Raw genomic sequence first — 72,089 nt, forward strand, 5'->3', positions numbered from 1 at the left:
GAGCTGGGTTCCTATGAAGGGTTCATGGCTCTGTTCGACCATCCACCGGAGGGCAGAGAGGGGGGTGAGCGCCTACTCCAACTACGACAGGATGGCCAGACTGTGGCAGAGTACGGGCTCACCTTTTGGACAGTGGCAGCATCCAGCGGATGGAATGAGCCGGTGCTCCGCACCCTATTCGTGAGTGTTCCATCATCACTTTCCGCCAAACCTTTCCTAGGATCGATTTCACTGACTTGCTGTCCTTCATGTTTTGTTTTTACAGCTCTAGTGGACTCCGGTGCCGTTGGACATTTTATTGACCAGGCCCTCGCCCCCTCCCTTAACATCACCTCATACCCACTCTCCTTTCCTTGTCCGGTTCAAGCGCTGGATAGTCAACCACTAGGATCCGGGACAATCACACACATCACAGCACCACTCACCCTCACTGTGGAATCCATACATCAAGAAAGCCTTCCCTTCCTCGTCATCAGTGCACCCGTACACAAGATCATCCTCGGCCTCCCATGGCTTCAACGTCATAACCCCACCATCTCATGGCCGAGGATGAAAATCACCGACTGAGCACCCGAATGCCGGAAGACCTGCTATTCCTTTCCCTGTGGTTCCACGTGAATTGAGAGTCCTGTGGTTGCCCTTCAGCTCAACATCCCAGAGGTATACCAGGATCTTCGGGAGGTTTTTTCCAAGACCCGCACCACCTCTCTCCCTCCTCATCGCCCCTGGGACTGTGCCATTGACCTGCTTGCAGGTTCTGCGCCTCCGCATCTACCCTCTGTCGGTGGCTGAACCCAAGGCTATGGAGGAGTACATCCAGGAGTCGCTCCAGCAGGTTTCATTCACACGTCCACCTCCCCTGCGTCGGCAGGCTTCTTCTTCGTGGCCAAGAAGGATGGAGGCGTTGCGCCCATGCATTGATTACAGAAATCTGAATTCCATCACCACGAAGTACCGCTACCCTCTCCCGTTGGTGCCGGCTGCGATCGAACAACACCGCAAGGCCCAGTTTTTGACCAAGTTGGACCTGCGGAGTGCCATCAGTTTGATCCGCATCCGGGAGGGGAATGAATGGAAGTACTTGGTGATGCCTTTTGGATTAGCCAATGCTCCGTCAGTGTTCCAGGCATTCATCAACGAGGTGTTCCGGGACATGCTTGGACGCCAGGTGGTCGTGTATATTGATGACATCCTGGTCTACTCGGCTACCTTGGAGGATCACATCGCTCACGTCCGAGTAGTCCTGGAACGCCTCCTGGCCAACCACCTGTACATCAAAGCGGAGAAGTGCCAATTCCATCAGGAGGATGTCTCCTTTTTGGGTTACCAGATCGGCCCCCAAGGAGTCATGATGGATGAGAAGAAGGTGTAAGCTGTCAGGTCATGGCCAGTCCCAACCACCATAAAGGGGTTACAATTTTTGGGGGGATTCATTAAGAACTTTAGCTCAATCGCCTCTCCTCTCACTTCTCTCCTCAAGGTTGGTCCCGGAAGTTGGGGTGGAATCCTGCAGCTGACAAAGCCTTCCGGCCTACTGAAGGGACGTTTCACCTCTGCCCCATTGCTCAAACTATCACGTTTTAGGGAAGACCCAGATGCAGACATTGTCGAAGTAACGAAAGTTTATTACTAGAACAGGGGGCAGGCAAAACGACAGATCAAGGGCAGGCAGAGGTCAGTAATCCAGATCAGAGTCCAAAAGGTACAGAACGGCAAGCAGTCTCAGGGTCAGGGCAGGCAGAGGTCAATAATCCAGTGTGGTGGGCAAGGTACAAGACGGCAGGCAGGCTCAGGGTCAGGGCAGGCAGAATGGTCAAAAACGGGAAAACTAGAAAATAGGAACTTTAGAAAAGACAGGAGCAAAGGGAAAAACGCTAGTAGGCTTGATGAACAAAACTAACTGGCAACAGCCAAACAGAGAACACAAGTATAAATACACTGTGGATAATGGGGAAGATGGGCAACACCTGGAGGGGGGTGGAGACAATCACAAAGACAGGTGAAACAGATCAGGGTGTGACACAAACATCCAGATCCTACGCTGCCCTTCGTGGTGGAGGTGGACGCTTCAGAAGTAGGTGTGGGAGCTGTCCTGTCCCAACGTCAAGGTAATCCACTGAAATTTTACCCATGTGCATATTACTCTAAAAAGCTGTCTCCTGCAGAGAGGAACTATGATGTTGGCGATTGGGAGCTCCTGGTGGTGAAGTTGGCATTATTGGAGACACTGGCTGGAGGGCGCCCAGGACCCATTTCTCATCCTCACTGACCATCGGAACCTGGAGTACATATGAACAGCGAGGCGACTGAACCCGCGCCAAGCCAGGTGGGCCCTTTTCTTCACCAGATTCGATTTCATGCTGACATATCGCCCAGGTTTAAAAAAAAACATCAAAGCCGATGCCCTGTCCCGTCTCGACGATTCGGGAGAGGTTCCTGTCTTGAGTGCACCCATAATTCCGCCCTCTGAATTCGTAGCCCCCGTGCTCTGGGACATAGATGTGGACATTCGCCAGGCCCTGGAGAGGGAACCTGCTACTTGTCCTCCTGAGCGCACCTACATTCCCACTGGGTTAAGGGATCGGCTGTTGACCTGGACGCACACAGCTGTCGTTGCTGGATATCCAGGTATCACCCGCACCATTCAGTCCATCTCTGGAAAGTACTGGTGGCCCACCTTGGCGCAGGACGTCACTCGTTATGTCAACTCCTGTTCTGTATGTGCCCAATCCATATCCCCCGGAATGCTCCAGCAGGGAAACTCCTTCACCTTTCGTGCCTCAGCGTTCCTGGTCTCATCTGTCCATTGATTTAGTCACTGATCTCCCCTCTTCTGATGGTTTTACCACAATTTTTGTGATAGTGGACAGATTCTCTAAATCATGCCGTTTCATCCCTCTCTCTGGTCTCCCTACCGCTATCCATGTTGCTGAGGCACTGTTCCAGCAGGTCTCCCGGCACTATGGCCTTCCGGAGGATATCATGTCTGATCGTGGCCCCCAATTCACATCAGGTGTATGGAAGGAGAAGCTTGGGGTCATGGTCAGCCTCACTTCCAGGTACCGGCCTCAACGGGCAGGTGGAGAGGATGAACCAGGAGCTGGGGAGATTCCTGAGGAGCCACTGCCAGGACCGGCAGGGGGTGTGGGCCCGATTCCTTCCCTGGGCTGAATACGCCCAGAATTCATTGTGACACTCCTCATGTTTCCCTCCTCAGGTGGTTCCTGGTCCCCTGGCTGATGCCGTCCCCCACGACACCGCTCCGCCTCCCTTGGACATCGAGGGGAGCCCCACCTATGCAGTGAGATCCCTCCTGGACTCCCGACGTCGTGGGGATCGGCTCCAATACCTGGTGGACTGGGAGGGGTATGGTCCAGAGGAGCGGTGTTGGGTTCCGGTGGACAACATTCTAGATCCCAACATCATCAGAGATTTCCACCTTTGTCGTCCGGACTGGCCCGCTCCTCGCACTCAGGACCGTCCCCCTTGCCAGTGTCGTCCTGCGGCTGGAGCCACGCGTCGGGCGGGTACTGTTACGTCTACTCCTGCTCCGGCTCTCGACGTCACCAGTCTACTAACCACCAGTCCTGGCAACCCATCTTTATGCACACCTGGCAACCATCATTACGCACACCTGCACCCTATCATCAGTCACACCTGGACTTCATTACTACCTTCATTACTTACCATTTATCTTGCAGTCTGTTTTGTCAGTCATCAGATAGTATTGTTTGTGTTTCCATGTCAGACGCTTCTCTTGTTTTTTATTGTTCCATGTTCGTTATCATTAAACTCACTAACTGCACCTGCTTCCTCACTCCCTGCGTCTACGTTACATTTGTTCTGTGGTATATGTCACTGTCTGTTGTCACTGTCTATGTTCTATTGGTACAGATATTGCTTGGCCTGACATACAGTTATTTTGTATATGTGGCCCCCAATTAAACCAGCTCTGTGTCTGTGTGTGAATCCATTAAGCAGCAGCTACAAGAGCAACATAGCTTTAATCTTCGATTTTGCTTAATTATGTAAACTGAAACACAATTAATTTGATAAGTTAATTTGGCAAAAAATGCTCTGTGTTCACATGAAGGAATTTCTCAAATGTTTAGCTAATTGTGGGCAGGAGCTCTTAGCCTAAAGGTGATAATTGTCAATTTAATGCACTCTACGACAAAAACATACAATGCCAAAGAAGTGTGTTTTGTTGATGATCTGTTTTGGAGCCTGCAGACACAATGCCCAGAGAACTGTCTATGTCCACTTGCCCTAATTTGCTGTTATTATCCAACTGAATCCACAAAACAACAGTGATACAGAGCGTTATCAACCAGCCAAGTCTGCCACGACTGATGGTGAAAGATATTTTCTAGGTAGCCATGTGCACCTCAGATAGAATATTGGACATTTATTACCACTCTGGGACTTGTCTTTTCCATGGTCTCCAGACCGTGGTCATTGTTTTTACAAATGGGAAGTTTGGGTAGAAATATGGAGCCCTTTGTTAAACAAGTCTTGTCTAAAAATAGTTCCAAATGTGTTGTTTTAGCACAGAACATCAAATATTTTCTGTCATTAGTCACCCAGTGGAAGCTGTCAGAGCTCCTTTTGTTCTCCGCTGGACATTTTAAGATGTTTTAAGTGGCTGTTTGTCTCACAGAATATGTCTGTCTTAAGGGGCTGGATGTCAAGAACATTAATTCAATTATACTGAGAAATAAATATGTTTTTAGAACTGGTCCTATCCGTGTCTGACTCCGGTCCGGGTGTTTTCTGTCAGATAACGTATACATAATTATGTAAATCATAGGTACTGGGGGCATTATATTGTAAAGTGGAGTGCATAATACTATAGTACAGTATACACTACCGTTCAAAAGTTTGGAGTCACTTAGAAATGTCCTTGTTTTAGAAAGAAAAGCACCTTTTTGGTCCATTAAAATAACATCAAATTGATCAGAAATACAGTGTAGACATTGTTAATGTTGTAAATGGCTATTGTAGCTGGAAACGTCCACATTTTAATGGAATATCTACATAGGCGTACAGAGGCCCATTATCAGCAACCTGTGTTCCAGTCCTGTGTTCCAATGGCACGTTGTGTTTGCTAATCCAGGTTTATCATTTTAAAAGGCTAATTGATCATTAGAAAACTATTTCGCAATTATGTTAGCACGGCTGAAAACTGTTGTGCTGATTAAAGAAGCAATAAAACTGGCCTTCTTGAGACTAGTTGAGTATCTGGAGCATCAGCAATTGTGGGTTCGATTACAGGATCAAAATGGCCAGAAACAAATAACTTTCTTCTGAAACTCGTCAGTCTATTCTTGTTCTGAGAAATTAAGGCTATTCCATGCGAGAAATTGCCAAGAAACTGAAGATCTCGTACAACGCTGTGTACTACTCCCTTCACAGAACAGTGCAAACTGGCTCTAACCAGAATAGAAAGAGGAGTGGGAGGCCCCGGTGCACAACTAAGCAAGAGGACAAATACATTAGAGTGTCTAGTTTGAGAAACAGACAACTCACAGGTCCTCAACTGGCAGCTTCATTAAATAGTACCCGCAAAACACCAGTCTCAACGTCAACAGGGAAGAGGCGACTCCGGGATGCTGACCTTCTAGGCAGAGTTACAAAGAAAAAGCCATATCTCAGACTGGCCAATAAAAAGAAAAGATTAAGATGGGCAAAAGAGTGTTATGGACAGACGAATCAAAGTTTGAGGTGTTCGGATCACAAAGAAGAACATTTGTGAGACGCAGACCAAATGAAAAGATGCTGGAGCAGTGCTTGATGCCATCTGTCAAGCATGGTGGAGGCAATGTGATGGTCTGGGGGTGCTTTGGTGGTGGTAAAGTGGGAGATTTGTACAGGGTAAAATGGATCTTGAAGAAGGAAGGCAATTTCCTCCTACAACAGGACAATGAACCAAAGCACAGCTCCAAACTATGCAATAACTATTTAGGGAAGAAGCAGTCAGCTGGTATTCTGTCTACAATGGAGTGGCCAGCACAGTCACCGGATCTCAACCCTATTGAGCTGTTGTGGGAGCAGCTTGACCGTATGGTACGTAAGAAGTGCCCATCAAGCCAATCCAATTTGTGGGAGGCGCTTCAGGAAGCATGGGGTAAAATCTCTTCAGATTACCTCAACAAATTGACAACTAGAATGCCAAAGGTCTGCAAGGCTGTAATTGCTGCAAATGGAGGATTCTTTGACGAAAGCAAAGTTTGAAGGACACAATTATTATTTATATTAAAAATCATTATTTCTAACCTTGTCAATGACTACATTTCCTATGCATGTTGCTATATTTCCTATTCAAACTCATTTCATGTATATTTTCATGGAAAACAAGGACATTTCTAAGTGACCCCAAACTTTTGAACGGTAATGTGTATCCACAGTAGTATCCACTTCAGTAGATATGTCCTAGAGCAGGGGCAGATTGGCCATCTGGCAATTCTGGCAAATGACAGATGGTCTGGACATTTTACATTTTAGTCATTTAGCAGACGCTCTTATCCAGAGTGCATACATATTTTTATTTTTTTCATACTGGCCCCCCGTGGGAACCATTGTTTTGTTGGGTGGGCTGGTCGAAATTGACACACACAACATTTTTTATTTTTTATAAACATCAATGAAAAAGGTGACATGGCCGGCAGCCCATGAGCCTGTTAAGATTTGTTTTACCGATTATTGCGCAATTACTAATCTATAATGAGCCTTTGGCTAATCAGTGGGCAATGGCCGGCCCCCTACCAAAATGGGCCGATTTTCTGATAGGCTGAGCTGAGGTCATGCAAACTCACATTCAAAGTCAAATGTGGCATCAGCAAAGAGACCTGCTCCGACTCTGTAATCAGTTAGACAGCCAAGATCATGGATAGTAAAAAACAGAAAAGGTGCCTATAAACGTAGAAAGGGCACATCCTACATTGTCACCTCACTCAAAATGTAAAAAATGTTGGGCAGCTAAAACCATGATTTGGTCAAACAGTAAAGTGCATTATCCTCATGGTTCCTGTAATGAAAGTGTGTGCCCTGCTCCTGTGCTTGTTTAACTGGGGCCTGCTGTAGTTACTGTATAGTTATTTCTCAACTCTCAATAGCAACTATTTTACAACCAAGATAGTTGATATGGCTTTTTTTATTTTTTTTTATTTAACCTTTATTTAACCAGGAAGGGCTCATTGAGATTTAAAATCTCTTTTTCAAGAGCGTCCTGGCCAAGATAGGCAGCACCAAGTCATTACAAAAAATTACAGACAGACAACATGAAAAACTACAAGTAATCTAGTAAAAACCATTCATGAATTCACAAGAGTATAACAATATCAAAAATAGCAAATTAAAAACATTGACAGGTCAGGGAATCAGCCTCAAAATCCTTCATCAGAGATTTAAAAACACCAATCGGGACAAGTTCTTCCAGTTTAAAATTATTTTGTAAGGTGTTCCAAGACGATGGCGCAGAGTACATAAAAGACCTTTTACCAAATTCAGTTCGGACATTTGGAACAGTTAGCAGGATAAAGTCCAGTGAACGAAGAGAGTACCCACCACATTTCTGAACAATAAAAATGCCCAAATAAAAAGGTAGTAAACCCAAAATGGCTTTGTAAATAAAAGTATACCAGTGACTGAGCCTACGAGTGACTAGAGAAGGCCAGCCAACCCTGGTATACAAAGTACAGTGGTGCGTAAGGGTTTTGCAGTTTAAAATAAATCTCAAAGTACCATGATAAAGAGTGTCAATTGATCTCAAACACTGAGCGGAAGCATTCATATATAAAATATCCCCATAGTCTAGTAAAGGCATAAATGTAGCTGATACTAGCCTCCTTCTGGCTTCAAAAGAAAAACAGGCCTTATTCCTAAAATAAAATCCCAATTTCAGCTTCAATTTTTTTGTAAGTTGTTGAATATGCAATTTAAAAGAGAGGCCGTCATCAATTAGAATTCCAAGATATTTATATGAGGTTACAACCTCAATCTCCTTGCCCTGACAGGTAGTAACAGGTGAAAGGTTCAGAGGTCTATTTCTTGCATTAGAAAACACCATTAGTTTAGTTTTGTCAGTATTGAGGATAAGCTTCAATTGACACAAGGTATGTTGAACAGTATAAAAAGCAGTTTGCAAGTTCTGGAAAGCTTTTGTAAGAGATGAGGCACAACAGTAAATAACAGTATCATCAGCATAAAAATGAAGTTGTGCATTTTGGACATTTTTGTCTAAATCATTAATATAAATAGTGAATAAGAGAGGACCAAGTACAGAGCCCTGGGGCACACCATTCAGGACAGACAATTTAACAGACATAAGCCCATCAAATTGAGTGCACTGAGTTCTATCAGACAGATAGTTAGCAAACCATGCAACTGCATGCTCCGAAAGACCTACACTCAACAATCTCTGCCTTAGTATAGGATGATCAACTGTATCAAAAGCCTTAGAGAGATCAATAAAAAGTGAGACACAGTGCTGTTTTTTGTCAAGGGCTTCAGTGATATCATTTAAAACCTTCATGGCTGCTGTAATTGTGCTATGCTTCTTCCTGAAGCCCGATTGATACATTGATAAAATAGAGTTTGTAAATAAAAACTCTTTTAGCTGTTCACTTACAAGGGTTTCAAGTATTTTCACCAGGGGTGACAGCTTTGAGATTGGCCTATAATTATTTAAAAGAGTTGGATCTCCCCCCTTTAAAAGTGGTAGGACAAATGCTGACTTCCAGATCTTTGGAATTTCATTACATTCCAGGGTTAGATTGAACAGATATGTAAGTGGTTCAGCTATGAAATCAGCTGCCAGATTTAAAAGCAGGGATCCAAAAGATCAGGACCTGCAGGCTTTCTTTGATCTAAGGATTTCAGGGCTTTATGTACCACCTGCACTGAGAATGGCAGAAAACTAAAAGTTTGACCAGCTCTCACTGGTTCATCCACACAGGGTTGTACAGAGACAGAGGACACTGGTTCATCCACACAGGGTTGTACAGAGACAGAGGACACTGAATCAAACAGCCTACCAGATGATACAAAGTGCTCATTGAAACAATTCAGCATTTCAGTTTTGTCATATATAGCAACAGAGTCCTTCAAAACACATGACGGTAATTCATTAACATTACTGTTACCAGACATAGACTTAATAGCATTCCAAAACTTTCTAGGGTCATTCAGGTTATCAGTGGTAACAGACATAAAATATTCAGACTTGGCCTTCCTGAGAAGAAAAGAACACTTGTTTCTTAACTGCCTAAAAATAAGCCAATCAGCATCAGAACAAGATTTCCTTGCTTTAGCCCAGGCTAGATTACGGTCGTGAATAATACAAGACAGCTCAGAAGAAAACCATGGATTATCCCGCCCTTTAACCCTGAACCTGCGGAATGGTGCATGTTTGTTTACTATTTGGAAAAAACCATCATGAAAGAATATCCAGGCAGTTTCCACATCAGGGATAAGCTCAATCTTGCTCCAGTCAAAATAAAACAAATCATGAAAGAAAGCCTGCTCATTAAAACACTTCAAATTTCTCTTACGAATAAAACGTGGATTTGTCTTTTGGAACCTTAGTATTTCTAACAGCAACAACAGCACAATGGTCACTTAAATCATTACAAAAACACCAACCGCAGAATATTTATGTGGAACATTTGTCAATATCAAATCAATCAGGGTAGATTTATCAGGGCATTTAAGATTTGGGCGAGTGGGTGAATTAATCAACTGGGTAAGATTAATAGAATTACAAAACATTTTTAAATCATCAGACACCGGCTTTAACCAACACCAGTTGAGATCACCAATCAAGATCATTTCACTGTAAAGAAGTTTAGACATAAGGTGCGTCAAAGAAGAAAATGCATCACCAAGAGCAGAGGGGGGTCTATAACAGCCAATCACAGTTATAGAGAGGCCCTTTGAAACCTCAATATTCAAGGCAAGAAATTCCAACTGTTTACAAATAGTTTCAGACTTTGCCACACTTACATGGAATTTAGATTTTACATATATAGCCACACCCCCACCTTTCTTAACCCGATCTGCACGATAAACATTGTAACCACTTATACAAATATCCTTATCAAAAATAGACTTGCTGAGCCAGGTTTCCGAAAACACAATTACATCAGCATCAGTTGATTTAGCCCAAATCCTAACCCCATCAATTTTTGACAACAGGCTGCGTACATTTAAATGAAAAATACCAAAACCAGATCTTGATTTAAAATCAGAGGGGGGTTTGGAGACATTGTATATCAGGGCCAGGGTTAGGTTGCACGTTACCTGATATCAACAACAGAAGAATAACTAGGCACCTCTGTTTAATAACCTTGCACGGCTTCTCTTTTTTAAGAGACCTACTGCAGCGAATTCTACAAGTGAGTTTCCAGACAATACAAAACAGTCATTTAAAACCATTAGACTTTGGTAGTGACACAAATTCGTACTGTTCACATCATGCCACAAATGCATCGGCACTTGGACGAGTGGACCGAGTGAAAAAGAGCGAGTTCCTGCAGACAAAATGTCTAATGGACGCGAGAGTACATTGTCAGATGTACTCACCCTGCGACAATGTTCGTTTTCTCCAGAGTTCAATAAAGTCAGTGCACAAAGCAATACCACGTAAATTGTCATTTTCTCTGACCAAAAAACAAGAGGCCAACGAAGGTAAGTGGAGAGAGGGACAGCGTGTATGTGAGTCAATGTGAGTGTTTGCACGTGTGAGTAGATTGGGTGTTGAGGGCGATAGAGAGAACGGGTTGAGCTGCCACTGACAGCCAGGCGAAGAGCAAGGAGCAGCTCGGACAAGACACTCCGCGGACTAACGAGGAACTCAGGCCAGCCAGAGATAGGGTTACTTTGGTAAACTTCAAGTAATGAAGTTCCGAGTTGAGGAGGACCCGTGATCTTTACACCAGCAAAAATAAAATAGTTTGCACTACGCAACAACGAAGTTACGCAACCATAAATAAATAGATTATTAGTAGGTTAAAATGTACTAGTCACAAACAAACGACTTGACATGCTGCCATCTTGGAAAACCACAGTCAGATGCTCTCTTAATATCAGATATGGAGCGGCGCGAAATGCACACCGACCATTGCGAGGGTATAGGCCTATAGTTCTCATGGGTAGTACCCTACAACTGCAACGTTTTTTTTTAGGACATTACATTTACTGTTGGATGAATATTAACTGCTACCAGCAGTAGGGCCAGGATGATACCAGTATTGCGATATTTTTTCCATGGCAAAAATGAATTATTATTTAGAGTTAGCGAACACCAATTAACCTATGATATTAGTTAGTGTACCTAAAGATGTATGTAAATGTTATGTGTCAGCACTGTTGCCTGTGTCTAAATAGAGTCAGGGTGTAGGGTGTATGTTTGGGGATGGGGTGTGTGTGTGGGGCGTGAGTTAGTGGCGCGTGTAGTGATGTGGGCTGGTGTGGATAAAATGCCATGGCCGAATTTCTGTCCCAGTCCTCCCTTGTCCTGGAGTGCTACTGGATGTGCAGGCTTTTGCTCCAACGCTACTGTAACAAACCTTCCTAATCAAGGTCCTGAGGAGCAGCTGTGATGTGTCCACATCAACAAAGGACAGCTACCAGTAGGTAAAACAAGATGACATGTCCTCGTTCCTGTCTCTCTGGCTAAAAAACATAATGATTTAATAAGATACAGAGTTACCGTTCTTCATCCAAACTATGAATTAATCATAGGCTACATGAGAAATTGCTGATATGTGACATTGATTTCTGACTAAAGTGTATGTATGTGTGTCAACTTTGTCCAAATTGCTGCTGCTTTCCTCTGGTGTTAAGACCAAGATTACTGTTTTAAACATATCAAGCGGCTTGGTGTGAGAGGGATCATATTAACACATCTATGAAATCAGTGTAGACATTTACTTTGAGTGATTGAACAGTACTGAAATCCAGTGAAGTGGAGTGAAGTCTAACTGATTGCACTGGGGAGAAGCTGAAATAGCACTGTCTGTCAAGGGTTCTGATGCGACGGTGTGGTGGAATCAAGTGCAGGACACAGGAGCTCAGTCAAACTTGACTTTACTGGCAAAGCACAAAAATACACGGGTAAACTAACCCGGAGGTACACAATACGCAACAGTGCGTAAAATACAAAAACCCGACTACGCATGAACAACAGTGCGACGGTAAACTAGCGTCTGTCCCAAACAGTCGAACATCAACAGACAGGAAAACAATCACACACAACACCTGACAAACACAACGAGAACTTGTAGGACACTAATGACACTAAACGATAACAGGTGTACAATACCAGACCAGAACAAACGAACATAGAAACATACAACGGTGGCAGCTAGTATTCCGGAGACGACGAACGCCGAAGCCTGCCCGAGCAAGGAAGAGAGGCAGCCTCGGCCCAAACCGTGACAGTACCCCCCCCCTTGACGCGCGGCTCCAGACGTGCGCCGACTCCGGCCTCGGGGACGACCAGGAGGACGCGGCGCAGGGTGCGTCGGGTGACCACGATGGAATTCCGTCAGGAGAGACGGGTCCAAAATGTCTCTCCTCGGCACCCAGCACCGTTCCTCCGGGCCGTACCCCTCCCACTCCACTAGATATTGGAGACCCCCCATCCGACGTCTCGAATCCAAGATGGACCGCACGGAGTACGCCGGTGCCTCCTCGATGTCCAATGGGGGCGGAGGAGTCTCCCTGATCTCATTTTCTTGGAGTGGGCCAGCTACCACCGGCCTGAGAAGAGACACATGGAACGAGGGGTTAATACTTTTATACTCAACAGGTAGTTGTAATCTGTAACACACCTCGTTCAATCTTCTCAGGACTTTAAATGGCCTCTACAAACCGCCGACCCAGTTTCCGACAGGGCAGGCGGAGGGGCAGGTTTCTGGTAGAGAGCCAGACTCGATCACCAGGTGCGTACACCGGTCCCTCACTGCGGTGGAGATCGGCGCTCGCCTTTTGACGACGGAGGGCCCGCTGCAGGTGGACGTGTGCAGCGTTCCATGTCTCCTCCGAGCGCCGCACCCACTCATCCACCGCAGGAGCCTCGATCTGGCTCTGCTGCCAAGGTGCCAGAACCGGCTGGTAACCTAACACACATTGGAAAGGGGTTAGGTTAGTGGAGGAATGGCGTAGGGAATTCTGGGCCATTTCGGCCCAGGGAACGTACCTTGCCCACTCCTCCGGCCGGTCCTGGCAGTATGTTCTAAGAAACCTACCCACATCCTGGTTCACACGTTCCACCTGCCCATTACTCTCCGAGTGGTAACCCGAGGTGAGGCTCACCGAGACCCCCAACCGCTCCATAAAAGCTCTCCAGACTCTGGAGGTAAATTGGGGACCTCGATCAGACACAATATCCTCGGGTACCCCGTAGTGCCGGAACACATGGGTGAATAGCGCTTCGGCGGTCTGCAGGGCAGTAGGAAGGCCCGGCATAGGGAGCAAACGACAGGCCTTAGAAAACCGGTCCACAACGACCAGTATAGTGGTATTCCCCTGTGAAGGAGGAAGGTCCGTGATGAAATCCACCGAGAGGTGAGACCATGGTCGTTGTGGAACGGGCAGGTGTAGTAACTTACCCCTAGGCAGATGTCTAGGCGCCTTACACTGGGCGCACACCGAGCAGGAGGAAACATAAACCCTCACATCCCTCGCCAACGTGGGCCACCAGTACTTAGTACTAAGGCAGTGCACTGTCCGGCCGATACCAGGGTGTCCAGAGGAGGGTGACGTGTGAGCCCAATAGATCAATCGATCCCGAACCTCGAGCGGAACGTGCCTCCGACCCTCCGGGCATTGAGGTGGACTAGGGTCGGTGCGTAACGCCCGCTCGAGTTCAGCATCGACCTCCCACACTACCGGTGCCACCAGACAAGACTCCGGCAGTATGGGAGTGGGCTCCACGGACCTCTCCTCCGTGTCATACCGCCGAGACAGTGCGTCTGCCTTACCGTTCTGTGACCCAGGGATGTACGTGATTTTAAATGTGAACCGGGTCAAAAACATATTCCACCGCGCCTGGCGAGGGTTCAGTCTCCTCGCTGCCCGGATGTACTCCAGGTTACGGTGGTCCGTCAAAATGAGGAAAGGGTGTTGAGCCCCCTCAAGCCAGTGCCTCCACACCTTTAGGGCCTGTACCACGGGTAACAGCTCCCTGTCCCCTACGTCATAATTTCGCTCCGCCGGACTGAGCTTCTTGGAATAAAAAGCACAGGGGCGGAGTTTAGGTGGCGTGCCGGACCGTTGCGAAAGCACGGCTCCTATACCGGCCTCTGACGCGTCCACCTCTACCTGAAATGGTAAAGAGGGATCCGGATGCGCCAGCACCGGAGCCGAGGTAAACAGGTCCTTCAGCCTCCCAAACGCCCTGTCCGCCTCGGCTGACCACTGCAGACGCACCGGACCCCCTTCAAAAGAGACGTTATGGGAGCTGCCACCTGTCCAAAAACCCCCGGATAAACCTCCGGTAGTAATTCGCAAACCCCAAAAACTGCTGCACCTCCTTCACAGTGGTTGGCGTTTGCCAATTACGCACGGCTGACACCCGGTCTACCTCCATCTTCACCCCTGACGCAGACAACTGATAACCCAAAAAGGAGACCGACTCCTGGAAAAACAGACACTTCTCTGCCTTGACATACAGGTCGTGCTCCAACAGCCTCCGCAACACTCGGCGCACCAGGTCCACATGCTCGACTCGGGTAGACGAGTACACGAGAATGTCATCTATGTACACGACCACCCCCTGCCCCTGCATGTCCCTGAAGATCTCATCCACGAATGATTGGAAAACTGAAGGAGCGTTCATCAACCCGTATGGCATGACAAGATACTCGTAATGGCCCGAGGTGGTACTAAAGGCTGTCTTCCATTCATCGCCCCCCCCTAATGCGCACCAAGTTGTACGCGCTCCTGAGATCTAATTTAGTGAAGAAACGCGCCCCGTGCAATGACTCCGTCATGGTCGCAATCAGCGGGAGTGGATAACTGTACTTCACCGTGATCTGATTGAGACCACGGTAATCAATGCACGGGCGTAATCCACCATCCTTTTTCTTCACAAAAAAGAAACTCGAGGACGCAGGGGAAGTGGAGGGCCGTATGTATCCTTGTCTCAGAGATTCGTCTATGTAAGTCTCCATAGCTCTCTTCTCCTCCTGAGACAGAGGATACACATGGCTCCGTGGGAGCGCAGCTCCTGCCTGGAGGTCTATCGCACAATCTCCCTGCCTATGGGGGAGGCAACTGCGTCGCCCTCGACTTACTGAACACAATAGCCAAATCCCCATACTCAGGGGGGAACGTGCAATGCGGGCACCTGGTTTGGACTCTCCACCGAGGTAGCCCCTACGGAAACGCCTAAACATCGACCCACACACTGGGCAGACCACTCCATCAGAGCCCTCTCCTGCCACGAAATAGACGGGTTATGGGTACTCAACCAGGGCATGCCCAGCACCACCGGATACGCAGGCGAGTCGATCAGAAATAGCTGGATCATCTCCTGATGACCCCCCTGCGCACACATCCTAAGTGGCGCCGTGACCTCCCTGATCAAGCCCGCACCCAACGGACGGCTATCTAGGGCATGAACGGGGAAGGGGACGTCAACAGGGAGAAGGGGAATCCCTAAGGCTAAACAAAACTTATTATCAACAAAATTCCCAGCCGCGCCTGAATCTACCAGCGCCTTATGCTGGGTATGAGGTGCTACCTGTGGAAAACGCACAGGTATACAGAAGTGTGCAACAGAGAGCTCTGGGTGAGTGGGGCGCCTACTCACCTGGAAGGACTCCCCAGTGCGGGGCCTGTCGTCTTCTCCCCTAGGAGGCCATCCCCAGCACCTAGCCGCGGTGTGTCCTCCCCGACCACAGTTGGTGCAGGAGATGGACCCCTCGTACTCCGACCCCTCCTCTCTCTAGCGCCAGTGCCCCCGAGCTCCATGGGGCACGGCTCGGAGGCGCTGGAGGGTGAAATGGACGGACCCCCTCGGGGACGTCCGCGGGTAGCTAGCAGGGTATCCAGCCTGATGGACATGTCGACTAACTGGTCGAACGAGAGGCTGGTGTCCCGACAGGCCAGCTCCCTACGGACGTCCTCACGTAGACTACAGCGGTAGTGATCGATGAGGGCCCGCTCATTCCACCCTGCATCCGCCGCTAGAGTACGGAATTCCAAAGCGAACTCCTGGGCACTCCTCTTCCCCTGCCGGAGGCAGAACAGACGCTCCCCCGCCGCTTTCCCCTCCGGGGGATGGTCAAACACCGCCCTGAAGCGGCGGGAGAACTCAGCATATGTGATGGTGGTAGCGTCTATTCTCCTCCACTCGGCGTTGGCCCATTCTAACGCCTTGCCGGAAAGGCAGGAGATCAGAGCGGACACGCTCTCGAGTCCCGAGGGCGCCGGGTGTACGGTGGCCAGGTAAAGCTCCACCTGGAGAAGGAAGCCCTGACACCCGGCAGCGGTCCCATCGTAGGCTCTCGGGAGCAAGAGTCGAACTCCTCGGGGTTCCGGAGCGGGAATGGGCTGACTTGCCGATGGTGAGGGCAGGGAAGATGGCGTTGGGGGTGTCCCTCGGGTCTCCCAGCGTTGGAGGGTGGTGATCACCTCCTGCAGGGCGGACCCCATCCGCAGGATCTGGTCATTCTGCTCCCGGACCCTGTCTTCCAACATCTCCTGTGCTGCTGCGGCTCCTGCTGATTCCATTCGAAATGGTGTGTGATTCTGTCAAGGGTTCTGATGCGACGGTGTGGTGGAATCAAGTGCAGGAAAACAGGAGCTCAGTCAAACTTGACTTTACTGGCAAAGCACAAAAATACACGGGTAAACTAACCCGGAGGTACACAATACGCAACAGTGCGTAAAATACAAAAACCTGACTACGCACGAACAACAGTGCGACGGTAAACTAGCGTCTGTCCCAAACAGTCGAATATCAACAGACAGGAAAACAATCACACACAACACCTGACAAACACAACGAGAACTTATAGGACACTAATGACACTAAACGATAACAGGTGTACAATACCAGACCAGAACAAACGAACATAGAAACATACAACGGTGGCAGCTAGTATTCCGGAGACGACGAACGCCGAAGCCTGCCCGAGCAAGGAAGAGAGGCAGCCTCGGCCGAAACCGTGACACTGTCAGTCATGTTGACTCTCAAAATCCTGTGATAAGTCCAATGCTCTTCACTTTAAAACTAGAATCCTTAATTGGTGAAAATACCATATCCGTTTAGGATATTACAACAACAAGGAAGTTACTGCAAACAACAAACACTCTTTTATTTCCCCCGGACATCATTGCAAGCGCGATAGAACAGCAGAATATGTACAGCAATTTTTTTTACTATGCAACTAACTAGATCGCTCCTCTCCTCGGTTTCATCAACAAAACAAAGACAATAAGAACAGCGCTGGGACAAACTGTGGCGCTGTTTCCCCAAATGCAGTTCCCATCTTTAAAAGGATGTTGAATTTGTGCAATTATCCTTACTTAGCTTGCTGTTACTGTATTTGAACTTCACAGTAGCCTACCAGCCTTGGGATATATTCTTCTATACACACACAATCCCTCACTGTCTCTTTCTCGCTCTATTTATTTTCATTTGTTCCATCTTTCTTTGTCTTTCTCCTGTTCACACACATACATTCTGCTAATTAAAATCCATTAATGGGGAAATTAGATATTTCTACTAATCTCTTATCTGTCCTCAGGCAAAGCCGAGGGTACAGAGGCTGGGAGGGATAGGTAAATCCACACACCCAGCGCTGCTAAAATCCCACTTCCATTTCCCAGTCTTATTACTCTCACTCATTGTTCTTAATCAGAACCTTGAGAATAATAAAAAATGCTCTAGAATTTAATTAAAAGGATTCTAAAAATAACCCATGTCTGCCAGCTGTGGCAATTAGTGCAGCTTACTGCCAGGGGTTTCCAGCCACTGTGTGTGTGTGTGTGTGTGTGTGTGTGTGTGTGTCTGTGTGTGTGTGTGTGTGCGTGCATGTGTGTACAGTATGTATGTGCACATACACTACATTACCAAATGTATGTGGACACCTGCTCGTCGACCATCTCATTCCAAAATCATGGGCATTAATATGGAGTTGGTTCCCCCTTTGCTACTATAACAGCCTCCACTCTTTTGGGAAGGCTTTCCACTAGATGTTTGAACATCGCTGCGGGGACTTGCTTCCATTCAGCCACACACACACACATCATTCGCATGAAGAGAAGACGCCGATACAGGGGACCCAGGTCGGGGTGCCTTGTGATAATTTGTCAGCGAGTGGGTAACCTTTACTATCCGTCCTATTGGCCAATGTGCAATCATTGAAGAATAAACTGGATGAACTCCGTTCAAGACTATCATACCAACGGGACATTAAAAACTGTAATATCTTATGTTTCACTGAGTTGTGGCTTAACGACGACATGGATAATATACAGTTGGCTGGTTTTTCCATGCATCGGCAAGACAGTACAGCTGCCTCCGGTAAGACAAGGGGTGGCGGTCTGTGTCTATTTGTCAATAACAGCTGGTGCGGGAAATCAAATGATAAGGAAGTCTCAAGGTTTTGCTCACCTGAGGTAGAGTATCTCATGATAAGCTGTAGACCACATTATTTACCAAGAGAGTTTTCATCTATATTTTTCGTAGCTGTCTATTTACCACCACAAACTGATGCTGGCACTAAGACCGCACTCAACGAGCTGTATAAAGCTATAAGCAAACAAGAAAATGCTCATTCACAGGTGGTGCTCCTAGTGGCCGGGGACTTTAATGCAGGGAAACTGAAATCCGTTTTACCTCAATTCTACCAGCATGGTACATGTGCAACAAGAGGGGGAAAAAACTCTAGACCACCTTTACTCCACACACAGAGACGCATACAAAGCTCTCCCTCGCCCTCCATTTGGCCAATCTGACCATAATTCTATCCTCCTGATTCCTGCTTACAAGCAAAAACTAAAGCAGGAAGTACCAGTGACTCGCTCAATACGGAAATGGTCAGATGATGCAGATGCTAACCTACAGGACTGTTTTGCTAGCACAGACTAGAATATGTTCCGGGACTCATCCGATGGCATTGAGGAGTATACCACATCAGTCACCGGATTCATCAATAAGAGCATCGATGACGTTGTCCCCACAGTACTGTACGTACATAACCCAACCAGAAGCCATGGATTACAGGCAACAGCCGCACTGAGCTAAATGGTAGAGCTGCCGCTTTCAAGGAGTGGAACTCTAACCCGGACGCTTATAAGAAATCCCGCTATGCCCTCAGACGAACCATCAAACAGGCAAAGCGTAAATACAGGACTAAGATTGAATCCTACTACACCGGCTACGACGCTCGTCGGCTTACAAACTATTACAGACTACAAAGGGAAGCCCAGCCGCGAGCTGCCCAGTGACACGAGCCTACCAGACGAGATAAATTACTTCTATGCGCGCTTCGAGGCAAGCAACACTGAAGCATGCATGAGAGCACCAGCTGTTCCGGACGACTATGTAATCACGCTCGCCGTAGCCGATGTGAGTAAGACCTTTAAACAGGTCAACATTCAGATTACCAGGACATGTACTCCGAGCATGCGCTGAGCAACTGGCAAGTGTCATCACTGACATTTTCAACCTGTCCCTGGCCGAGTCTGTAATACCTACTTGTTTCAAGCAGACCACCATAGTCCCTGTGCCCAAGAACACCAAGGTAACCTGCCTAAATGACTACCGACCTGTAGCACTCACGTCTGTAGCCATGAAGTGCTTTGAAAGGCTGGTCATGGCTCACATCAACATCATCAACATCATCATCCCAGAAACCCTAGACCCACTCCAATTTGCATACCGCCCCAACAGATCCACAGATGACGCAATCTCTATTGCACTCAACACTGCCCTTTCCCACCTGGACAAAAGGAACACCTACGTGAGAATGCTGTTCATTGACTACAGCTCAGCGTTCAACACCATAGTGCCCTCAAAGCTCATCACTAAGCTAAGATCCCTGGGACTAAACACCTCCCTCTGCAACTGGATCCTGGACTTCCTGACGGGCCGCCCCCAGGTGGTAAGGGTGGGAAACACCACATCTGCCACGCTGATCCTCAACACGGGGGCCCCTCATGGGTGCGTGCTTAGTCCCCTCCTGTACTCCCAGTTCACCCATGACTGCGTGGCCAAGCACGACTCCAACACCATCATTAAGTTTGCAGACGACACAACAGTGGTAGGCCTGATCACCGACAACGATGAGACAGCCTATAGGGGGGAGGTCAGAGACCTGGAAGTGTGGTGCCAGGTCAACAACCTCTCCCTCAACGTGATCAAGACAAAGGAGATGATCGTGGACTACAGGAAAAGGAGGGCCGAGCACGCCCCCATTCTCATTGACAGGGCTGTAGTGGAGCTGGTTGAGAGCTTCAAGTTCCTTGGTGTCTGCATCACCAACATACTATCATGGTCCAAACACACCAAGACAGTCGTGAAGAGGGCACTGCCTCGCCTATTCTCCCTCAGGAGGCTGAAAAGATTTGACATGGGTCCTCAAATCCTCAAAAGGTTCTACAGCTGCACCATTGAGAGCATCCTGACTGGTTGCATCACTGCCTGGTATGGCAACTGCTCGGCCTCCGACTGCAAGGCGCTACACAGGGTAGTACATATGGCCCAGTACATCACTGGGGCCAAGCTTCCTGCCATCCAGGACCCCTATACCAGGTGGAAGGCCCTACAAATTGCCAAAGACTCCAGCCCCCCTAGTCATAGACTGTTCTCTCTGCTACCGCACGGCAAGCGGTACCGGAGCGCCAAGTCTAGGTCCAAAAGGCTTCTTAACAGCTTCTACCCCCAAGCCATAAGACTGCTGAACAGCTAATCAAATGGCTACCTGGACTTATTTTCATTGACCCCCCCTTTTTTTACACTGCTGCTACTCGCTGTTTATTATCTATTATCTATGCATAGTCACTTTACCACTGCCTACATGTACATATTACCTCAATTACCTCAACTAACCTGTATCCCCACACATTGACTCAGTACCGGTACCCCCTGTATATAGACTCATTATTGTTATTTTATTGTTGCTCTTTCATTTTTTACTTTAGTATTTTTCTTAACTGTTATTTTTCTTAAAACTGCATTGTTTGTTAAGGGCTTGTAAGTAAGCATTTCACGGTAAGGTCTACACCTGTTGTATTCGGCGCATGTGACAAATAACATTTGTTTTGTTTTGATTTGAAGAGCATTAGTGAGGTTGGGCACTGATGTTGGGCAATTAGGCCTGGCTCACAGTCGGCGATCCAATTCATCCCAAAGGTTTTCGATAGGGTTGAGGTCAGGGCTCTGTGCAGGCCAATCAAGTTCTTCCACACCGATCTCTACAAACCATTTCTGTATGGACTTCGCTTTGTGCACAGGGCATTGTCATTCTGAAACAATAAAGGGCCTTCCCCAAACTGTTGCCACAAAGTTGGAAGCACAGAATCGTCTAGAATGTCATTGTATGCTGTAGCGTTAAGATTTCCCTTCAATGGAAAGAAGGGGCCTAGCCCGAACTGTGAAAAACAGCGCCAGACCATTATTCCTCCTCCACCAAACTTTACAGTTGGCACTATGCATTCGGGCAGGTAGCGTTCCCCTAGCATCCGCCAAACCCAGATTTGTCCGTCGGACTGCCAGATGGTGAAGTGTGATTCATCACTCCAGGGAATGCGTTTCCACTGCTCCAGAGTCCAATGGCGTCGAGCTTTACACCACTCCAGCCGCCGCTTGGCATTGCGCATAATGATCTTAGGCTTGTGTGTGGCTGCTCGGCCATGGGAACACATTTCATGAAGCTCCCGACGAACAGTTATTGTGCTGACGTTGCTTCCAGAGGCAGTTTGGAACTCGGTAGTGAGTGTTGCAACTGAGGACAGACGATCTTTACGTGATAAACGCTTCAGCACTCGGTGGTCCGGTTCTGTGAGCTTGTGTGACCTACCACTTCATGGCTGAGCCGTTGTTGCTCCTAGACGTTTCCACTTCACAATAACAGCACTTACATTTGACCAGTGCAGCTCTAGCAGGGCAGAAATTGGACGAACTGACTTGTTGGAAAGGTGGCATCCTATGACAGTGCCACGTTGAAAGTCACTGAGCTTTTCAGTAAAGCCATTCTACTGCCAATGTTTGTCTATGGAGATTGCATGGCTGTGTGCTCGATTTTATACACCTGTCAGCAACGGGTGTGGCTGAAATAGCCGAATCCGCTAATTTGAAGTGGTATCCACAAACATTTGTATATATAGTGTATGTTTGCATCCTGCCTCTGTTTGATGTGCCCATCAGCGCAGTAGAACAAGTCAAAGAAGTGATCTCAATAGAAGTGATTGTTTAGTTACAATGTTACAACTGCAGTATGAAAGTCCCTTTCTGCTGTATGTCAGTGTACAAACGTATCCCGTCACTCCTTGGCTATACAGTATGTATTTTTAAGACTTACATAAATAAATGATATAATAGAATACAATTATAAATGCTTTATTTGCGCTTTAGCGAGTTTGTTGGACTGACTAAGCCCATCGTCCATTAATGAATGTGTAGTCACAGTTACGTGCTCTTAAGTGTCACTAGATAAACAGTGTATGGACTCAGACTGACTGACAACAGATAGGCAGGTCTGGCAGATGTATCAGGTCTGAATCTAGCTACAGGAAAGTATTACAATACAGTGTACTCGTAGCCTATAAAGAGACCTGGATGTGTGTCTGATGGTGAAGCCTATTTTACAATGTAGACTACTACACCACGCAGTATACCTGGGCAAGGTAGAGTACAGTACACAGACGTGTACAGTTTATAGAAGAGTGGGCCATAGAGAGTAACGTACACTTCAGCACCTATAACTGACTGGCTTAACTGTGTTGATCATGGCCATTTTCAAGGAACAACATGGTTGGTCAGGACTGGTTGGTTGCCATGGAGAGGAACAGTAAAATGCCACAATCTCTCTCTAGACTCAGCACTTAGGTAGTACATCTGACCTATGACCTTTAGGTGATGATGCATCCCCACCGGCTCATGCTGGTATGGATAATGTTCATGAGATAAAATTGCTGTTTTTTATCACAGTTTTCTGCTGTCGTGTTGTTGTGAGGGGTGAATGTCATCACGCCTGATTTATTGAGTCATGAAATAATGATCGACAGACTCAGTTCACTTTATTGGCCTTATTCAGGAATTTGTCTTGCATCATCAGCTCTTCAGTTAAAAGACAATCAACATGTGCAAACAACAACAAGATCAACTGACAACAACAAGATCACAGAGGCAGATGACAACACAATCAAGATAGGCTCATTCTCCACTGTCCATCAGGTTGTTGGTGGTCAGTCCCTTGAGGATGATGCCAAACCAGACAGTGGACTCATCCTGTCTGTGGCACCAGTCAGGCCTTTAGTAATCGAGCAAGTGCCTGTGTCTAACTCAAGACTGTCTTTACGAGTAGGAGTTAGTTATAACAGGGAAATGGATACACTGCAGTGATGCACAGCGTGTGTGTGTACGCGTGTGTGTGTGGTTTTGAGTGAAGGTATGGCTATATGTTCTGTACTCTGATATATCTCCGTCACTGTCTCTATCTATAAATCTTCTTACAGCAATACTGGCTATATCATATTTCCAGTACCACTGTATAAGCAATTACTTCTACTACTGGTACTATTTACTCTCTCAATATAGCTGTATAACCATCACACACACACTGCAGCTTGACCTTTCTGTGAAGCAGATAATAACTGAAGAAACGACAGGAAATGAGTCACAGCCCCACCCCACCCTCAATCACCACCCTCTCCCAGAGAACAGTGTTTACTGTTTACTGGTTTACTGGTTCCTGTGGTAATATTGGGGCGAGACATGTGGGTTGATGTTTACCTACTCTACGGAACAACTCAGCGCTTGTTCAGCGGGTCCGGGCCGACTTTGGCCCCATAATGGCGGCAGATGTGTATGAATTGACCCTTGACCCAGAGGTAAACACAATCAATGACTGACACCCCCTCCATATGGTGAAGAATAACAAACCACCTCTCAATGCCTGCTCTGTTCTTCTCCACAAACTCTCACACACTGCAGACTGGGCTGGGCGTCTCTTGGAATGCATTCTACCTGGCAGGTCGCTCCTACCAGGTGATGTGGAGAGGATATGTGTCTGCATCACGTGTTCTCACTACTGGTGTCCCCCAGGGCTCGGTTCTTGGCCCTCTCCTATTCTCTCTATACACCAAGTCACTTGGCTTTGTCATATCCTCACATGGTCTCTCCTATCATTGCTATGCGGATGACAACTACTTTCAACTATTTTTCCCCTTCACCCCTTCTGACACCCAGGTGGTGACACGCATCTCTGCGTGCCTGGCAGACATCTCAGCTTGGATGACGGCCCACCACCTCAAGCTCAACCTCGACAAAAAGGAGCTGCTCTTCCTCCCAGGGAAGGCCTGCCTACTCCAAGACCTCTCCATCACAGTTCACAACTCTACGGTGTCCCCCTCCCAGAGTGCAAAGAATCTCGGCGTGACCCTGGACAACACCCTGTCGTTCTCTGCAAACATCCGTAGAGTACGACCCTTCCTCACTCAGGAAGCATCACAGGTTCTAATCCAGGCACTTGTCATCTCCCACGTAGACTACTTCAACTCTCTGCTGGCTGGGCTCCCTGCTTGTGCCATCAAACCCCTGCAACTCATCCAGAACGCCGCAGCCCGCCCTGTGTTCAACCTTCCCAAGTTCTCCCATGTCACCCCGCTCCTCTGTGCTCTCCACTGGCTCCCAGTCAAAGCTCCTTGCACCTTGCCTATGAAGATGCAAGGGGAACTGCCCCTCCCTACCTTCAGGCTCAAACCCTACACCTCAACCCTCAGGACTCTTGGCCGTCCCACCCCCGCAGAAATCCATCTGAAAACCTTCCTCTTCACCAAGTATCTTGATGAATTCCCACGGTGAGTTCTGTTATGCATGATCAAAAAGGATGGTTCCATGGCTCCTCTTTCTTGAACCTGTGTGTGTGTGTGAGTGTGTGATGTGTGTATGTGTGTGTGTGTGTGTGTGTGTGAGTGTGAGTTTGTGTGTGAGTTTGTGTGTGTGTGTGTGTGTGTGTGTGTGTGTGTGTGTGTGTGTGTGTGTGTGTGTGTGTGTGTGTGTGTGTGTGTGTGTGTGTGTGTGTGTGTGTGTGTGTGTGTGTGTGTGTCCATGCATGTGTGTACATGAATGCATAATTGTGTATCAATTTGTAAGTCGCTCTGGATAAGAGCGTCTGCTAAATGACGTAAATGTAAATGTAAATGTTGTGTCTCTCTATGTGTGTAAATGCATGTGTGTGTCTGTATCTGTATTTGTGTGTGAGGGGACACTTGCACGCGTGTGTACAGTATGTGATGAGGGAACCTTCAGAGTCTTGTGTGTATACGTAGGTGAGTGTGCTCCGTCTGTGTGGAGAGAGAGCTCTACCCAGCTATACTCACTGGCTGAGCTCGCAGAGAGGGAGGAGCCCTTCCTCTCAGGCTGTTGCTGCTGCAGGCATAGCAAAGGAAACAGGGAGAGAGAGCGAGAGAGAAAGAGAGAGAGAGTAAGGGGGAGGAGAGGGCAGTACCATCGCTGCATCAGTGCCACAGCAGAGTGGAGCAGTAAAGGACTATCGTTTCCTCCCTATTCTTTCACTCTAAACACTCACTGGCTCAAAAGAGGTTTGGAATCAGAGACTGGAGCTCCTAGCACCGCTGGATGCTCTACTATCCTCCTCCTATCCTCCTACTCTCTGTGGATGCTGTGGTATTCTGGATATCTATTTATTTGCGTCTCTCCTGCTAGGCTTTTCTGCTGCTACTTGTAGACGTTTACGACACTGTTTTGGTTGGAATGTGTTTCTGGCTGCTGACGACTGTTTTTGTCCATTAAATCTCTCTTTACACTGGTTGTATTTTCGCCGAGGAGTTATAGATCTAGACTTTTAGATGGCCTCCGGGACTCCTTGAACTCCACCTGCTGGTACTGCACAGGGCATGCACAGAAGTTGACATCCAGAGATTGTGTTTGTATGCAGGCTCAGCTTCGCTCACCTCTGCAGCTCAGTGGTAAGGAGAGAGGAATAGAGGTGGAACCGATACTAGTGGGTGGACAGACTCTACTGCAGCCCCTCTGTATTGTACACACCAGAGCCTGCATGTGCTAGGTTAGCATGCTAGGTTAGCCCACCAGAAGGCTGGCTGGTACTGGCACACGACTCAAGCACGTACACACACACACCCAGAGACACACACTCATACACAGCAACATTCTCTGCTGTTCTCAGGGCGCAACAGAGGACAACGTTTGCTACTGTAAGACTGCATTGCACGCAGAAAAGTGAAAGAAGAGACAAGAAGGAGAGGAAGAAACAACCATCGAGTAGCAGCTTACCTCCAGGGGGAAACTAAAGTGCGAGGGAGAGGAGCACGGATTGATGAACTGACTGTCTGGTTAAAGAGAGAGAAACTGATCGTCTGGTTAAAGAGAGAGAAACTGACTGTCTGTTTAAAGAGAGAGAAATTGACCGTCTGATTAAAGAGAGAGAAACTGACCATCTGGTTAATATATAATATAAAGAGAGAGAAACTGACCATCTGGTTAAAGAGAGAGAAACTGACCATCTGGTTAAAGAGAGAGAAACTGACCGTCTTGTTAAAGAGGAGAGAAACTGACCATCTGGTTAAAGAGAGAGAAACTGACCATCTGATTAAAGAGAGAGAAACTGACCATCTGGTTAAAGAGAGAGAAACTGACCGTCTGGTTAAAGAGAGAGAAACTGACCGTAATGAGAGATGAGAGCAGAACTGAACTGACCGGTCTGTTTCCTACAGCTCCAACATGAACTCTTCCTCCTCTGATATGAACCAAAGCAGCTCTCCTTTCTGCCTGTTGGGCCTGGGCTACTCCTACAACCTCAACACCTGCATGCTGGAGGTGTCCGTCATTCTCTTCCTCACCATCCTCATCATCAGCGGCAACCTGGTGGTGATCATTGTGTTCCACTGTGCTCCACTGCTCCACCACCACACCACCAGCCACTTCATCCAGACCATGGCCTATGCAGACCTCCTGGTGGGGATGAGCTGCCTGGTGCCCTCCCTGTCCCTGCTCCACTACCTCAAGGGGCTGGACGAGGAGCTCACCTGTAAGGTGTTTGGCTACCTGGTGTCTGTGCTGAAGAGTGTGTCCATGGCGTCTCTGGCGTGTATTAGTGTTGACCGCTACATCGCCATCACACGGCCGTTCTCCTACGCTACGCTGGTCACAACATGCCGCCTGCGTGTCTGTATCGGCCTCATCTGGCTCTACTCCGCCCTCATCTTCCTGCCCTCCTTCTTTGGCTGGGGGAAGCCCGGCTACCACGGAGATATATTCCGCTGGTGTGCGACCTCGTGGCAGACCGATCCGGGCTTCAGCTCATTCATTGTGGCTCTGCTGTATGCGCCAGCCGCCCTCACTGTGTGTTTCACCTATGGGAGTATCTTCCGCATCTGCCGTCAGCACACCCGCAAGATCACCCAACGCCTCGCACGCTTCGGCCCCCAGGAGAACGAGAGGGGCGAGCATGGTGAAGGGTGCCTGGATAAACGCTATGCCATGGTGCTGTTCCGCATCACCAGCGTGTTCTACGTGCTCTGGATGCCCTACATCGTCTACTTCCTGCTGGAGAGCGCCGGCCTCTATCGCCACCTGGTGGCCTCCTTCCTCACCACATGGCTAGCCATCAGCAACAGCTTCTGCAACTGCCTCATCTATAGTCTCTCCAACAGCATGTTCCGGAAGGGCCTGGGCCGCCTGTTCAAGTCGCTCTTCACCCCCTGTCTGGAACTGGGCTGCTGCACCGAGGGGAAGAAGGGTCCGGCTCCACCCAGCCAGCGCCCAGCCCAGGCCTGCTAGGTGTAACAGTCTCCTACAGACACTGTCTGGTTGGTTAGCTACAGTAAGCTAAGGCCTTGGCTTTAGCTCCTGATGAGCGCAGTGTATTACTACATTGCATGTCACAAGGTGTCTTGCTACAGTAGTAGTACATGGAGACCCCTTGGGCCAGGCCAGAGAGGTGCCCATGTCTGTGCCCTTCCTTTCAGAGGGGTGGTTTGCAGACGGTAGTGGGTGGGGTTTTCTCCAGTCTTTTTCTGGAGTGTTCTCCCAAGCGGGGCTGTCTGTTTCTGTTGCTGTGTGGATCACAACGTGCGTGGAGGAGAAGGTGTGCGGTAGTATAGATGGACATCAGAATGGATTTGAGGAAAAAAGAAGCAACTCCAGTCTTATAGTTTTGGTGCCATGTTTGGCGCCTGTGAATCTTTAGCCTACCAAATATCTTCCAAATGCAAAAAAAAAAAGACAATATCAGCACAACACGACTTGTGCAAAAAGATATTTCAACATTGATGCAAAACTGTTACATTGTCTTTGTTCTTTCAGGGTAGACAATAGTGAATCAAAACAAGTATTTAGAAACATAAAAGTACTTAAAATACTGTATTTTTCCTCTTAGAAACTGCAACAGACAGTTTCCATTTTGTAGCAGTTATTGAAAACTGCAATTATTTGAACGTCAAATTATCTGATAATGAGGCTGTGCACTACATTACAGTATTACATACAGAAAGGATACCAGTTACCAGTAACAGTACGTTTCCGAGAAAATACATTTTTTTGTTCAGAAGCTCATGTGTATTTTATCAAAAGGATTCTTCTAGGAGGGAATGTTGATGTATGAAATAGCCGATTTTGGCAAGATGGCCGCCTCCATGCCCACCGGCATTCCTGTTTATCATGAACCTATGTCTTCATTCTGCATTCTCAGTAAGGAGACAGGTTGATTTATTTGAGAATTGTATTCTCTGTCCATGTTCCCTCCTCAGGTCGAACGTCAGTTGTTTGTTCACCCTTAATTGCTGATGCCTAGACTTGTCTTGAGACTGCAAATGCATGACTTGCTCCACATTATAGTCTGACAGCAATAACATAGTCAATAATTTCTTATAGATTGGAATTGCATCATGTTAGGCATGCTACCGATCCAGATGCACAACAAAATACAAAGATTATTCTCTCCCTCTGTGGCCTCTGGCTCCTGATAGCTGTACAGATGAACTGAGTGCAGGAGTAGCACATGAAGCAGAGGGCCAGACTGTCCTTCTAGAAGGCAGAGGGGTCATGGAGACAATGTGTTTCTAACAGTTTCATGCAAAGTAGGTTTATGTGGAACTCCTGTGGGTCTTGAAGGCTTTTATGGAAAGTAGACTTGTGAATTGCTTATAGGTTTCTATGTGAACTAAGTTAGATCTCATATGTAGGATAGGAGGAGCAAGACTTTGAACAGTATAAACTTAATTGAAACATCAATACAATAAAAGGTGCAAAGGTGATTGTTTTGTATGTGCGGGAGACTTCTTCTATGACGAACCCATGGGTACCCAGGTGTCGACAATCACTCCCTCACATGCACAGTAGAGCAAGCTAGGGTCAACCTACCGTGGCAATTAAGTAAGGAGCATTTGAAGACGGGTCTGCAGTGCAGCACTCTGTATTCTCATCCCCAGGAAATATTGCATTCCATTCTAGGAATATTCAAGAACCACAAGGTCAGCGTGAACGCATATTTTTACTATAGTGTGTATGCAAAGCTTGTACACAACATCTGTTACATTTAAAGAATGTATGTTTTTGGATATCTGTTACAAGAATACTGTGGAGTTATGACTGTTGATATCCCAGGCTAATATAGGATAATCATAGATTTTTTTTAAAGATTATCTTTCTGAAAGATGTTATGCATTATGATATTTCAGACACCGTGAGTGGTTGGTGAGATAATCAACACAAATTTTAGGATGATGCTACAGAAATTACTTTTTCCGGCTATAGCCTACACAATTTCCTGAACATCATAACCATTTATGATGGTGTGTAAATAGCATATTATACAGTATTTCCTTTAGGCGATCTAGTTTTCAGAAACGTCACCTTTCCGGGACCGACCTTAGTAGTTCAAGAAACCAGATACATTTTTGTATGGGTCTTTATTACTGTATTTACACAGCCACACTAAGAACCCAATTCAGATTTTTTTCTCCATATCCAATATTTTTTTCTGACTGTCCACATCAGATTTGCGCATTCTCTCTGAAGTAGCACACAGATGCAATGCTAATTTCCTGTCAGTGTTCCTTAACATTTTAGGGTAGTCGTCTTGGTAACGGCACTTCAGAGCAAAATAATCTCATCTGAGGGTCCAGACTGAGATTGCATATGGAGCATCAGAATTGTATCAGGATTGAGATCCACATATGGATGTGGTATAAATATGAACTCAAAAGATCAGATTCCAAAAGATCAGCTTTACGCAGGGAAAAGGCCATGTCAGAAAAGAGTGGGAATTTATTTGGAATATTTGGAAAGAGGTCTGTCTGTCTGTCTGTTTGTGCAGTGGGGGTCTGTGCAATACAAGTCTCTGTCCTCTCCCAACTCTTCTCAAGAGAGTATAAAATATCAGTAGTGGTATTGCTTTTATTTTTATTTTACCAGGCAGGTCCATTAATAACAAATTCTTATTTACAATGACTGCCGGGCCTGCCACAAAAGGGCTCTTCTTGGTTATCTGACACAAGCTTGTAGGTAACTGCATTATGTGCATGTGATTTTTGATATCTATCTGTATCTGATTGGAGAGTAGTTGTGCTTTATCTGGCTCACATGACTGTTCTAGAATGGGAACATGTAGTGTGTGTTCTATTGCGCTCACATGACTAGAAACGTGAGTGTTTGTTTTATACTGAGCTCACATGAATGCTCGTCCATGGGAGAGTACTTTATGTACTTTAGGTAACACTTCATTTTAAGGGGTTCTTATTACAATGTAATTACATGTGTAATTACACTGTAGCACGTATTGTAGTTAACAGTAACAACCAATAGTTACAGTGTAATAACAACATGTAACGGTAGTAATTGTGTTCTGTAATTACAAAGGTGTAAATATTCATGCTTTTTACCATGCTTGTTACAAATGGGCAGGTTTCCACTAAATTCACAAACTTAGTGTTTTGTTTCTTCTCAGCTGCATCAGATTCAGTAACAACTGTCACAAAGGTTGTGACCCCTCGTGGATGCGCTGGGTGTCCGAGAGATTATGCTTAATAGGCTCTAATTACTTACCCATGAATGTGCACTGTTGAAAATATATCTCCACTCAACGTTATTGCCAGCACTTGCCACCAAAATAAAGTGTACCATCTGGGTTACCTTGGTCATTCCATTATGAGGAAAAACACACTATTTCAAGCATAGTACGTATAATGTTTGCCTAAGTACAATGTAATTAGTAGGTGTTACATGGGATTTAGCTAGTTATAATTAAGTGTATCTTGATGGGTACTTACTTATAATTAATGTGTACTTATACAGTACACTACCCATCCTGACAACCTGGCCCTCATTTTAAAGCTTCTGGAAGTTTCACTTCATTTCTGTACCTTATTGTGAAATGAAGTGAAACTTCCAAAAACTTTAAAATGAGGGCCAGGTTTGGGATGGGGAGTTGTAATGTATTTCGATTGGAACAGCGACCACCATCTCAACTATCATATGAATTCTGATAAGGAATTAATTCTGATAAATTCTGAGGAATACAGAGATATAATGGCCAAACCTCATGAAATATAAAATGTTTCCCGGGGTTGTGTTTTGAATTAACGTGTAACTGAACAACTAGTTTATTATAGACTTTTCTTTGCTGCCACCATTAGAACCACCACAAGTGATGTTTTATTGCACATTTTAATTAAAATATAAGGTGGCACAATGTTGATTTCCCAATGTAAAAAGCAAGCTCTTCAACAAATGTTTTGTACCTCACGTGTTGGTGACTGTACCTGACGTGATGATAAGTACTGTATGTATTTTATGACAATTACCGATGACCATTTTGATTCTGATTGTATCCTACAACCAATAACTAAATGTGACATTACCTGCTGGAGTGCTTTTTGGCTCATTTCTTTTAGGTTGTGTGCATTTTTGCTTTAGCATTTTGGGCAATGAGACAAATGTTTTCCTCAAATTTACATGGCACGGACTCTACCGTCTCTTTTTCAGGCTCATCTGTCCACACAAACATACAAACACATACACGAACACACACACACAGCTACCTGTAGTGTGTATCTCCCTCACATACGCAGTGTGTTGATGTAGAGGTGCTGTGGTGCACTAATGGCTGTGAGGTAACCATGTCGGAGTGTGTCAGGCCAGAAATAGAGGGAATACGAACATTGATGACCAGAGAACATTGGCAGGCTGGCTGGATAGCTGGATGCCACCGACCTGATCCAGGCCTGAGTCACCGCCCATGGACGGGATGGCGGCTGTGGTCGGTGGGAACCTTCGATTTGGAAAATTTGAATTATTTCCGCTTCCCTCTGTAGTACAGGCCATTGTTTATTATCCTTTCTTCCTGACATGCTTTTCTTGCTTTCTTCGTTGTTGGTTTTACCCTTTTTTTTCTCATCTAAATGGGAACTGGGGTTCTGATAGCTGAGAGAGCACGAGAGCGACAGAGAGAACAATCTTGGGTAAGTTTGTGGTTTATGCCCAATTAATGTGGATGTTCCCTCAGTACCCAGAAATAGCCAACAGCGACTTCGTCTCTGATGTGAAGCTGCTGCAGTCAGACAAGCTTTGCTGTAGCAGATTGTTCCCATAAGGAAGTACAGTACATCCTGCCGGATTGTACATGACTACAAACCACAGTTACAATAACCCTACCACCCCTATACATAGTGTCTTACTAATGTGGAATGACTAGGCAAAATCACATTACTTTTTTTCTGAAGACACTTGATACAGCAAACGAGCATGTAAAGTGCAGGGTAGGTGGTTGATTATTGTGTGAAGGTTTCCGTTTGAGATTCAATGAAAATGAATAGGCCAGTAGAATAACATTACTGTATTGTAACCTAGCTCTCAGCCCAGTCTGGCAACTCTCATCCACTTCCTCAGCACTTTCAGGAAACCCTACCAACCAACACTGTTTAACTCGCAAACAGTCACGGAATTTAAAATAAAAAAGAAGGAATCCCTCCTTAAGCTGTACAGTAAATGTATAAAGTGAAGTCAGAGTAGGATGAGAGATGAGCTGAGAGGTGTTGAGCTTTAGATTTAACACTCTGGATCCTCTCTCCTCTCCTCTCGTCTCCTCTCCTCTCTGATTTCCTCAATCAACCCAGAGCTGATGAACAAGATGGAGCCAGCCCCAATCTATTATTCATAGAGGCTTTTCTGGTCCACATAAACATAGCATGAATAATTGAGTCACAGGTAATGAATCATTGAAAAGAGCAGGATTGTAATCTATGTGGCATTCTGTAGATGGTAGGATGCATTGGTCTGGGTGCCGGCCGACAGGCCCTGTAATATACTGTAATCCTTGCAACAGCTCATCTCCCTTCCACATCACATCTCATGATAGATTCATGCTGTGGAAGCCTATGGAAATGTGAAATGGCATCATTCCAGACTTCATCATTTACTATAGACTATACTAGAACGTACAGTGGCTTGCGAAAGTATTCACCCCCCTTGGCATTTTTCCTATTTTGTTGATTTACAACCTGGAATTAAAATGGATTTTTGGGGGGTTTGTATCATTTGATTTATACAAAATGCCTACCACTTTGAAGATGCAAAATATGTTTTATTGTGAAACAAACAAAATAGTTGGGAAGAGATTTTTGACATACCAATTCCATGGCATAGTGTTTATGAACTGATACGGAAAACGACACCGGATTCAAAACTTCAAATTTTTCAATTCAAATTATTATACAAAATTCTTGCTGCCAGTCGTGGTCAAAAGTTTTGAGAATGATACAAGTATTGGTCTTCACAAAGTTCGCAGCTTCAGTGTTATGATATATTTTTGTCAGATGTTACTATGGTATACTGAAGTATAATTACAAGCATTCCATAAGTGTCAAAGGCTTTTATTGACAATTACATTAAGTTTATGCAAAGAGTCAATATAGTGTTGACCCTTCTTTTTCAAGACCTCTGCAATCTGCCATGGCATACTGTCAATTAACTTCTGGGCTACATCCTGACTGATGGCAGCCAATTCTTGCATAATCAATGCTTGGAGTTTGTCAGAATTTGTGGGTTTTTGTTTGTCCAACCGCCTCTTGAGGATCGACCACAAGTTCTCAATGGGATTAAGGTCTGGGGAGTTTCCTGGCCATGGACCCAAAATATCCATGTTTTGTTCCCCGAGCCACTTAGTTATCACTTTTGCCTTATGGCAAGGTGCTCCATCATGCTGGAAAAGGCATTGGTCGTCACCAAACTGTTTTTGGATGGTTGGGAGTAGTTGCTCTTGGAAGATGTGTTGGTACCATTCTTTATTCATGGCTGTGTTCTCAGGCAAAATTGAGAGTGAGCCCACTCCCTTGGCTGTGAAGAAACCCCACACATGAATGGTCTAAGGATGCTTTACTGTTGGCATGACACAGTACTGATGGTAGTGCTCACCTTGTCTTCTCCGGGCAAGGTGTTTTCCGGATGCCCCAAACAATCGGAAAGGGGATTCATCAGAGAAAATGACTTTACCCCAGTCCTCAGCAGTCCAATCCCTGTACCTTTTGCAGAATATCAGTCTGTCCCTGATGTTTTTCCTGGAGAGAAGTGGCTTCCTCGCTGCCCTTCTTGACACCAGGCCATCCTCCAAAAGTCTTCGCCTCACTGTGCGTGCAGATGCACTCACACCTGCCTGCTGCCATTCCTGAGTAAGCTCTGCACTGGTGGTGCCCCGATCCCGCAGCTGAATCAACTTTCGGAGACGGTCCTGGCGCTTGCTGGACTTTCTTGGGCGCCCTGAAGCCTTCTTCACAACAATTGAACCTCTCTCCTTGAAGTTCTTGACGATCCGATAAATGGTTGATTTAGGTGCAATCTTACTAGCAGCAATATCCTTGCCTGTGAAGCCCTTTGTGTGCAAATAAATGATGACGGCGCGTGTTTCCTTGCAGGTAACCATGGTTAACAGAGGAAGAACAATGATTTCAAGCACCACCCTCCTTTTAAAGCTTCCAGTCTGTTATTCTAACTCAATCAGCATGACAGAGTGATCTCCAGCCTTGTCCTCGTCAACACTCTCACCCGTGTTAACGAGAGAATCACTGACATGATGTCAGCTGGTCCTTTTGTGGCAGGGCTGAAATGCAGTGGAACAGTTTTTTGGGGATTAAGTTCATTTTCATGGCAAAGAGGGACTTTGCAATTAATTGCAATTCATCTGATCACTCTTCATGACATTCTGGATTATATGCAAATTGCCATCATCAAAACTGAGGCAGCAGACTTTGTGAAAATTAGGATTTGTGTCATTCTCAAAACTTTTGACCACGACTGTAATGTTATTTATATGGGGGATACAATCTTCCCAGCTCTGCAGATTTTGCTGCGAAGAGACAGAATCATTAGATCATTTGTTTTGGTTCTGTCCATTTGTAGCTTGTTTTTGGTCACAGGTCCAAGAATGGCTGAAGGATTGCAATATTTACCTGGAGCTAACCCTGCAGATAGCACTACTTGGTGATCTGAAAAGTCATAGTCAATCGATCAATAATATAATAATACTTTTAGCAAAAATGTTTACTTTCAATTAACAATCTGTAGAAACAATGAGTATAGAAGGGTTCAGAACTTTTGTGAAACATCCCAGAACAGTTGAAAAATATATGGCAAATAGAAATCCAATATGGATGGTGTTAAGAGATATATGGGAGGTGTTGAATGGAGCTGAAGGATGGGACTAATAACAACTAACAACAAGATAACTAATGTAAAGCATACTGTGTCCATGATAAGTCTATAGGTTATAGGTTGAGAGATTTTGTGAAAGAACACAGTTAGAAAAATATGGCATATAGAAGCAAACCGGATGGACATCATGAAAATGACCGGAGAGGTAGAGGGTAGAGGAAGTTCAGGAGTAAAAACAAACAAAATAGAATGATTGTAAAATTGACTGTGTCCATAAAATGTATATAGTGTGTATAAGCTGGAAGTAGATGCCTAAGCGTTGTTGTTCACTAGTTTACTCCAATTAGGGAAGGGATGGTGGGGTTGGAAAGTAATAAAGGGAAATATAATTTTTAAAAGGATATGTATATATGTATGTAATTTATATGTATTTATATGTATGTATGTGTATATGTATGTGTATGTATGTATATGTACAGTTGAAGTTGGAAGTTTACATACACTTAGGTTGGAGTCATTAAAACTCGTTTTTCAACCACTCCACAAATTTCTTGTTAACAAACTATCGTTTTGGCAAGTCAGTTAGGACATCTACTTTGTGCACGACACAAGTCATTTTTCCAACAATTGTTTAGAGACAGATTATTTCACTTTTAATTCACTGAATCACAATTCCAGTGGGTCAGAAGTTTACATACGCTTAGTTGAATATGCTTTTAAACAGCTTGGAAAATTCCAGAAAATTATGTCATGACTTTAGAAGATTCTGATAGGCTAATTGACATCATTTGAGTCAATTGGAGGTGTACCTGTGGATGTATTTCAAGGCCTACCTTCATACTCGGTGCCTCTTTGCTTGACATCATGGGAAAATCAAAAGAAATCAGCCAAGACCTCAGAAAAATTTTTGTAGACCTCCACAAGTCTGGTTCATCCTTGGGAGCAATTTCCAAACGCCTGAAGGTACTACGTTTATCTGTACAAACAATAGTACGCAAGTATAAACATCATGGGACCACGCAGCCATCATACCGCTCAGGAAGGAGACACGTTCTGTCACCTAGAGATGAACGTACTTTTGTGCGAAAAGTGCAAATCAATCCCAGAACAACAGCAAAGGACCATGTGAATATGCTGGAGGAAACAGGTACAAAAGTATCTATATCCACAGTAAAACAAGTCCTATATATCGACATAACCTGAAAGGCCGCTCAGCAAGGAAGAAGCCACTGCTCCAAAACTGCCATAAAAAAGACAGACTACAGTTTGCAACTGCACATGGGGACAAAGATCGTACTTTTTGGAGAAATGTCCTCTGGTCTGATGAAACAAAAATAGAACTGTTTGGCCATAATGACCATCGTTATGTTTGGAGGAAAAAGGGGAGTGCTTGCAAGCCCAAGAACACCATCCCAACCGTGAAGCACGGGGGTGGCAGCATCATGCTGTGGGGGTGCTTTGCTGCAGGAGGGACTGGTGCACTTCACAAAATAGATGGCATCAGGAAAATTAGGTGGATATGTTGAAGCAACATCTCAAGACATCAGTCAGGAAGTTAAAGCTTGGTCGCAAATGGGTCTTCCAAATGGACAATGACCCCAAGCATACTTCCAAAGTTGTGGCAAAATGGCTTAAGGACAACAAAGTCAAGGTATTGGAGTGGCCATCACAAAGCCCTGACCTCAATCCTACAGAAAATGTGTGGGCAGAACTGAAAAAGCGTGTGCGAGCAAGGAGGCGTACAAACCTGTATCAGTTACACCAGCTCTGTCAGGAGGAATGGGTCAAAATGCCCCCAGCTTATAGTGGGAAGCTTGTGGAAGGCTACCCGAAACGTTTGACCCAAGTTAAACACTTTAAAGGCAATGCTACCAAATACTAATTGAGTGTATGTAAACTTCTGACCCACTGGGAATGTGATGAAAGAAATAAAAGCTGAAATAAATCATTCTCGCTACTATTATTCTGACATTTCACATTCTTAAAATAAAGTGGTGATCCTAACTGACCTAAGACAGGGAATTTTTACCAGGATTGAATGTCAGGAATTGTGAAAAACCAAGTTTAAATGTATTTGGCTAAGGTGTATGTAAACTTCCAACTTCAACTGTATATATATATATATATATATATATATATTTGCGAGGGATGGTGTTCTTGGGGTCATGAGAGGTGTTGGGTTTGCGCCAGACATAGCGTTGTCCTTGATGGCCGAAAAGCTCAATTTTAGTCTCATCTGACCAGTCCCTTCATTCATATGTTTGGGGAGTCTCCCACATGCCTTTTGGCGAACACCAAACGTGTTTGCTTATTTTTGTCTTGAAGCAATGGCTTTTTTCTGGCCACTCTTCCGTGTAGTGTACTGCTTAAAGTGGTCCTATGGACAGATACTCCAATCTCCGCTGTGGAGCTTTGCAGCTCCTTCAGGGTTATCTTTGGTCTCTTTGTTGCCTCTCTGATTAATGCCCTCCTTACCTGGTCCGGGAGTTTTGGTGGGCGGCCCTCTCTTGGCAGGTTCGTTGTGGTGCCATATTCTTTCCTGTTTTTAATAATGGATTTAATGGTGCTCCGTGGGATGTTCTGCCTCCTCAACCCTCCTCTCCTCCCTTTCTGCATCCTTTGACTCCCTGTGTCCCCTATCCTCCCGGCCGGCTCGGTCCTCCCCTCCAGCTCCGTGGCTTGATGACTCATTGCGAGCTCACAGAACAGAGCTCCGGGCAGCTGAGCGGAAATGAAAGAAAACTAAACTCCCTGCCGACCTGGCATCTTTTCACTCCCTCCTCTCTACATTTTCTTCATCTGTTTCTGCTGCTAAGGCCACTTTCTACCACTCTAAATTCCAAGCATCTGCCTCTAACCCTAGGAAGCTCTTTGCCACATTCTCCTCACTGCTGAATCCCCTCCCCTCCTCCCTCTCTGTGGATGACTTCGTCAACCACTTTGAAAAGAAGGTTGATGACATCCGATCCTCGTTTGTTAAGTCTAATGACACTGCTGGTCCTGCTCACACTGCCCTACCCTATGCTTTGACTTCTTTCTCCCCTCTCTCTCCAGATAAAATCTTGCGACTAGTGACTGCAGGCCGCCCAACAACCTGCCCGCTTGACCCCATCCCCTCCTCTCTTCTCCAGACCATCTCCGGTGACCTTCTCCCCTACCTCACCTCGCTGATCAACTCATCCTTGACCGCTGGCCATGTCCCTTCCGTCTTCAAGAGAGCGAGAGTTGCACCCCTTCTCAAAAAACCAACACTCGATCCCACTGATGTCAACAACTACAGACCAGTATCCCTTCTTTTCTTTCCAAAACTATTGAGCGTGCCGTCTTTAGCCAACTCTCTTGCTATCTCTCTCAGAATGACCTTCTTGATCCAAACCAGTCAGGTTTCAGGACTGGTCATTCAACTGAGACTGCTCTTCTCTGTGTCACGGAGGCTCTCCGCACTGCTAAAGCTAACTCTCTCTCCTCTGCTCTTGTCCTTCTAGACCTGTCTGCTGCCTTTGATACTGTGAACCATCAGATCCTCCTCTCCACCCTCTCCGAGCTGGGCATCTCCGGCGCGGCTCACTCCTGGATTGCGTCCTACCTGACCGGTCGCTCCTACCAAGGGGCGTGGCGAGAAGCTGTCTCCGCACCACGTGCTCTCACCACTGGTGTCCCCCAGGGCTCAGTTCTAGGCCCTCTCCTTTTCTCCCTATACACCAAGTCACTTGGCTCTGTCATATCCTCACATGGCCTCTCCTATCATTGCTACGCTGACGATACACAACTAATCTTCTCCTTTCCCCCTTCTGATAACCAGGTGGCGAATCGCATCTCTGCATGTCTGGCCGACATATCAGTATGGATGACGGATCACCACCTCAAGCTGAACCCTGGCAAGACGGAGCTGCTCTTCCTCCCGGGGAAGGACTGCCCGTTCCATGATCTCGCCATCACGGTTGACAACTCCGTTGTGTCCTCCTCCCAGAGTGCGAAGAGCCTTGGCGTGACCCTGGACAACACCCTGTCGTTCTCCGCTAACATCAAGGCGGTGACCCGATCCTGCAGGTTCATGCTCTACAACATTCGGAGAGTACGACCCTGCCTTACACAGGAAGCGGCACAGGTCCTAATCCAGGCACTTGTCATCTCCCGTCTGGATTACTGCAACTCGCTGTTGGCTGGGCTCCCCTGCCTGTGCCATTAAACCCCTACAACTCATCCAGAATGCCGCAGCCCGTCTGGTGTTCAACCTTCCCAAGTTCTCTCACGTCACCCCCCTCCTCCGCACACTCCACTGGCTTCCAGTTGAAGCTCGCATCCGTTACAAGACCATGGTGCTTGCCTATGGAGCAGTGAGGGGAACGGCACCTCCGTACCTTCAGGCTCTGATCAGTCCCTACACCCAAACGAGGGCATTGCGTTCATCCACCTCTGGCCTGCTGGCTCCCCTTCCTCTGCGGAAGCATAGTTCCCGCTCAGCCCAGTCAAAACTGTTCGCTGCTCTGGCACCCCAATGGTGGAACAAGCTCCCTCACGACGCCAGGACAGCGGAGTCACTCACCACCTTCCGGAGACATTTGAAACCCCACCTCTTTAAGGAACACCTGGGATAGGATAAAGTAATCCTTCTACCCCCCCCAAAAAAAAAATAATAATAAAAAATAAATAATAATAATAAAAATAAAAATAATTGTAAAGTGGTTATCCCACTGGCTATAGGGTGAATGCACCAATTTGTAGTCGCTCTGGATAAGAGCGTCTGCTAAATGACGTAAATGTGCCCTTGAGCAAGGCACTTAACCCTAATTGCTCCTGTAAGTCGCTCTGGATAAGAGCGTCTGCTAAATGACTAAAATGTAAATGTAATGTTCAAAGATGTTGATATTTTTTTATAACACAACCCTGATCTGTACTTATCCACAATTTTGTCCCCTTGCTTAGTGGTGTTGCAGACTCTGGGGCCTTTCAGAACAGGTGTATATATCCTGAGATCATGTGACAGATTATGTGACACTTAGATTGCACACAGGTGGACTTTATTTAAGTAATTATGTGACTTCTGAAGGTAATTGGTTGCACCAGATCTTATTTTTTTAGTTTTTTCTCTCTTTTTTTTTCATCTTCTTTTTTTGGGGGGGTGGGGTGGGTGGATCAGCTTAATATTGCAGATAGATTGTATCTTCTATCAATGTAATTGTCTGCATCACTTCCAATCCCCCACGTTTTGTATATATATACTCCCCTTTATTACTTTTCAACCCCTCCATCCTTTCCCTACTTGGAGTAAATTAGAGAACAACAATGCCCAGGCCCAGGCCTTTCTATTTGCCATATATATTTCAACCGTACTGTTATGTTTTACAAAAGTTCTGAACCTTTCTATTCTCATTGCTTCTACAGATTGTGAATTAAAAATAAACATTTTTTCTAAAAGTATTATTATATTATTGATCGATTGACTATGACTTTTCAGATCACCCAGTAATGCTATCTGCAAGGTTAGCTCCAGGTAAATATTGCAATCCTTTAGCCATTCCTGGACCTGTGTCCAAAAACAAGCTACAAATGGACAGAACCAAAACAAATTATCTAATGATTCTGTCTCTTCACAGCAAAATCTGCAGAGCTGGGAAGATTGTATCCCCCATATAAATAACATTCTATTGGTAGCAAGAATTTTATATAATAATTTAAATTGAAAGATTCAAATTTTTGAATCCGGTGTCGTTTTGCATGTCAGTTCATAAACACTATGCCATGGGATCGGTACGTCAAAAATCTCTTCCCAACTATTTTGCAATCTATATGGGACGGCTGTCAATCCTTTGGTCCTTAAGTGAAACTGATATACTTTTTTATTTATCACAGTTTTCCTTAACCAATTATGTTCTTTAATGCAAGGCCGACAGACAAGTTCCTTACTTTCTCCCCCTTCCACTTTCATCTTCCACTTTTGCGGTAAGGCTGCAATTATTTGGTTGTAATTTTGGGTAGAGCAGACATTTCCATATGTTTTTGTTAGCTGCATGTGCGACATAACTCCACCAGTCCTACCGATGATATCATTTACGAAGATTATACCTTTTTTAAACATTCTGTCAAAAAATAAAGGTTTTTTGTCAAGTAGTATATTTGAATTTAACCACAATATTTGTTGCATTATTTGTTCTGTAGTTTCTGGAGGATTAAATTGAAATTGCAACCAACTTTCTATGGCTTGTTTTAGAAATAGTGATATTTGGGAGATGATTTCCTTTTCAAATAACTGCAAATGAGTTGTTGTAATCTGAATAAAGGGAAAAAGGCCTTTCTTGAACATTGGGTGAGACAATCTTACTAATTTGCTTGAGAACCAGTTCGGATTTAAGTATAACTTTTGTATGACTGAAGCTTTTAGTGATAGGTCTAATGCTTTAATATTTAATAATTTCTGTCCTCCGAATTCATATTCATTATATAAATATGCCCTTTTAATTTTGTCTGGCTTGCCGTTCCAAATAAAATTGAATATTTTTTTCTCATATAATTTAAAAAACTGTTCACTAGGCGTAGGCAAGACCATAAGCAAATAGGTAAACTGGGATAATACTAAAGAGTTAATCAGGGTGATTTTCCCACAAATTGACAGGTATTTTCCTTTCCATGGTAGTAAGATCTATTTTTGCTAACTTTCTATTAAAATTTATTGAAGTGAGATCATTTATTTCCTTTGGGATATGTATTCCAAGTATATCCACATCACCATCAGAACATTTTATTGGTAAACTACATGGTAATGTAAAATTTTTATTTTTTAGTGATCCAATACGTAATATAGTACATTTGTCATAATTTGGTTGTAATCCAGAGAGGTTAGAAAATGTATCTAGATCCTATATGAGGATGTGGAGGGATTCTAGTTGTGGATTTAAAAGAAAACATGAATCATCAGCGTACAATGACACCTTTGTTTTTAAACCCTGGATTTCTAATCCTCTGATATTATTATTGGATCTGATTTTAATAGCTAACATCTCGATGGCCACAATAAATAGATATGCCGATAGTGGACAACCTTGTTTCACTCCTCTTGACAGTTTAAAACTTTCTGAGAAATAGCCATTATTTACTATTTTACACCTAGGGTTACTATACATGATTTTGACCCATTTTATAAGAGATTCTCCAAAATTGAAATGCTCCAGGCATTTATATATAAACCCCAGTCGAACTTTATCAAATGCCTTTTTCGAAGTCTGCTATGAATAGCAGGCCTGGTTTCCCCATATTTTCCATAGTGTTCTATTGTTTCCAATAGTTGCCTTATATTATCTCCAATGTATCTTTCATGTAAAAAACCTGTCTGATTAGAATGAATAATATCCGACAATACCTTTTTAATTCTATGCGCTATACACTTTGCTAGAATTTTTGCATCACAACACTGAAGTGTAAGGGGCCTCCAATTTTGTAAATGGACTGGATCTTTATATTTTCCACTTGTATCCTGTTTCAGTAATAATGAGATCAGACCTTCTTCTTGAGTGTTAGATAATCTATCATTTACATAGGAGTGGTTAAAACATGCTAATAACGGTCCTCTTAGTATATCAAAAAAGGTTTGGTATACCTCGACTGGTATGCCATCCAACCCTGGAGTTTTCCCAGACTTAAAGTCTTTAATTGCATCCAGAAGTTCCTCCTCTGTAATTTCACCTTCACATGAGTCTTTCTGTGTGGCTGTTAATTTGACATTATCAATAGAAAAAACATCTCTACAATTAGCTTCAGTTAGAGGAGATGGAGGCGACGGAAAAGAAAACATATGCTTAAAGTACTTTGTTTCTTCCTTCAAAATATCATTTGGTGAATAATGGGTGACTCCGTCAATTGTAACCAGTTTCATTAAGTTCTTTTTGGTAGCATTCCTATGTTGAAGATTAAAAAAGAATTTTGTGCATTTTTCCCCATATTCCATCCAGTTTGCTTTATTTTTATAATATATTACACTTGATCTTTCTTGAATAAGTTTCTCCATTTCTTTTTGTTTTTCCTCTAATTTATTCTGAGCCTCTATGTTACAGTTTTTATTGCCATCTATCTGTTCTGTTAGACTTTCTATTTCCCTTCTTAGTATAAACTCTTTTGACCTAAATTGCTTTTGTTTTCGAGATGAGTACTGAATTGCATGGCCTCTAAAGGCACATTTAAAGGTGTCCCATACAATAAGGGGATTCGCTGTACCTATGTTATGTTGGAAAAAGTCAGTTATAAATTCATTTGTTCTAATTATAAATAAATTATCATCCAATAGGCTTTGATTAAATTTCCAATATCCTCGCCCACGTGGAAATTCCATAAGAGTAATGTATATGCCTATTATATGATGGTCCGACCGCATTCTGTCCCCTATCAACACTTTTTTTTTTTTACTTTTGGTGCCAACGAGAATGAGATAAGAAAGAAGTCAAGACGACTAGCTTGATTCAGTCTCCGCCATGTATATCTCACTAGATCAGTATATTTAAGCCTCCATATATCTACTAGTTCTAATGTATCCATGACATTCACAATTTCCTTAAGAGCATGTGGATGATTGTTTGTGGTGTGATTTCCTTTACGGTCCATTGAGCTATTTAAAACAGTATTATAATCCCCACCATAATAATATTGTTTTGAATTGCTTGCAGGGTTGATAATTTATTATATATATTGTCAAAGAATTGTGGATCATCATTATTTGGTCCGTAAAGGTTAATGAGCCATATCTGTTTATGGTCCAATAACATATTTAAAATAATCCATCTACCTTGCGTATCTATTTGGACAATTTGCACATTCGGATCGAAATTACTATTAATTAATATCATCACCCCTTTTGAATTTCTTTGCCCATGGGAGAAGTATATTTCCTCCCCCCATTCTTTTTTCCACGCTACTTCATCTCGAATTGTTGAATGAGTTTCCTGTATACAATAGATATTATATTCCTTCTCTTTGAGCCATGTAAATATTGTTATTCTTTTGTTATTATCAGCTAAGCCATTACAATTATAACTGGCTATACTTATTTCACCATACACCATAATGAGATACAAGTTTAAAGTCTATTTATCATTATTTGTGTTTGTAAATTTACCAATAAAAAATACCGTAATGATTGAGTGTCCATATAGCTGTACCGTGATATTTGCATTGCTACGGAGTAACCCTTCAATTGTTCTCCACTAATTCCCCCGCTAAAGCCCCTCCCCATCCCAAGTTGAGCCATCATCCCAGTGATCAGCATCCCACCCACGTCCCTCCGGATCCCTAAGGCCCGAGAGGCCAGGACCCATCCATCGAAAACAGCACACAGTGCCACCCACAAAACAGAAGCAGATTAACCGCCAAAAGCATTTCCAATGCTTTCAGCTCTATATATACAGTGGGGAAAAAATGTATTTAGTCAGCCACCAATTGTGCAAGTTCTCCCACTTAAAAAGATTAGAGAGGCCTGTAATTTTCATCATAGGTACACGTCAACTATGACAGACAAAATGAGAAAAAATAATCCAGAAAATCACATTTTAGGATTTTTAATGAATTTGTTTGCAAATTATGGTGGAAAATAAGTATTTGGTCAATAACAAAAGTTTCTCAATACTTTGTTATATACCCTTTGTTGGCAATGACACAGGTCAAACGTTTTCTGTAAGTCTTCACAAGGTTTTCACACACTGTTGCTAGTATTTTGGCCCATTCCTCCATGCAGATCTCCTCTAGAGCAGTGATGTGCTGGGCAACACGGACTTTCAACTCCCTCCAAATATTTTCTATGGGGTTGAGATCTGGAGACTGGCTAGGCCACTCCAGGACCTTGAAATGCTTCTTACGAAGCCACTCCTTCATTGCCCGGGCGGTGTGTTTGGGATCATTGTCATGCTGAAAGACCCAGCCACGTTTCATCTTCAATGCCCTTGCTGATGGAAGGAGGTTTTCACTCAAAATCTCACAATACATGGCCCCATTCATTCTTTCCTTTACACGGATCAGTCGTCCTGGTCCCTTTGCAGAAAAACAGCCCCAAAGCATGATGTTTTTGCTCACCGTTCTTGTGATCATTTTGACCCCACGGGGTGAGATCTTGCGTGGAGCCCCAGATCGAGGGAGATTATCAGTGGTCTTGTATGTCTTCCATTTCCTAATAATTGCTCCCACAGTTGATTTCTTCAAACCAAGCTGCTTACCTATTGCATATTCAGTCTTCCCAGCCTGGTGCAGGTCTACAATTTTGTTTCTGGTGTCCTTTGACAGCTCTTTGGTCTTGGCCATAGTGGAGTTTGGAGTTTGACTGTTTGAGGTTGTGGACAGGTGTCTTTTATACTGATAACAAGTTCAAACAGGTGCCATTAATACAGGTAACGAGTGGAGGACAGAGGAGCCTCTTAAAGAAGAAGTTACAGGTCTGTGAGAGCCAGAAATATTGCTTGTTTGTAGGTGACCAAATACTTATTTTCCACCATAATTTGCAAATAAATTCATAAAAAATCCTACAATGTGATTTTCTGGATTTTTTTTCTTCTCAATTTGTCTGTCATAGTTGACGTGTACCTATGATGAGAATTACAGGCCTCTCTCATATTTTTAAGTGGGAGAACTTGCACAATTGGTGGCTGACTAAATACTTTTTTCCCCCACTGTATATATCTATATAACTATTTAAAAAAATATATGCATATCCTATTTTCCATCATTATCAATTAATATGCATAATAATGTCGGCAGTTCACACGTAGGATTCTAACATATAACCCGGATTGCCATTGTATTACATTTAATTCATTGACAAGCAATTATTATCCTAGCAAATAATTCCCGTGGTCCATCCCATACCCCCCCTCCCCCAACATCCCCACCCCCACAACAGATGCCAGACAAGCACACACGCACATACTCCAACACACTCAACCCCCATCCTCCACAATCCACCATAAAATCAGATACTCAACGGCTGTTATATCCCAGAGCCCAACTCGAGAAATAACCTTATTTACGAGTGCACATACAGTTAAAGCTGATTGAGAAAGCATGCAGATTGAGCAGAAATTGATAACAATGTGAGATTTGATTAATCTACTTAATCTATGTCAAGTCCTAGGTGATGGAGATCAGATCCACCCTCTTCTCCTGAGACACAAACACTCTGATCCCCTGTTGTAACCATTTTCCCAAGCATCTCCATGCGGTCAGACCTTTGATTATTTTGTGCCACCTGGGCCACAATGATAAACCCCCTCTCTGATTGTCCGAGTGTGACCCCCTCCCCATGGGTTACTGCAGCCAGTGTTGCCAGCACTGCCACTACCTGGGTGGGCGTACCCCACCGGAATCCCCACCGGCTAGGTAAAAGGTCGTCAAGGTTCTCATTTGCAGCTTTGAGAATTTCCTTGTATATTATGCTCTCCCATCAGGGGGCTCTGGCTTTGTAGGACCAACCCTGCCAGGCAGGCTCAGAATCTTGAGGGGGTGGTGCTGCTCAAGTAGGTCTCTGACCGCATTTATTTCTCTGTTTAGGCTGCATACTCACAGCAGGTCCATAAAAGAGATGGGAACTTCTCTTTGGTGTATGGGTCGCTCAGGTGGGTGTCCAGGTTATAGGGTTAGGGATATTTCCATCATGATAGGACAATGAAAAATTAGATTAGATGTATACTATATTTAAAAATGTATATCCCTCATCTACACAAAATTGAAAGCTCTCTCTCACTACCCCTGCTCATAGACCCCCGGTCGGCTCTGGGATATGCAACCATTTCCCCTCTCACTCACTTAACGCCGCACCTTTTCAAACAGAAAAATTCACACCACTCGGTTGACTGCGGAAGAAATGGGCCGAGCTTGCAAACGCAACCACATCTGCCGCAAGGGGGAAAGGACGCCAGAGAGAACACAGGACCAACCACAACAACCATCCGCCAAAACAACAACCTCCCGCCAAAAAAGCCATGTTCTAATTATTTGTATTTAAAGATGTATTATTCTGCTTGTTATATCGTTTTATCCTTTTATAAAATACTATACTTACTATAAATGTTATTTAATATTACAATCCCTATCATTGCTAGTATCGGGTGCTCCAATATTCGACTCCTCTATTACAACTTTTAGAATAGCCATGGAGTAGTCTTTGTGTCTCTGAACATTTGGTTGTCAATATATAGTTTATCCACCACGAGTGCAACACGTTTCCCTTTTAATCTGTTTTCCTTGAAGATTGGATACAGAACTTTGCGCCTTTCTACAATCTCCCCCGGGAACTGATCATTCATGCTTATTTTCGTGCCAGCAAGTCTTTTTCCTAGGCTTTTCACCATAGCTTTATCTTTAAAAAAAGCAAATTTGGCAACGATTGTGTGCTCATATTTCTGTCCTCTTTTTCCGAAATGGTTTACACGTTCGAGTTGGATTTTATCGACAGCCTCGAGTGGGATTTGTAGCGCTGTATGCAGGAAGTCCTTCATAATATTCTCTGTTATTTCTCCCTCCTTTTCCTGAATACCCGTAAGTACTAGATTTTCTCTCATCGATCTAGTTTGGATGTCTAGTAAGGCTTCTCTCAGAAGGTTGTTCTCCTTTTTTAGTTCCCTAATGTCCGTTTCCATCTTAGAGACTGTCACTTTTAATTTTTTGGTTTCTTTCTCCATTACCAAAGCTTTTTCGTCACTAATTTGAAGACTCGCTTTCAACTCTTTTACATCTTTACTGACCAATTCTAGTATGCCCAATTTGTCATTTATCGACTTCAACAGGTCGCTTTATACACTTCCCATACCCAGTGGTGAAAAGCATATATCATCTGTATCAGTCGATGAGTCGCGTTTCCTTTTGGGGATCGGCTCTCCACGCTTATCTTCAGTCATGTTTGGGTGTTGCGTGTTGTTGTAATATTCGTCGATATATTTCTCTAGCCTTATGATCTGTTTTGTGTTATTATCCAGATTGAATTATATTAACTGTCAATATATGAAATGCTAATATTTAGTCTAACTTACTGATTTTGAATATTATTTTTTTGAGGTGTTTTGTACCGCTTTCTATTCAATACGCCATCTTTCAGATCTTATTTAGGGGCTTCATAGCAAAGGGGGTGAATACATATGCACGCACCACTTTTCCGGTATTTTTTTAAAAGATTTTTTTTAACACGTTCTTTTTTAAGTTTCACTTCACCAATTTGGACTATTTTGTGTATGTCCATTACATGAAATCCAAATAAAAATCATTTTAAATTACAGGTTGTAATGCAACAAAATAGGAAAAACGCCAATGGGGATGAATACTTTTGCAAGGCACTGTATGGCAGACAATGCAGTTCTTCTGAAGCCTTGGTCCTGTAACTCAATGGAGCACAGTGAAATGAGGACATGGATCTCTCATAGTAAACATGTAGACATGCTGTAAGAGGAACTCACTCTCAGTGAACAGTAGCTTAAATATACTCACCGGCCAGTTTATTAGCTTCACCCATCTAGTACTGGGTTGGACCACCCTTTAGCTCCAGAACAGCCTGAATTCTTCGGGGCATGGATTCTAGAAGTCAGAAATGTTCCACAGGGATGTTGGTCCATGCTGACGCGATGGCATCATGCAGTTGCTGCAGATTGGACGGCGGTACACCACCACCACCAGCCTGTACCGTTGACACCAGGCAGGATGGGTCCATGGACTCATGCTGCTTGCGCCAAATCCTGACTCTTCCATCAGCATGGCGCAAAAGGAAGTGGGATGCTTCGTACCAGGCAATGTTTTTTCACTCGTCAATTGTGCAGTGTTGGTGATCGCGTGCCCACTGGAGCAGCTTCTTCTTGTTATTAGCTGATAGGAGTGGAACCCGGTGTGGTCGTCTGCTGCAATAGCCCATCCGTGACAAGGATCGACGAGTTGTGCGTTCCGAGATGCTGTTCTACACACCACTGTTGTACTGCACTGTTATTTGTCTGTTTGTGGCCCGCCTGTTAGCTTGCACGATTCTTGCCATGCTCCTTCGACCTCTCTCATCAACGAGCTGTTTTCGCCCACAGACTGCCGCTAACTGGATTTTGTTTTTGTCACACCATTCTTGGGAAACCCTAGACACTGTCATGCGTAAAAAGCCCAGGAGGGTGGCCGTTTCTGAGATACTGGATCCGGTGCGCATGCCACCGACGATCATACCACTCTCAAAGTCGCTTAGGTTACTCGTTTTATCCATTCTAACTTCCAATCAAACAGTATCTGAATGCCTCGATGCCTGTCTGCCTGCTTTATATAGCAAGCCATGGCCACATGACTCACTGTCACTGTCTGCGATCCATTTTGTGAACGGGTGGTGTACCTAATAATAATAAACTGGTTGGTGAGTGTATAGCTCCTCTTTCACAGAAAAAAAACCCTGCTGCTCCAAATTCGCTCCATTGATTAAAATCACTATTTAACCAACACCCATCAATTTTTTGGACTACCTGGATCTACCATTTGGTTTTGAAGTATTTAAACGAAACCATATGATTTCAATTATAAGTATTATAATAAACAAGAAAAAAGCCGAATGTAAGAAGCGCTCATCATTTCAAATAGGCTACATGTCATATTAAACAGCATATAAACACTCTAAATAGGTCAGGAGCCAGACAGGGAGCCTAAGAAGGAATAGAGATTAATTATTTAGGCTATATTATTTCTATTATTTCAAGGCTATAGCCTACAAATAAATACATTGTGAAGCATTTGCATGTGCAACACTAGGCTGGTAGGGAGTCAGGGACATTAATCGCTCAGCATTTAAAAAACATTTAGTTGTATTAAATCATTATAGTCTATAAATTGCACATATAGGCTATGACTTACTTAGAATTAAATATAAATTAAATGAAAAATGCCTTATTAGGCTCAGTCTAGAGTCGTTGTCAAGGGGTGCTGAAGGTGGGTGTGGTGCATGAATCAAGCGCAGGACGCAGAAGCTCAGTCCAAAAGACTTTAGTGCAATATTCACGTAGAAAATAAGCACAATAAGCCCGAAGGCGAAATCACGGCGCACACAGGCGTCAAACAAACGGCGCACTAACCTGTGCGAAAAACCTCTCCAAATACACTGGAGGGAAGTACGTAGCTCCAACACGAAAACAGAAGAGCAATCACACACAAAGACAAACACAACCAACGAGAACTAAATAGGACACTAACGAGGACTAACAAGACACAGGTGTACAACATAAAGACAAAACCAAACGAACATGAAACATAGATCGGTGGCAGCTAGTACTCCGGGGACGACGACCGCCGAAGCCTGCCCGAACCAGGAGGAGGAGCAGCCTCGGCCGAAACCGTGACAGTACCCCCTTGACGCGCGGCTCCAGCCGTGCGCCGACCCCGGCCTCGGGGACGACCAGGAGGACGCGGAGCAGGGCGCGCGGGATGGTCCCGGTGGAACCCTCCCACTCCACGAGATACTGGAGACCCCCCATCCGGCGTCTGGAGTCCATGATGGACCGAACGGTGTACGCCGGAGCCCCCTCGATGTCCAGTGGGGGCGGAGGAGTCTCTCCTATCTCATTGTCCTGGAGTGGACCAGCTACCACCGGCCTGAGAAGAGACACATGGAACGAGGGTTTAATATTCTTATACTCAACAGGTAGATGTAACCTATAACACACCTCGTTCAATCTTCTCAGGACTTTAAAGGGCCCCACAAACCGCCGACCCAGCTTCCGGCAGGGCAGGCGGAGGGGTAGGTTTCTGGTAGAGAGCCAGACTCGATCTCCGGGTGCGTACACCGGCCCCTCACTGCGGTGGAGATCGGCGCTCGCCTTGTGACGAAGGACGGCCCGCTGCAGGTGGACGTGGGCAGCGTTCCACGTCTCTTCCGAGCGCCTCATCCAATCATCCACCGCAGGGGCCTCGATCTGGCTCTGCTGCCACGGTGCCAGAACCCGGCTGGTAACCTAACACACATTGGAAGGGGGTTAGGTTGGTAGAGGAGTGGCGGAGAGAGTTCTGGGCCATCTCGGCCCAGGGAATGTACCGTGCCCACTCCTCAGGCCGGTCCTGGCAATACGACCTCAGAAACCTACCCACATCCTGGTTGACACGTTCTACCTGCCCGTTACTCTCCGGGTGGTACCCTGAGGTAAGGCTAACCGAGACCCCCAAACGCTCCATGAACGCTCTCCACACACGGGAGGTAAACTGGGGGCCTCGATCAGACACTATATCCTCGGGTACCCCGTAATGCCGGAAGACGTGGGTAAATAGGGCCTCAGCTGTCTGTAGGGCAGTAGGAAGACCTGACATAGGGAGAAGACGACAGGCCTTAGAGAACCGGTCCACAACGACCAGGATGGTGGTATACCCCTGAGAGAGGGGAAGGTCTGTCACAAAATCCACCGAGAGGTAGGACCATGGTCGTTGTGGAACGGGCAGGGGTTGTAACTTACCCCTGGGCAGATGTCGGGGCGCCTTACACTGGGCGCACACTGAGCAGGAGGAGACATAAACCCTCACATCCCTAGCCAAAGTAGGCCACCAGTATTTAGTGCTAAGGCAATGCACTGTCCGGCCAATACCCGGATGTCCAGAGGAGGGTGACGTGTGAGCCCAGTAAATGAGTCGATCCCGAATCTCGAGCGGAACGTACCTCTGACCCTCAGGACACTGTGGAGGGCTGGGGTCGGTGCACAGCACGCTCGCTCGATTTCGGCATCGACCTCCCACACCACCGGTGCCACAAGGCAAGACTCCGGTAGTATGGGAGTAGGCTCAACGGACCTCTCCTCCGTGTCATACTGCCGGGACAGTGCATCTGCCTTACCATTCTGGGACCCAGGGATGTACGTGATTTTAAATACGAACCTGGTGAGAAACATACTCCATCGAGCCTGGCGAGGGTTCAGTCTCCTCGCTGCCCGGATGTACTCCAGGTTCCGATGGTCAGTCAAAATGAGGAAAGGGTGTTGAGCCCCCTCAAGCCAATGCCTCCACACCTTAAGGGCTTGAACTACAGCTAACAGCTCCCTGTCCCCAACGTCATAGTTACGCTCCGCTGGGCTGAGCTTTTTTTAGTAAAAAGCACAGGGGCGGAGTTTAGGTGCGAGCCGGACCGTTAGAGAGAACGGCCCCTATACCTGCCTCAGACGCGTCCACCTCAACCTGAAAGGGTAATGCGGGATCCGGATGCGCCAGCACCGGAGCCGACGTAAACAGGTCCTTCAGTCTCCCAAAGGCCCTGTCCGCATCAGCTGACCACTGCAGGCGCACCGGACCCCCTTTCAGAAGGGACGTGATGGGAGCTGCCACCTGTCCAAAAACCCCCGGATAAACCTCCGGTAGTAATTCGCAAAGCCCAAGAACTGCTGCACCTCTTTTACAGTGGTTGGGGTTTGCCAATTACGCACAGCGGACACACGATCCACCTCCATTCTTACCCCTGACGCGGACAACCGATAACCCAAAAAGGAGACCGACTCCTGGAAAAACAGACATTTCTCTGCCTTGACATATAGGTCGTGCTCCAACAGCCTCCGCAATACACGACGCACCAGGGTTACATGCTCGGCTCGGGTAGACGAGTACACCAGAATATCATCAATGTACACGACCACCCCTGGTCCCTGCATATCCCGGAAAATGTAATCTACGAAGGATTGGAAGACTGATGGAGCATTCATCAACCCATATGGCATGACAAGATACTCGAAATTACCTGACGTGGTACTAAACGCCGTCTTCCATTCGTCGCCCTCCCTAATGCGCACCAAGTTATACGCGCTCCTGAGATCCAATTTTGTGAAAAACCGCACTCCATGCAATGACTCCGTCATGGTCGCAATCAGAGGGAGTGGATAACTGTATTTCACAGTAATCTGATTGAGACCACGGTAATCAATGCACGGGCGCAACCCTCCATCTTTCTTTTTCACAAAAAAGAAGCTCGAGGAGGCGGGAGAAGTGGAGGGCCGAATGTATCCCTGTCTCAAAGATTCGGCTATGTAAGTCTCCATAGCTTTTCTCTCCTCTTGAGACAAAGGATACACATGGCTCCGTGGGAGCGCTGCTCCTGCCTGGAGATCAATCGCACAATCCCCCTGTCTATGAGGAGGCAACTGCGTCGCCCTAGTTTTGCTAAACACGAGAGCTAAATCCCCATATTCAGGCGGAATGTGCAGTGCGGGCACTTGGTTTGGACTTTCCACCGAAGTCGCCCCCACGGAAACACCCAGACATCGCCCCTCGCACTGAGCAGACCACCCATCGAGAGCCCTCTGTTGCCACGAAATAGCAGGGTTATGGGTGCTTAACCAGGGAATTCCCAGCACCACTGGGTACGCAGGAGAGTCGATCAGATACAGCTGTATAGTCTCTTCATGACCCCACTGCGCACACATCCTAAGTGGCGCTGTGATCTCCCTAATCAACCCCGACCCCAACGGGCGGCTATCTAAGGCATGAACGGGAAAAGGTTTGTCAACAGGTAGGAGAGGGATCCCTAAATCTACACAAAACTTCCGATCAACAAAATTCCCAGCTGCGCCTGAATCTACTAGCGCCTTATGCTGGGAATGAGGTGCAACCTGGGGAAAACAAACAGGTATACAAAAGTGCGCAACAGAAAGCTCTGGGTAAGTGGGACGTCTACTCACCTGGGAGGCCCCCCCAGTGCGTGGCCTGTCGTCTTCTCCCCCGGAGAACCCTCCCCAGCACCTGGCCGCAGTGTGCCCTCCACGACCGCACTTGGTGCAGGAGACAGGCCCCCTCGGGCTCCTCCTCCTCCTTTCTCTAGCGCCGGCACCCCCGAGCTCCATAGGGCTCGGCTCGGAGGTGCCGGAGGGCGGACCCCCCTCGGGACGTCCACGGGTGGCCAGCAGGGTGTCCAGCCGGATGGTCATATCGACCAACTGGTCGAAGGTAAGATGGGTATCCCTGCAGGCCAACTCACGTTGAACGTCCTCCCGTAGGCTATATCGAAAATGGTCGATGAGGGCCCGTTCATTCCACCCTGCGTCCGCCGCTAGAGTCCGGAACTCTAGAGCAAACGCCTGTGCGCTCCTCCTCCCCTGTCTCAAGTGGACTAGACGCTCCCCCGCCGCTTTGCCCTCAGGTGGATGGTCGAACACGGCCTTGAAGCGACGGGAGAACTCGGCGTAGGAGATGGTGTTGGCGTCCATCTTCCTCCACTCGGCGTTAGCCCACTCCAACGCCTTGCCCGTGAGACAGGAGATGAGGGCGGAAACGCTCTCGTGTCCCGAGGGCACCGGGTGTACAGTGGCCAGGTAGAGCTCCACCTGCAGGAGGAACCCCTGACACCCGGCAGCTGTTCCGTCACACGCCCTCGGGAGCGAGAGCCGAATCCCCCTGGGTTCCGGACCTGGGACTGGTGGACCGGCCGATGGGGTTGGCAGGGTAGGTGGAGGCGTGGGTACCCCGCTGGCCTGCCATCGGTGCAAGGTGTTGATGACGTCCTGTAGAGCGGTCCCCAGTTGTCGTATCTGGTCATCTTGGCCGCGGACATGCTCCTCGAGCGACTCAGGCGTAACTGCAGATCCTGCTGATTCCATTCTGGTGTGTGATTCTGTCAAGGGGTGCTGAAGGTGGGTGTGGTGCATGAATCAAGCGCAGGACGCAGAAGCTCAGTCCAAAAGACTTCAGTGCAATATTCACGTAGAAAATAAGCACAATAAGCCCGAAGGCGAAATCACGGCGCACACAGGCGTCAAACAAACGGCGCACTAACCTGTACGAAAAACCTCTCCAAATACACTGGAGGGAAGTACGTAGCTCCAACACGAAAACAGAAGAGCAATCACACACAAAGACAAACACAACCAACGAGAACTAAATAGGACACTAACGAGGACTAACAAGACACAGGTGTACAACATAAAGACAAAACCAAACGAACATGAAACATAGATCGGTGGCAGCTAGTACTCCGGGGACAACGACCGCCGAAGCCTGCCCGAACCAGGAGGAGGAGCAGCCTCGGCCGAAACCGTGACAGTCGTGGTCAAAAGTTTTGAGAATGACACAAGTATTGGTCTTCACAAAGTTTGCTGCTTCAGTGTTTTTAGATATTTTTGTCAGATGTTACTATGGTATACTGAAGTCTAATTACAAGCATTCCATAAGTGTAAAAGGTTTTTATTGACAATTACATCAAGTTTATGCAAAGAGTCAATATTTGTGGTGTTGACCCTTCTTTTTCAAGACCTCTGCAATCTGCCCTGGCATGCTGTCAATTAACTTCTGGGCCACATCCTGACTGATGGCAGCCCATTCTTGCATAATCAATGCTTGGAGTTTGTCAGAATTTGTGGGTTTTTGTTTGTCCAACCGCCTCTTGCGGATCGACCACAAGTTCTCAATGGGATAAAGGTCTGGGGAGTTTCCTGGCCATGGACCCAAAATGTTGATGCTTTGTTCCCGAGCCACTTAGTTATCACTTTTGCCTTATGGCAAGGTGCTCCATCATGCTGGAAAAGGCATTGTTCGTCACCATACTGTTCTTGGGAGAAGTTGCTCTCGGAGGATGTGTTGGTACCATTCTTTATTCATGGCTGTGTTCTTAGGCAAAATTGTGATTGAGCCCACTCCCTTGGCTGAGAAGGAACCCCACACATGAATGGTCTCAGGATGCTTTACTGTTGGCATGACACAGGACTGATGGTAGCGCTCACCTTGTCTTCTCAGACAAGCTTTTTTCCGGATGCCCCAAACAATCGGAAAGGGGATTCATCAGAGAAAATTACTTTACCCCAGTCCTCAGCAGTCCAATCCCTGTACCTTTTGCAGAATATCAGTCTGTCCCTGATGTTTTTCCTGGAGAGAAGTGGCTTCCTCGCTGCCCTTCTTGACACCAGGCCATCCTCCAAAAGTATTTGCCTCACTGTGCGTGCAGATGCACTCACACCTGCCTGCTGCCATTCCTGAGCAAGCTCTGCACTGGTGGTGCCCCGATCCCACAGCTGAATCAACTGTAGGAGACGGTCCTGGTGCTTGCTGGACTTTCTTGGATGCCATGAAGCCTTCTTCACAACAATTGAACCTCTCTCCTTGAAGTTCTTGATGATCCGATAAATGGTTGATTTAGGTGCAATCTTACTAGCAGCAATATCCTTGCCTGTGAAGCCCTTTGTGTGCAAATAAATGATGACGGCACGTGTTTCCTTGCAGGTAACCATGGTTAACAGAGGAAGAACAATGATTTCAAGCACCACCCTCCTTTTAAAGCTTCCAGTCTGTTATTCTAACTCAATCAGCATGACAGAGTGATCTCCAGCCTTGTCCTCGTCAACACTCTCACCCGTGTTAACGAGAGAATCACTGACATGATGTCAGCTGGTCCTTTTGTGGCAGGGCTGAAATGCAGTGGAAATGTTTTTTGGGGGGATTAAGTTCATTTTCATGGCAAAGGGGGACTTTGCAATTAATTGCAATTCATCTGATCACTCTTCATAACATTCTGGAGTATATGCAAATTGCATTCATAAAAACTGAGGCAGCAGACTTTGTGGAAATTAATATTTGTGTCATTCTCAAACCTTTTGACCATGACTTTTGCCTTTGAATTCATTTTTAGAAACACCAGTTTGGCCAGAGTTTGTGGCTTCAGGCCCATGTTATGGTGCCTGGAGGGTAGGCCAGCAGTGGAGAATATCCTTTTCCATACTTGCAGAGCCACTGGGGATGCTAAACACCCTTTGGCCACTCTTGCCAGGCTGGGCGGAGATGCAGATGGGTATTTTTTTTCTATAGGTAGGCCTAAAGGTGTTTAGGCAAAATAACCAAATCAAACGAAGTCGCTCTGGATAAGAGCGTCTGCTAAATAACTAAAATGTAAATGTAAATGTAAACGGAAAGCTCCTTGAAAGTTAAAATATGCCAGACCTAGTGGGCCAAAATCAATGATGGCCTATTGTATAGATAATAGAACAAAAATGAATGAAACTGTTAAGAGATCAGATTTTTTGTTTATAAATACAATGACACACTTAGTCATCTACCTACCTACTTCCTTTCATTAGCAAGTAGTAAGTACGCCATCACGCTTTCGGGATATGTGTACTTTCAGATTCCACAATGATTCTTTAGTTGTGGACACTACATCTCCGCACTCCCTCTCATGCTCTTGGTCTTCATCTTTATACACTACCGGTCAAAGGTTTTTGAACACATACTCATTCAAGGGTTTTTCTTTATTTTTAATATTTTCTACATTGTAGAATAATAGTGAACACATCAAAACTATGAAATAACACATGTAGTAACCAAAAAAGTGTTAAACAAATCAAAATATATTTTATATTTGAGATTCTTCAAATAGCCACCCTTTGCCTTGATGACAGCTTTGCACACTCTTGGTATTCTCTCTACCAGCTTCACCTGGAATGCTTTTCCAACAGTCGTGAAGGAGTTTCCACATATACTGAGCACTGAGCAAGGCTTAAACTATGTATTTAGATTGTAGTTAGGTATTGTAGGTAGTTATCGTGGGTTGTTGTATGTAATTATTGTAGGTTAGTATTGTATTCGGCTGTGCCCGGTGTAGCACGAAGCTAGCTAGCTAACCAACCACCTGGACTAGCTGGCGAGTAGCTATTAGCAACGGTATAGTTGTTTCACGCCTGAGAGTGCCTGTAATTACGCCAGCTGGCTGCCTACAATAATTACATACAATAATTGCCTACCATTCAGCTGTTTTCTAACCTCATTGTCTGAACCGTTAACGTTAGGTAGCAAGTGGCTACTGTGCTTGAAATTTAGCTAGCTTGTTGCTACCTGGATAGCTACTAGTAAACAATAGCTGGAACGACCGAGCGAACAGACGCGAACTGGCTGAGTCAATTCAGTGGCTAGCTTTGCACTTGGCTAGCTAACAGTAGCTGCTAGGGGTAAGTCATAACCTACATTTGTGTTTTGTTTTTTACATATTGATAGCCCGAGTCGTTCAAGGAATTCGGGACATGGGTGACTAGTTAACGTTAGTTTGGCTCTCTTTGTGTGTTCGTGCCGTGAAAGGAAGGGTTCTTCTTTGTCTGAAAGCAATGGCTAGCTAGTTTGCTAACTATTCTAGCTAACTAACTGGCTGAATAAGTTGACGACGGACTCGCTCAAGCTGTCGGGACTAACCCACAACGTTAGACACGGACACGAACGATCTGCTTGCGTGTTGATACACTGGTGGTTTGTTGTGGCCGAGTATTGGCGCTAAACCGTGTTGTTGGAGTCCGGCATGCTAGCTGGCTGTGGCATCTTATGACTAGGTGCCCGGACAATTTTCACTGAATAATACTGCACCTAGTTAGCTAGCTGAATAAACTAAGTTAGTCTATTCCTAGAAAACATTGAACCGCTGTAGTTTACAACAATTATAGTTTCTGAGGTGGAAGTTGGGAGAGTTATATTTGGGAGTTGTGTTGAGGGAGGCCCCGCTCTCTCCTTTCCCAGATGTTTAGTTCATTTCATTCCGATCTCCTCTGCATTATTGTAGCCATTTGCTGCAGCCTGTCAACTATGCCTCTGCCTATCCCTGTTCTCTCCTCTCCGCACAGGCTACACAAATGCCTCACACCGCGTGGCTGCTGCCTCTCTAACCTGGTGGTCCCTGCACGCACCACCCACGTGGAGTTCCAGGTCTCAGGCAGCCTCTGGAACTGCCGTTCTGCTGCCAACAAGGCAGAGTTCATCTCAGCCTATGCTACCCTCCAGTCCCTCGACTTCTTGGCGCTGACGGAAACATGGATTACCACTGAAAACACTGCTACTCCTACTGCTCTCTCCTCGTCTGACCATGTGTTCTCGCATACCCCGAGAGCATCTGGTCAGCGGGGTGGTGGCACAGGAATCCTCATCTCTCCCAAGTGGACATTCTCAATTTTTCCCCTGACCCATCTGTCTATCTCCTCATTTGAATTCCATGCTGTCACAGTCACTAGCCCATTTAAGCTTAATATCCTTGTCATCTATCGCCCTCCAGGTTCCCTTGGAGAGTTCATCAATGAGCTTGACGCCTTGATAAGTTCCTTTCCTGAGGATGGCTCACCCCTCACAGTTCTGGGGGATTTCAACCTCCCTACGTCTACATTTGACTCATTTCTCTCTGCCTCCTTCTTTCCACTCCTCTCCTCTTTTGACCTCACCCTCTCACCGTCCCCCCCTACTCACAAGGCAGGCAATACGCTTGACCTCATCTTTACTAGATGCTGTTCTTCTACTAATCAATCAATCAATCAATTTTATTTTATATAGCCCTTCGTACATCAGCTGATATCTCGAAGTGCTGTACAGAAACCCAGCCTAAAACCCCAAACAGCTAGTAATGCAGGTGTAGAAGCACGGTGGCTAGGAAAAACTCCCTAGAAAGGCCAAAACCTAGGAAGAAACCTAGAGAGGAACCAGGCTATGAGGGGTGGCCAGTCCTCTTCTGGCTGTGCCGGGTGGAGATTATAACAGAACCATGCTAAGATGTTCAAAAATGTTCATAAGTGACAAGCATGGTCAAATAATAATCAGGAATAAATCTCAGTTGGCTTTTCATAGCCGATCATTAAGAGTTGAAAACAGCAGGTCTGGGACAGGTAGGGGTTCCATAACCGCAGGCAGAACAGTTGAAACTGGAATAGCAGCAAGGCCAGGCGGACTGGGGACAGCAAGGAGTCACCACGGCCGGTAGTCCCGACGTATGGTCCTAGGGCTCAGGTCTCTCAGTTGGCTTTTCATAGCCGATCATTAAGAGTTGAAAACAGCAGGTCTGGGACAGGTAGGGGTTTCGTAACCTCAGGCAGAACAGTTGAAACTGGAATAGCAGCAAGGCCAGGCGGACTGGGGACAGCAAGGTGTCAGCATGCCCGGTAGTCCTGACGTATGGTCCTAGGGCTCAGGTTCTCAGAGAGAAAGAGAGAACGAGAGAATTAGAGAGAGCATACTTAAATTCACACAGGACACTGGATAAGACAGGAGAAGTACTCCAGGTATAACCAACTAACCCCAGCCCCCCGACACATAAACTACTGCAGCATAAATACTGGAGGCTGAGACAGGAGCGGTCCGGAGACACTGTGGCCCCATCCGAAGAAACCCCGGACAGGGCCAAACAGGAAGGATATAACCCCACCCACTCTGCCAAAGCACAGCCCCCGCACCACTAGAGGGATATCCTCAACCACCAACTTACAATCCTGAGACAAGGCCGAGTATAGCCCACAGAGGTCTCCACCACAGCACAAACCAAGGGGGCGCCAACCCAGACAGGAAGATCACGTCAGTAACTCAACCCACTCAAGTGACGCACCCCTCCTAGGGACGGCATGAAAGAGCACCAGCAAGCCAGTGACTCAGCCCCTGTAACAGGGTTAGAGGCAGAGAACCCCAGTGGAGAGAGGGGAACCGGCCTGGCAGAGACAGCAAGGGCTGTTCGTTGCTCCAGAGCCTTTCCGTTCACCTTCACACTCCTGGGCCAGACTACACTCAATCATAAGACCTACTGAAGAGATAAGTCTTCAGTAAAGACTTAAAGGTTGAGACCGAGTCTGCGTCTCTCACATGGGTAGGCAAACTGTTCCATAAAAATGGAGATCTATAGGAGAAAGCCCTGCCTCCCGCTGTTTGCTTAGAAATTCTAGGGACAATTAGGAGGCCTGCGTCTTGTGACCGTAGCGTACGTATTGGTATGTACGGCAGGACCAACTCGGAAAGATAGGTAGGAGCAAGCCCATGTAACGCTTTATAGGTTAACAGTAAAACCTTGAAATCAGCCCTTGCCTTAACAGGAAGCCAGTGTAGGGAAGCTAGCACTGGAGTAATATGATCAAATTTCTTGGTTCTAGTCAGGATTCTAGCAGCCGTATTTAGCACTAACTGAAGTTTATTTAGTGCTTTATCCGGGTAGCCGGAAAGTAGAGCATTGCAGTAGTCTAACCTAGAAGTAACAAATGCATGGATTAATTTTTCTGCATCATTTTTGGACAGAAAATTTCTGATTTTTGCAATGTTACGTAGATGGAAAAAAGCTGTCCTTGAAACAGTCTTGATATGTTCGTCAAAAGAGAGATCAGGGTCAAGAGTAACGCTCGAGGTCCTTCACAGTTTTATTTGAGACGACTTTACAACCATCAAGATGAATTGTCAGATTTAACAGAAGATCTCTTTGTTTCTTGGGACCTAGAACAAGCATCTCTGTTTTGTCCGAGTTTAAAAGTAGGAAGTTTTCAGCCATCCACTTCCTTATGTCTGAAACACAGGCTTCTAGCGAGGGCAATTTTGGGGCTTCACCATGTTTCATTGAAATGTACAGCTGTGTGTCATCCGCATAGCAGTGAAAGTTAACATTATGTTTTCGAATAACATCCCCAAGAGGTAAAATATATAGTGAAAACAATAGTGGTCCTAAAACGGAACCTTGAGGAACACCGAAATGTACAGTTGATTTGTCGGAGGACAGACCATTCACAGAGACAAACTGATATCTTTCCGACAGGTAAGATCTAAACCAGGCCAGAACTTGTCCGTGTAGACCAATTTGGGTTTCCAGTCTCTCCAAAAGAATGTGGTGATCGATGGTGTCAAAGGCAGCACTAAGGTCTAGTAGCACGAGGACAGATGCAGAGCCTCGGTCTGACGCCATTAAAAGGTCATTTACCACCTTCACAAGTGCAGTCTCAGTGCTATGATGGGGTCTAAAACCAGACTGAAGCATTTCGTATACATTGTTTGTCTTCAGAAAGGCAGTGAGTTGCTGCGCAACAGCTTTTTCTAAAATTTTTGAGAGGAATGGAAGATTCGATATAGGCCGATAGTTTTTTATATTTTCCGGGTCAAGGTTTGGCTTTTTCAAGAGAGGCTTTATCACTGCCACTTTTAGTGAGTTTGGTACACATCCGGTGGATAGAGAGCTGTTTATTATGTTCAACATAGGAGGGCCAAGCACAGGAAGCAGCTCCTTCAGCAGTTTAGTAGGAATAGGATCCAGTATGCAGCTTGAAGGTTTAGAGGCCATGATTATTTTCATCATTGTGTCAAGAGATATAGTACTAAAACACTTAAGTGTCTCTCCCGATCCCAGGCCCTCGCAGAGCTGTGCAGATCCAGGACAGCTAAGCCCTGGAGGAATACGCAGATTCAAAGAGGAGTCCGTAATTTGCTTTCTAATGGTCATGATCTTTTCCTCAAAGAAGTTCATGAATTTATTACTGCTGAAGTGAAAGCCATCCTCTCTTGGGGAATGCTGCTTTTTAGTTAGCTTTGCAACAGTATCAAAAATAAATTTTGGATTGTTCTTATTTTCCTCGATTAAGTTGGAAAAGTAGGATGATCGAGCAGCAGTGAGGGCTCTTCGGTACTGCACGGTACTGTCTTTCCAAGCTAGTCGGAAGACTTCCAGTTTGGTGTGGCGCCATTTCGTTCCAATTTCCTGGAAGCTTGCTTCAAAGCTCGGGTATTTTCTGTATACCAGGGAGCTAGTTTCTTATGACAAATGTTTTTCGTTTTTAGGGGTGCAACTGCATCTAGGGTATTGTGCAAGGTTAAATTGAGTTCCTCAGTTAAGTGGTTAACTGATTTTTGTCCTCTGACGTCCTTGGGTAGGCAGAAGGAGTCTGGAAGGGCATCAAGGAATTTTTGTGTTGTCTGAGAATTTATAGCACGACTTTTGATGCTCCTTGGTTGGGGTCTGAGCAGATTATTTGTTGCGATTGCAAACGTAATAAAATGATGGTCCGATAGTCCAGGATTTTGTGGAAAAACATTAAGATCTACAACATTTATTCCATGGGACAAAACTAGGTCCAGAGTATGACTGTGGCAGTGAGTAGGTCCAGAGACATGTTGGACAAAACCCACTGAGTCGATGATGGCTCCGAAAGACTTTTGGAGTGGGTCTGTGGACTTCTCCATGTGAATATTAAAATCACCAAAAATTAGAATATGATCTGCTATGACTACAAGGTCTGATAGGAATTCAGGAAACTCAGAGAGGAATGCTGTATATGGCCCAGGAGGCCTGTAAACAGTAGCTATAAAAAGTGATTGAGTAGGCTGCATAGATTTCATGACTAGAAGCTCAAAAGACGAAAACGCCATTTTTTTTTGTAAATTGAAATTTGCTATCGTAAATGTTAGCAACACCTCCGCCTTTGCGGGATGCACGGGGAATATGGTCACTAGTGTAACCAGGAGGTGAGGCCTCATTTAACACAGCAAATTCATCAGGCTTAAGCCATGTTTCAGTCAGGCCAATCACATCAAGATTATGATCAGTGATTAGTTCATTGACTATGACTGCCTTTGAAGTGAGGGATCTAACATTAAGTAACCCTATTTTGAGATGTGAGGTATCACGATCTCTTTCAATAATGGCAGGAATGGAGGAGGTCTTTATCCTAATAAGATTGCTAGGGGCGAACACCGTCATGTTTAGTTTTGCCCAACCTAGGTCGAGGCACAGACACAGTCTCAATGGGTATGGCTGAGCTGACTACACTGACTGTGCTATTGGCAGACTCCACTAAGCTGGCAGGTTGGCTAACAGCCTGCTGCCTGGCCTGCACCCTATTTCACTGTGGGGCTAGAGGAGTTAGAGCCCTATCTATGTTGGTAGATAAGATGAGAGCACCCCTCCAGCTAGGATGGAGTCCGTCACTCCTTAGCAGGTCAGGCTTGGTCCTGTTTGTGGGTGAGTCCCAGAAAGAGGGCCAATTATCTACAAATTCTATCTTTTGGGAGGGGCAGAAAACAGTTTTCAACCAGCGATTGAGTGCTGAGACTCTGCTGTAGAGCTCGTCACTCCCCCTAACTGGGAGGGGGCCAGAGACAATTACTCGATGCCGACACATCTTTCTAGCTGATTTACACGCTGAAGCTATGTTGCACTTGGTGACCTCTGACTGTTTCATCCTAACATCGTTGGTGCCGACGTGGATAACAATATCTCTATACTCTCTACACTCGCCAGTTTTAGCTTTAGCCAGCACCATCTTTAGATTAGCCTTAACGTCGGTAGCCCTGCCCCCTGGTAAACAGTGTATGATCGCTGGGTGATTCGTTTTAAGTCTAATACTGCGGGTAATGGAGTCGCCAATGACTAGGGTTTTCAATTTGTCAGAGCTAATGGTGGGAGCCTTCGGCGTCTCAGACCCCCGTAACGGGAGGAGTAGAGACAAGAGAAGACTCAGACTCAGACTCCGACTCGCTACATAATGGGGAAAACCGGTTGAAAGTTTCTGTCGGCTGAATGAGCGACACCGGTTGAGCATTCCAACGGTATTTCCCTCCAGAAGCCATGAGAAAGTTGTCCGGCTGCGGGGACTGTGCGGGGGGATTTATACTAACGTTACTATCTGTACTTACTGGTGGCACAGACGCTGTTTCTTCCTTTCCTACACTGAAATTACCCTTGCCTAACGATTGCGTCTGAAGCTGGGCTTGTAGCACAGCTATTCTCGCCGTAAGGCGATCGTTCTCCTGTATATTATGAGTACAGCGACTGCAATTAGAAGACATCATGTTAATGTTACTACTTAGCTTCGGCTGTTGAAGATGTTGACGAACCATGTCCAGATAAAGCGTCCGGAGTGAAAAAAGTTGAATGAGGGAAAAAAGTTGCGATGGAAAAAGGAAAATAAAGTAAAATTGGCAGCAAAAACGCACAGGAAAATGACTCTTCTGTCTCGGGATAAAACGTCCGGGGTGAAAAAGTTTAACGAAAAAAGATGAGTGAGGACAAAACTAAAAAGTTGGTAAATTTGTTGAACACAGAGATTGATTAAACGTTTATTAAAAGTAAAACGTGAATAGTTTGGCAGGTAGCCAAGTAGCAACAAACAGCACAGCAGCACGGAGACAATGCGGAAGCTGAGCAAGAGGACAGATCTCACTGCAACTCCCCTCCATGTCTCCGACCACTACTTTGTATCATTTTCTCTCTCCCTCTCCTCCAACACTACTCACTCTGCCCCTACACAGATGGTAATGTGCTGTCGCAACCTTCGCTCTCTCTCTCCCGCTACTCTCTCCTCTTCCATCCTATCATCTCTTCCCTCTGCTCAATCCTTCTCCCTCCAATCTCCTGATTCTGCCTCCTCAACCCTCCTCTCCTCCCTTTCTGCATCCTTTGACTCTCTATGTCCCCCATCCTCCCGGCCGGCTCGGTCCTCCCCTCCAGCTCCGTGGCTTGATGACTCATTGCGAGCTCACAGAACAGAGCTCCGGGCAGCTGAGCGGAAATGGAAGAAAACTAGACTCCCTGCGGACCTGGCATCTTTTCACTCCCTCCTCTCTACATTTTCTTCATCTGTTTCTGCTGCTAAGGCCACTTTCTACCACTCTAAATTCCAATCATCTGCCTCTAACCCTAGGAAGCTCTTTGCCACATTCTCCTCCCTGCTGAATCCCCCCCCCCCCCTCTCTGTGGATGACTTTTTCAACCATTTTGAAAAGAAGGTTGACGACATCCGATCCTCGTTTGTTAAGTCAAATGACACTGCTGGTCCTTCTCACACTGCCCTACCCTATGCTTTGACTTCTTTCTCCCCTCTCTCTCCAGATAAAATCTTGCGACTTGTGACGGCAGGCCGCCCAACAACCTGCCCGCTTGACCCTATCCCCTCCTCTCTTCTCCAGACCATCTCCGGTGACCTTCTCCCTTACCTCACCTCACTGATCAACTCATCCTTGAGCGCTGGCTATGTCCCTTCCGTCTTCAAGAGAGCGAGAGTTGCACCCCTTCTCAAAAAACCAACACTCGATCCCTCTGATGTCAACAACTACAGACTAGTATCCCTTCTTTCTTTTCTCTCCAAAACTATTGAGCGTGCCGTCTTTAGCCAACTCTCTTGCTATCTCTCTCAGAATGACCTTCTTGATCCAAACCAGTCAGGTTTCAAGACTAGTCATTCAACTGAGACTGCTCTTCTCTGTGTCACGGAGGCTCTCCGCACTGCTAAAGCTAACTCTCTCTCCTCTGCTCTTGTCCTTCTAGACCTGTCTGCTGCCTTTGATACTGTGAACCATCAGATCCTCTTCTCCACCCTCTCCGAGCTGGGCATCTCCGGCGCGGCTCACTCTTGGATTGCGTCCTACCAAGTGGCGTGGCGAGAAGTTGTCTCCGCACCACGTGCTCTCACCACTGGTGTCCCCCAGGGCTCAGTTCTAGGCCTCCTATTCTCGCTATACACCAAGTCACTTGGCTCTGTCATATCCTCACATGGCCTCTCCTATCATTGCTACGCTGACGACACACAACTAATCTTCTCCTTTCCCCCTTCTGATAACCAGGTGGCGAATCGCATCTCTGCATGTCTGGCAGACATATCAGTGTGGATGACGGATCACCACCTCAAGCTGAACCTCGGCAAGACGGAGCTGCTCTTCCTCCCGGGGAAGGACTGCCTGTTCCATGATCTCGCCATCACGGTTGACAACTCCGTTGTGTCCTCCTCCCAGAGTGCGAAGAGCCTTGGCGTGACCCTGGACAACACCCTGTCGTTCTCCGCTAACATCAAGGCGGTGACCCGATCCTGTAGGTTCAACATTCAGAGAGTACGACCCTGCCTTACACAGGAAGCGGCACAGGTCCTAATCCAGGCACTTGTCATCTCCCGTCTGGATTATTGCAACTCGCTGTTGGCTGGGCTCCCTGCCTGTGCCATTAAACCCCTACAACTCATCCAGAATGCCGCAGCCCGTCTGGTGTTCAACCTTCCCAAGTTCTCTCACGTCACCCCGCTCCTCCGCATACTCCACTGGCTTCCAGTTGAAGCTTGCATCTGCTACAAGACCATGGTGCTTGCCTACGGAGCTGTGAGGGGAACGGCACCTCCGTACCTTCAGGCTCTGATCAGTCCCTACACCCAAAAATTGGGCATTGCGTTCATCCACCTCTGGCCTGCTGGCTCCCCTACCTCTGCGGAAGCATAGTTCCCGCTCAGCCCAGTCAAAACTGTTCGCTGCTCTGGCACCCCAATGGTGGAACAAGCTCCCTCACGACGCCAGGACAGCGGAGTCACTCACCACCTTCCGGAGACATTTGAAACCCCACCTCTTTAAGGAATACCTGGGATAGGATAAAGTAATCCTTCTACCCCCCCCTTGTAAAGTGGTTATCCCACTGGCTATAAGGTGAATGCACCAATTTGTAAGTCGCTCTGTATAAGAGCGTCTGCTGAATGACGTAATTGTAAATGTAAATGTTGTTGGCTGCTTTTCCTTCACTCTGCGGTCCGACTCATCCCAGACCATCTCAATTTGGTTGAGGTTGGGGGATTGTGGAGGCCAGGTCATCTGATGTAGCATTCCATCACTCTCCTTCTTGGTAAAACAGCCCTTACACAGCCTGGAGGTGTGTTGGGTCATTGTCCTGTTGAAAAACAAATTATAGTCCCACTAAGCCCAAACCAGATGGGATGGCGTATCGCTTCAGAATGCTGTGGTAGCCATGCTGGTTAATTGTGCCTTGAATTCTAAATAAATCACAGACAGTGTCACCAGCAAAGCACCCCAACACCATAACACCTCCTCCTCCATGCTTTACGGTGGGAAATACACATGCAGAGATCATCCGTTCACCCACACCACGTCTCACAAAGACACGGCGATTGGAACCAGAAATCTCAAATTTGGACTCCAGACCAAAGAACACATTTCCACCGGTCTAATGTCCATTGCTCGTGTTTCTTGGCCCAAGCAAGTCTCTTCATCTTATTGGTGTCCTTTAGTAGTGGTTTCTTTGCAGCAATTTGACCATGAAGACCTAATTCACACAGTCTCCTCTGAACAGTTGATGTTGAGATGTGTCTGTTACTTGAACTCTGTGAAGCATTTATTTGGGCTGCAATTTCTGAGGCTGGTAACTCTACTGAACTTATCCTCTGCAGCAGAGGTAACTCTGGGTCTTCCATTCCACTGGCAGTCCTCATGAGAGCCAGTTTCATCATAGCGCTTGATGAGTTTTGCAACTGCACTTGAAGAAACTTTCAAAGTTCTAGACATTTTCCGTATTGACTAACCTTCATGTCTTAATGATGGACTGTCATTTCTCTTTGATTATTTGAGCTGTTCTTGCAATAATATGGACTTGGTCTTTTACCAAATAGGGCTATCTTCTGTATACCCCCCTACCTTGTCACAACACAACTGATTGGCTCAAACGTATTAAGAAGGAAAGAAATTCCACAAATTCACTTTTAAGAAGGCACACCTGTTAATTGCAATGCATTCCAGGTGACTACCTCATGAAGCTGGTTGAGAGAATGCCAAGAGTGTGCAAAGCTGTCATCAAGGCAAAGGGTGGCTATTTGAAGAAACTGAAATATAAAATATACACTGCTCAAAAAAATAAAGGGAACACTTAAATAACACAATGTAACTCCAAGTCAATCACACTTCTGTGAAATCAAACTGTCCACTTAGGAAGCAACACTGATTGACAATCCATTTCACATGCTATTGTGCAAATGATATAGACAACAGGTGGAAATTATAGGCAATTAGCAAGACACCCCCAATAAAGGACTGGTTTTGCAGTTGGTGACCACAGACCACTTCTCAGTTCCTATGCTTCCTGGCTGATGTTTTGGTCACTTTTGAATGCTGCCGGTGCTTTCACTCTAGTGGTAGCATGAGACGGAGTCTACAACCCACACAAGTGGCTCAGGTAGTGCAGCTCATCCAGGATGGCACATCAATGCGAGCTGTGGGAAGAAGGTTTGCTGTGTCTGTCAGCGTAGTGTCCAGAGCATGGAGGCGCTACCAGGAGACAGGCCAGTACATCAGGAGACGTGGAGGAGGCCGTAGGAGGGCAACAACCCAGCAGCAGGACTGCTACCTCCGTCTTTGTGCAAGGAGGAGCAGGAGGAGCACTGCCAGAGCCCTGCAAAATGACCTCCAGCAGGCCACAAATGTGCATTTGTCTGCTCAAACGGTCAGAAACAGACTCCATGAGGGTGGTATGAGGGCCCGACGTCCACAGGTGGGGGTTGTGCTTACAGCCCAACACCGTGCAGGACGTTTGGCATTTGCCAGAGAACACCAAGATTGGCAAATTCGCCACTGGCGCCCTGTGCCCTTCACAGATGAACGCAGGTTCACACTGAGCACGTGACAGATGTGACAGAGTCTGGAGACGCCGTGGAGAACATTCTGCTGCCTGCAACATCCTCCAGCATGACCGGTTTGGCGGTGGGTCAGTCATGGTGTGGGGTGGCATTTCTTTGGGGGGCCGCACAGCCCTCCATGTGCTCGCCAGAGGTAGCCTGACTGCCATTAGGTACCGAGATGAGATCCTCAGACCCCTTGTGAGACCATATGCTGGTGCGGTTGGCCCTGGGTTCCTCCTAATGCTAGACCTCATGTGGCTGGAGTGTGTCAGCAGTTCCTGCAAGAGGAAGGCATTGATGCTATGGACTGGCCCGCCCGTTCCCCAGACCTGAATCCAATTGAGCACATCTGGGACATCATGTCTCGCTCCATCCACCAATGCCACGTTGCCACAGACTGTCCAGGAGTTGGCGGATGCTTTAGTCCAGGTCTGGGAGGAGATCCCTCAGGAGACCATCCGCCACCTCATCAGGAGCATGCCCAGGCGTTGTAGGGAGGTCATACAGGCACGTGGAGGCCACACACACTACTGAGCCTCATTTTGACTTGTTTTAAGGACATTACATCAAAGTTGGATCAGCCTGTAGTGTGGTTTTCCACTTTAATTTTGAGGGTGACTCCAAATCCAGACCTCCATGGGTTGATAAATTTGATTTCCATTGATAATTTTTGTGTGATTTTGTTGTCAGCACATTCAACTATGTAAATAAAAAAGTATTTAATAAGATTATTTCATTCATTCAGATCTAGGATGTGTCATTTTAGTGTTCCCTTTATTTTTTTGAGCAGTGTATATTGATTTGTTTAACACTTTTTTGGTTACTACATGATTCCATATGTGTTATTTCATAGTTGTGATGTCTTCACTATTCTTCTACAATGTAGAAAATAGTAAAAATGAAGAAAAACCCTTGAATGAGTATGTGTTCTAAAACTTTTGACCGGTAGTGTAAGTCACCTTGATTTTGCTCCTGTGTTTTTTATCAGAATCTTTATGAAAATATTTAGCGAACTTCATGACAGTAGCTAACGCAAAGGGCTATAGTATTACATAAGGGCCCTGAGCTGGTGAAGTGAGCATTACTGGAGCGAGAAGGCTGAAGCTCCAGCCTTTCGGAATCTCGCTCTGCGCTCCAGTCAAATTGGGCACGCTCCACTTCTCGCTCCAGCTCCGTTCCTACACACAATACCCCATAATGTCAAAGTGGAATTACATTTTTCGCAATTTTTACAAATTAATTTAAAATGAAAAGATTAAGTCAATGAGTATTCAACCCCTTTGTTATGACAAGCCTAAATAAGTTCAAGAGTAAAATGTGCTTAACAAGTCACATAAATTGCATGGACTCACTGTGTGCAATCGTGTTTTACATGATTTTTGAATGACTACCTAATCTCTGTGCCCCACACATACAATTATCTGTAAGGTCCCTCAGTCGAGCAGTGAATTTCAAGCACAGATTCAACCACAAAGACCAGGGGGATTTTCCAATGCCTCGCAAAGGGCACCTATTGGTAGATGGGTAAAAATGTAAAAGCATACAATGAATATTTCTTTGAGCATGACGAAGTTAATTAATACACCCAGTCACTTCAAAGATATAGGCGTCCTTCCTAACTCAATTGCCGAAGAGGAAGGAAACCACTCAGAGATTTCACCATGAGGCCAATTGTGACGAGAATTGAGGATACGAAGACGCAGGATTCAACAATGTAAAGGTTTACTTAACACTGAGCAAGCGAACAACAAAGAGCGAGTACACAACATGACACTAACAATCACACACAACACAACACTGAACAGTCCAGGACTATATAGGAATGGTGATGAGATGATGAGGTGCAGGTGCGCTGGAGGTGATTAGGGTGTGTTGGGTTTTCATTCCGGTGTTGCCGGGGTGGTGCGCTCATACCGGTGGCTCATTAGATCGGCGAATCAGAGCGCCAGAGGGGAGCAACCGCAGGAGACGTGACACCAATGGTGACTTTAAAATAGTTACGGAGTTTAATGGCTGTGATAGGAGAAAACTGAGGATGGATCAATAGTATTGTAGTTACTCCACAATACTAAGTTAATTGACAGAGTGAAAAGAAGGAAGCCTGTACATCAGGGTTCTTCAATTCCGGTCCTGGAGGGCCGAAACACCTCTGTTTTTCATCC

General features: G+C 45.8%; 1 protein-coding gene across 1 annotated transcript; it reads left to right on the plus strand.

Moving 5' to 3' along the window:
- The first annotated feature begins 25,799 nt into the window (after positions 1 to 25,799).
- Positions 25,800 to 32,068, plus strand: LOC121584682 (probable G-protein coupled receptor 21). The gene has a single exon (XM_041900722.2). The coding sequence runs from the start codon at positions 26,942 to 26,944 to the stop codon at positions 27,998 to 28,000; it is 1,059 nt and encodes a 352-aa protein (XP_041756656.1). The 5' UTR covers positions 25,800 to 26,941; the 3' UTR covers positions 28,001 to 32,068.
- The last annotated feature ends 40,021 nt before the right edge of the window (positions 32,069 to 72,089 follow it).

Source organism: Coregonus clupeaformis, chromosome 16 (genome assembly GCF_020615455.1).
Source record: "Coregonus clupeaformis isolate EN_2021a chromosome 16, ASM2061545v1, whole genome shotgun sequence".
Taxonomy (NCBI): Eukaryota; Metazoa; Chordata; class Actinopteri; order Salmoniformes; family Salmonidae; genus Coregonus; species Coregonus clupeaformis.

Coding starts and splice junctions, on each gene's coding strand:
- LOC121584682 (XM_041900722.2), top strand. CDS start 26,942: ATGAACTCTTCCTCCTCTGATATGAACCAAAGCAGCTCTCCTTTCTGC.